Source organism: Diospyros lotus, chromosome 8 (assembly GCF_014633365.1).
Source record: "Diospyros lotus cultivar Yz01 chromosome 8, ASM1463336v1, whole genome shotgun sequence".
NCBI classification, from domain to species: domain Eukaryota; kingdom Viridiplantae; phylum Streptophyta; class Magnoliopsida; order Ericales; family Ebenaceae; genus Diospyros; species Diospyros lotus.
In genome coordinates this window covers 11,089,721-11,161,809 of record NC_068345.1, presented here as the reverse complement: position 1 = coordinate 11,161,809, position 72,089 = coordinate 11,089,721, and the positions used below count along the sequence as shown (strand labels likewise).

General features: G+C 37.1%; 1 protein-coding gene across 2 annotated transcripts; it reads left to right on the top strand.

Annotated features, from left to right (window-relative positions):
• Nucleotides 1-23,221: 23,221 nt before the first annotated feature.
• LOC127807927 (protein ELC-like) lies at nucleotides 23,222-38,508 on the top strand. Of its 2 annotated transcripts, XR_008024833.1 has the most exons (2): nucleotides 23,222-24,679; nucleotides 38,103-38,508. XR_008024833.1 is itself a non-coding variant. In XM_052346160.1 (1 exon), the coding sequence occupies exon 1, from the start codon at nucleotides 23,342-23,344 to the stop codon at nucleotides 24,602-24,604; it is 1,263 nt and encodes a 420-aa protein (XP_052202120.1). In that variant the 5' UTR covers nucleotides 23,222-23,341; the 3' UTR covers nucleotides 24,605-24,882. The 2 variants fall into 2 exon arrangements, 1 of the variants encoding a protein (XP_052202120.1); XM_052346160.1 differs by lacking the exon at nucleotides 38,103-38,508 and having other exon boundaries at nucleotides 23,222-24,882.
• The last annotated feature ends 33,581 nt before the right edge of the window (nucleotides 38,509-72,089 follow it).

Sequence of the window (72,089 nt, the reverse complement as noted above, 5' to 3'; positions counted from 1 at the left end):
GAATGGCGTAATAATATATCTGAGAGATAGGATATTAAGCAGGTGCAATCAAGGCAATCGAGTTTGGTCTTTAAAACTTTTAAAAATTATTTTATCTATTAAGTTATATCCAAAACATTTGTATGCTATTAGTATATTTGAAAGAGATATCTTATAGTATAAAATTAAGGGGAGTTTAAAAATATTTTATCACATTAATCACCTCATAAATCATGCTTTTTGTCATCATCAAAAAGGGGGAGAATATTGAGCCAACTTGCTCATATTAATTAAGTTTTGATGATTAAGAAAAATATTTTAATGATATAAATATTTTTTCTTATTCATGCAAAAAGTAAATTTATTTTGAATTAAAAGAAAATTACTTTTAGATATGTTTTCTTGTTTTAATCATTTACGTCTCAAAAGCTTAATTTTTAATTTTCAAATTTTGAATTAAAAGAGAATTATTTTTAAACTTGTTTTCTCTTACTCATACAAAAACTAAATTTATTTTGAATTAAAGGAGATTGCTTTTAGACATGTTTTCTTGTTTTAATCATTTATGTCTCAAAAGCTTATATTTGAATTTTCAAATCTTGATTTCCCATGCAAAAAGTAAATTTATTTTGAATTAAAGGTGAGACATGTTTTCTTATTTTTTGAGAAAGTCTAAACATTTTTTAAATTTCAAACTTCATATTAACTCTTTCTTTAGTAGCTAAAATGCTTATAAATACCCCCCCCAAACTCATTCTTTGAGCATTCAAGTACTTCCATTGCATATCCAAAGAACTCGAAAGCTCTCAAGTAAAGCATCCAATCAATCCAAGGCTCTAGAAATATTATTGAACATCCATCAAAGAGGCATAAAGTAAAAGGAGAAAAGTTCTTCAACTCTTCTACGATAAATCTGAACTTCTCCATTTGAGATTACAAATTTATTTATTTATTTAAATATTATTACCTTGTATAATTTGTTCTTAATTGTTTGTTTGTGTCCAAGTGTGGACAAATTATTTGTAACATTTAAATTACTATTGTGGATTGTATAGGTTTCCTAGAATCATTAAAATCTAGGTGAATATAGTTTCCATGGTAAGCTAGAAAGAAAACCTTGGTGTAGAGATTGCCTATAACCCGTTGTAATCTAGGTGTGTATATAGTTTTCAAGGTGTGCTAGTGTGAAAACCTTGGTGAAATTATTTTAGTGAAACCCCAATGGTGGTTAGACTTTGAGAGAGTGAATTAGGTGTGTGTGAAGACATCGAACCACTATAAATTGTGTTGTGACTCATTGTATTTATTTTTGTTATATCTTGTGGCTTACATTTATTATTAATCTCAAATATAATTTATTATATTTATCAAATATATATTTTTCAATAAAATCATTAATCAATAATATTTATTAAAATTGAGAAAATTTTTAATCACTCAATCCACCCTCCTCTTGAGTGGTCATACCCTATGGGACCTACAATATATATATATATATATATATATTCAAGAAGAAGAAACGCCACGTGGCTGCCCTATGAGCTACCACGTGGGTGGCTATTAGCCCATTTGGTTGCTTCGTGCAACCAGAAGGGGGGACTCTCACACATGGTCGCTTCATGCAGCTAAGAAGGGGGCCCCCAGGTTAGATGAAAGCGACCACAGTAGCCGCTTCCTTCCTTCTCACGCTGCCACGCAGCAGTGTGGCTAAGGAAAATGGGGGCTCCACCATTGAGAGACCTCTCTGGGGTACTTCACACCCCCGAGAGAGGTCTCTCGGGGGTGCCTAATGTGCGTCTCCGTGCGTGCACCTGTGTACGTTGTCGTGCACGCTCGGCTGCCCCTTGTCTGCTCGCATCCCCATGCTCGCACCTATTCACCCTCACGTTGATGACCCTGCAAGACTCGGTCAAAACCGCCTCTGAGATGCCCGCCGAGAAAATCGGGTCACTCAACACATGGAAGTCCCTCCCATCGCTATAAATAGGGAGTCTTTTTGCCTCATTCGATACCCAATCTTTGGCACTCACATCTCCTTTTTGCATTCGATTACTTTATATTTTCGGAAGACTAACTTAAGCATCGGAGGGTCCGCATGAGGATCTTCACCCGTAAACCTAATCGATCTTCTTTTTGGATACATCACCCATCGCTCTCAACCTAGCCAAAGAACTCATCCATCGTTGTTGCTCCCCCCGGGAGACTCATCCATCACTGTGACTCCTCCTTAAGAAAGTCATCCATCTCTCTCGATAATCATCCATTGTTTGGATAATCCACAAGTCACCCATCGCCCAGAAGAGTCATCCATACTCGGAGTGAGTCATCCATCGCTCGAATATGCCAAATACGAGTCATCCATTTCTCGGATAAGCCACACGTAGGTTATCCATCGGTGGTTTCCTATACATAAATTTATTGTTGTAACCGTGCAACAACAAAAGGGAAAGACTAAATTAAAGATTAAACTAACAAATTCTTTTTGTGATTTTTGGGTCTTATGACAACATATAACTTGTTTTGTATGTTTAGTAAACAACTAATACATTTTTTTTAGCAATGTACATATGGGTGTAACCTCTCTAAATGAGGGAAATTGGGGATAACATATGCATGCTATAATGCACATTTTTTATAAATGCGTAAGAAACCTAAATAAAGTATGTTAAACTTAAACACCTCATTCATGTGATTTCAAATATTATAGTTCATGACTTGGTTAAACATTATGAGATTAATGTTTATTAATCCTATTTTGATAGTTAGCTCATACTCTCTTTTAACTTTTAGTAATTTGGGGTAGTGAAGATAAGTCTCACAGGGAATTAATCAAATTCAAACTACGTCTAATCAAGCTTAATTCCTAATGAGTAGAAAAGAAGGGAAAAACCAAATCTATTTTTAGTCCAATAGCTAGTAACAATAGCTTTGGATGTTTTTCCCAAGGTTAAGAAGTGAGTAATCACCTGTCTCAAACTTAGGGCGAGAGTAGGTGAAGGATTTCATGTATGGTGGTGCAAGTAAAAATAAAAAATTTAACATGCATCAGATACACGCAGCGAAAGTAATATACACACCATATACAGTTTGGATATTTAATCAACACATTATTTCATCACATAAATAACAATAATCGCATACATAAAGTCCCATGTCAGGTTGAGGTACAGAAACTGTTTCTATACTAAAATCGATTCATCTCACGTTGTTGTGGTCCTAGATTGTCTACACTTAGTATGCAGTCCGGCACCATTCTGGTCACATCTTCCCGTGCTAGACCAGAGGTTCCTCATATCACCATCACCGATGTCTCAATTTCGCATAACAATCACGCAGCTAAAATTAATCAAAAGCAAAAATGGAAGAAGATAGAAGCTGAAGCAAGAAGAATAGAGGAAGCAAGCAGTTCAAATGCCTTTGTAATTCCACTTCTTTTCATCTAAAACTTTGCCTGGTCATCCTCACCATCCTCCCAATTTTGTGCCACATGCAACGCAATCAAAATTAGCTGAGGCGGGGCATAAGTCAACTTTAGGTTTAGGGGTGTCAACTATAGCTTTATGGGAGTTGACTCCTAAGTCGACTCTTAATGTCAAGGAGTCAACTCCAGTAGCAATCAACAACATGAACAAAACAATCGAATTTGCGATGTATCAACTCATTAACTATTAACAAACCGCTATCATTAACACTTAATGACACATCGAAAACCATTATTATAATACCCCGGGAGCCCAGAGGAGAATAATATATATCGAGGATAGGTAAGGAATGAAACAACACCAGCTGAATACCTTTTGGACTGAATGCAGACAAAGAACTCCCAAATTAAGCGTGCTTAACCTGGGTAATCCAAGGATGGGTGACCCTCCTGGAAGTTCGTATAGGCCTATCAGGGTAAGTTGTTCCGGACCTTCCTATCACTTGATGCGGGATGTTACAGGTGGTATCAGAGCCGACCCTTGGCGAAGGCGGTCCGATAAGGGCGGGGAGTGGCGTCGGGGCTCGAGGGCTTGAACAAGGAGCGACTTCTGGCAGGCTTCTAGGATGGCAGCCCCCAAGGTGAGAAGATCTGGGACCAGTTGTAAGGTCACATGATGAGGACGTTATGTGCTTAAGGGGGGGAGAATGTAATACCCCAGGAGCTTAGAGGAGAATAGTATATTTCGAGGATAGGTAAGGAAGGAAACAACACCAGTTGGATACCTTTTGGGCTGAATGCAGGCAAAGAACTCCCAAGTTAAGCGTGCTTAACCTGGGGTAATCCAAGGATGGGTGACCCCCCTGAGAGGTTCGCGTAGGCTTATCAAGGTAAGTTGTTCCGGACCTTCCTATCGCTTGATGCGGGATGTTACAATTATTCACTATTAATGGTGTCCGAGACGCATTGGGTGCACAATGTCAATACTAGAAGTAACACTATATGGTATGTGACTTTCTAAGCCCATTGTCTACTAGCAACCAGATAACACTGAAACCCATTTTGGCACTGACCAATACCTTAACCTATCACGAGAATCTCCCCATATCCCGATAACAATCTCAGGGTTCCTAAATAGCGCCTAGCAATAGTTCAGAACAATATAGGTGACAGTGAAGTCTCACTTCAAATGAACTTATTACAGTTGACGATTACCGTGTACTATAATCCTTCAATCACCTAACGTATTGATTGAACAAGAGCCATAGAGTGATAGACTCACAAACTTAGTAACTATGTATCTTATCAAATCAATAAGACCAGATGACACCTCAGGAAACACCTTTCCTGATAATCAATATGCGCTGCCCAGGGATTGTCCCGTCACACTAGCAGTAGATTACATAAGATGTTCACCACATTAATAACAATGAGGGTGATGGATCCTTTCCCTGAACACCTGTCTCCATATACTAGTAATAAAGAACCACATACATGAACCTTTCCATATCGCAATTGGATGGTTCGGCTCATTAGGAAATCTCGCACACATTGATACGTAAGACAACCGTGACAATTCAGTTTAAGGGTTAGCTACACTATCACAACTAGACGACATAACCATTATCCGCAATGCCATATGATTATTCATCAGTATTACATTCAATATGTTGTTCTCCAACAATTACTCACTGATTTACTGGCAACTTCTCGATGTCATATGGAGTGTGACACACCACCTTCTTATCAGTATCTCATACTGAACATGGTAATAACCCCTATGCTAGTCCATACTCGACTAATCAGAAGTTTATGAATGATCATAAACTTGTATTTTATTAATAGACACAAAGATACAATAAATGTATTAATACAAGCCCGCTAGACGATGTCCAAATCTAGCATTAGGGCACATAACACTAATAGTAAGACGTCGCACAGAATAAGGAATAGCGTCTTGAGTTGCTCAAAACTTTTAACCAAATCATTTGGTAGGTTTGAGTACTATATTGATTTGAGCAATACCTTCTAATGTCGCTAAGAATTCTCGGTACTACATGTTATCCGAAGTAGCTAAGATGAGTATATGAGAGGAAATGAGATCTATATGGTCACCGGATAGGTTATGCCATTGTAGGGCTTGATAATCGATATTCAAAACTTCTTGGAAGGGATATTAACCATGGTCATACAATAGAGAGGTTGGTTTGAGCTTTGCATTTAAATGGGGGACTTCATTCCCCCTTTTGAAGAATTGAATCTCTTTCTTTAAAAATATGATATACTTTTCTTTCTCTGCCTACTCATCTTAGGAACAACTACAGACTGAGTAGGCCAAGGCCTCCTACTTCTTTTGCTTCTCTTTCTTGAAAGGTTATTCCCCTTGGAGTCCTTTGGTGATTCTTGGTGCATGAATCATTCTTGAACTAAAGGGTTGTGGTGCTATTATTTTTGCTAATCTTGAATGAAACTACCAAGCATCTGCATGAACAATTAGACTTACAACTCAAGATTCTTGATTTGCTCGGCAGTAGCTTGTTGTAAAGGAAAAAGAGGAAGAAGGACTCCATTAACATTAAATTGGGCTCGGTGTTGTCCATTATGTCAACTCCTAATCAAGGATGCCCAACAGGAAGGTATGGCAAATGACTGCTCTTGAATCTGGCTATCCATGCAAAGTAACTTAGACCCCATGGTGGGCGCTAAATGATTTTGTTAAGGAAAGGAACTAGGCACATAAACGTTGGATTCCTACAAAAGCACGGCCTTCATCCCTAGAATAATCTCTAACGATCAAGTTAGTACTTGAGAAAGATAATACAGGCATTAGAAGGTTGTGTAAGTTCAAGAAAGTGTTTACCTATAAGGATTGTATCATTTATATAGGTTAAACATTTAACAGGTAGGCAGGATCCTTAGTGAAATCATCCTCCATAATTTTTGGGTAAGATCCACCAATGGTGAATGACTCATCTCTGGTCATAAACAATGTGAGAAAGAGTACAAAGAGAAGATACATGAGGGGGGAGATAAGAGAGAGAGAGAGAGATTTGACAAAGAAAAGAGAGAAAAGAGAAAAATATTCTAAATATAGAGGTAAAATAATCAATTTTCTTGGTCTAATAATGGAATGTGTAGGCTATTTTTAAGAACACAAGTGTGGTCATCCAATTTAAGCATACCTTGGGGTGATATGTGAAATTTACTCTCTAGTAAAAGAGAAGTGAAGGCTTTGATTATTTTGAACATTTTACCTGAAAATATTGAAAATAGTCATGCATGTGCAAGTATGATATTTTTGAAAATAATGTGTCAAGTTACAATCTATGAAAACTTTATTGCATTTTAAGTTGATAAAATATTATTCATGTTAAAGGTTTTTATAGTAACATAATGATAGTGAAATGTATAGTTCACCTCCAAAAAATATTTTGTTATAAATATGTATATATATGTAGACGTACAAGTAAAGCATAGTTGTTGGAGTAATACATGAAAAAATAATAAAATAAAAATTGAGGAAAGATAACAAATTCGAAGTAGGAAAATGATTGTGTTAGATAAGACGTTTTCAAGAAACTATCTTTAGAATAGTAATTTCCCCCACTAAGTGCAAAGATTCATGAAAATTCTAACCCTAGGATACAATGTCTAACTAAGAAATCAAAATTGTACTTTTTTATCTTTTCTACCACTAAGAACTCAAACCCACCAATTGAAAGCAATAAGAGAGTAAAGAAAAGAGATGACAGCTATCAAAAGAAGAAAGAAGAGTTGTTTTCATGCATTTTTGCACCCCATTTGTCCAAATCTATTTATAAACTATGAAATGATACCTGCAAATAGGCACAAAACTAAAAAACACAACCTTTTGAAAGATCATGTCCCTTTGAGAAACGACTTATCCTTTGAAAATGTCACAACTATTCAATACAAAAAGACATGACTTTTAAATTTTGAAAGTTTTTTCTTTTTAAATTTAAACCAAAAGACATGCCTTTTTGTTCCATAACTACCACTTTCTCTTTAAATAAAGTAAGACCAAGAATAGATTATAATATATATATATCATAAAATTATCAATATTATTATTAGATAATATTAATATATAATAATCCTCCACTTATTATTTAATAATAATATAATACCAGTAAAAGCAAAATAAAAAATACACAAACAGAAACTTGTTGGGTATTTGTATAACATATAACTAAAGGTGGTCAATGTTTGAACCCTTAGAAGGAATATGAATATAATATCCATATTCGTGTTATACATGAGTTCCTGATTCTGCAACGACATCACATTTCAATGGGTTTTGAGATTCATCTTGGCTTAACAAGTACTCTTGAATTTCACCAATAATCCTTTGAAAGTAGCCTTTCACTTTCTTAGTTGCATAGACAATCTCTTTGGGAGTGCCATAATTGCTTTATCACTCTATTTAAAGTTATGAGATCTATTAAGAATAGAGTTCAGCCTTCTCGTTGGGAAAAACAAAAAGTGCATCTAAACATGAGACTTTAGAGAAATAGTCCTTACACGTGTGTATTTCACCTCTACTATTCCTTGAATATATTATGCACTGAAATGTAACCTCTGTGCTAACAATTTAAGGATAATTCTTGATTTAATTGCCTTTGAACTCTTATACACATAAATTTTCAACGAATTGGCATCCATATGAAAGAGTATGATTCAAACAAGACTATCTCTTTAAATTAGTAATAATCCCATGTTCCTCATGGCTTTCAAAATCTTCTCACCCAACAAAGGTTTCATAAGAGGATCTATAAGCCTTTGATCTGTAGGAAGATACTCAACATACATTTTACCTCTTTTAACAAGACTCCTTACATGATTATATCTCATTGCAATCTGTTTACTATTGCCAGAATCCTCTTGTTGTTAGTATTGTGAATTGCTTGATTATCACAATATAAAATAATAGGTCATTTAGAAACCTCAATAAATGGAATGTAAGTCATAAACCTTTTAATTCACAAAACATCTTTGCTAGCAAGAGACATGGCAATAAATTCATATTTCATGGATGATCATACAACACATGACTGTTTCTTAGAAGACCATGCAACTATAACTCCTCCTATAATAAATAATCAACCACTAGTAGACTTAGAATTTTTTTTATCAGAAGCCCAATTGGCATCACTATAACATTCTGAAACAGAAGATGTACATTTATAATGTTATCCATAATTCAAAATATGTTTCAAATATCTCATTAATTTACCAATAGCTTTCCAATGCTCATTAATAGGATTACTAGTGAATATACTAAGCAAACCAACAGCATATGCAATATCAGGCATAGTGTAATTCATGACATGCATCAAACTAACAATTATTTTAGCATACTATGAGGATCAATAGGAGTTTTACTAGGCTAACAATCAAAATAATTAAACTTTCTAAGCATTTTCTCAATATAATGTGATTTAGTAAGAATATACTATTTTTCTTCTGGAATGAAAAACCTTTCTTTCCATTGTGAAACGTGTTGTTCTTGGATTTAAAAGGTTTGGATGCAGAATTTTCAACATTATGCACATTATCCTTTTTAACATTAACAAGCATATCTCTAATCCTAGCCTTGTTCTCAATTTGAATGTGTTAAAGTTGTTGATTCAAACTCAGAGTCTATCTTATGCTTTAACTTCTTTCGGTAATCTCCCCACGAAGGTGGAAGTTTACCAATTATGGTAGACACTTGAAAAGTCTTAAAAATTAGTTCACCAACATGAGCATATTGAGAAGTAATATCACTAAGTTCATCAACTTGATCTATAACAAGCTTAAAATCCTCCATTCGCTTAATTGTAACCAATAACTCATAAGCAGGGTGGCACTTGTGGAAGACATTAAAGAGTGTGTTGCTCATTGCATTCAGGATTATGGAGCGGCACACAAAGTCATCTTCAATCCATTTGTGTTGTGTAACATAAAGTGGTTGTAATATCCCATGTTTAGATAAGATTGCCACGTAATTTTAATAAGCTTAGAACACCGAAAAGTTGATTTTATAGCAATTTCAGGTACCGAATCAACTGCAGGGAATGCCTCGGAGTGAAATTGTCTAAGGAAAAGTATATAGTCTCGATGAGCGTATCGAGTTGGGATTTATGGAGTCGAAAGAAATTGGATCAGGAATAATTTTCGGTACAGCTAAAATACAGCTGCTATTTAAACTGTAAAACCGAATCGTTGTAGGAGGCTCCCGAAAAATCAACGGAACCCTAGGGAGGCTCCGATTTTCCGTAATGAGCAACCCTTCAGTGGTTTTGGGATGAAACAATAGCCCGGTGAGGACACTGGGATAAAATTGTCCTTTTCAACTAAGATTTAGATTATTAATTATGAATTTTCGGTATTAAAATGCAAATTTAATCTATGTTTGAGGGCATGATTGTAATAAGAAAGTTACCCAAGTGATATTAAATGAATTATGAGAATTAAAAATGTAATTTCTCTTATATGTTGGTGTATTATATAATAATTATATAAATATATATGCATAGTGCGTGTGTGCAAGCTGGCTTCGCGAAGCTTCTGTGAAGTTTTAATGGCCGAAATTTGGGCTGCAAAATGGAAGATTGTGGCAGCGTGAATTGAGGAAAGAATTTGTCAGAGGTATGGAGTGAGTAATGAAGCAATTAATGTAATCTAATATATATATATATAAATGAGTGGAGTAGGCGCCAAGGCAGTGAAGGCTATAAATTCGCAATGGCTCCGGCCGATTGAGGGGCATCCAAGCAACGAGAGAGAGAGAGGGAGAGAGATCGAGAGAGTAAGGAAGCCGGCCGATTGAAGGTGGCCTGAAGCAAGCAACCTCGGCCATGGCAATGAGCTCCAAGCAGCCATGGCCGACGAGCAAGCTCCAGTGGGGCAAGGGTCGGTTGTTGGTGACGTTGGGGTAGACTATGGTACGGCCCTGATGTGGACCGTCGGGTGGACACCCCTAGTCACTAGCCGTTGACCGGTGCCGGGCATTGCTGACTAGTTCTGCCGGTATGTGATTTACTGCATGATTAGATACATTGTATTACTGTTCATGATTTGATATGCACATGGGTACGGGATGCATATTGGGATATCCATTTATTGAGTATGCTTGAACACGGACATTCTAGTTTGGTTAGGTTGCATCCACCGCGAGCATATGCATGGCGTGTGGTTTACTATGTGGGCGGAGCATGGCCTGATGCCTGGATGTATGGGCGCCTTGTATCACGTTGATGCTCACTACGCCATTGCATTTTTATGTGCATTGCATGGCTACTGGTAGTATTTAGTTCTCGGACGGGAGTACCGTTCCGAGGGAGCCTATGGCTCGGTTGTCGGGAGTACCGACGGATACAGGTGACGGGAGTACCGGCCTGGGACAGCGCGCGCAGGTTTGTGGAGACATTTGTTGCCTTTCAGGGCAGCGGCAGGTTGGTATGGGACTTGGGTGCCAAGTGTCTTATGTGGGCCCCAAGGACCGGTATGTGCTTTTATTTTGTTATACTATTGAGCTGTTGTGTTGTAGCGTCTCATGGCTTGTGTGTACCTGGGGGTTTATTTTGGGGAGAGTTTTTGGTTATGTTCAGCCTTCAGCCTTTCTTTTCTTTATGCTTGCTGAGTCTCTCGACTCACTTTGCTTTCCATCATTCCAGGTAATGCCAGCGTAGGTCCGAGCAAGGGAGTCAGCTTTAACGGCAGAGTCGGTGTGGTGTACAGGCAGTCTCGTCAATCCCTACCCACTCTGATGTCTAAGTAGAATTTACTCTATTATTTCGTACTGTGCCAGGTCTTTTCTCGAGTCTCGTGTGTGTCAGCACAGGAGTTTGTATTCTTTTACTTATCTTGTGACCGCTGTGTTAGCGGGGTACCCATAGTGCATGCATGTCTTGAGCTTTGCTTTCGCTGTTCTTATTTTCGTGTATGCATGCCGGGGTGGTCCTTGTCTCGTGTTTCATTATTTTTCTCCTCCTGTAGGCGCTCCCGTTCGGGTAGTCCGGGTGGTTGGGGATATCCGGGCGGGGGTGCTTACATTGTTGGTATCAGAGCGTAGTTTGAGTCAATTTTGGGGACGAGTTCCTGTACACCAAAGTTGTCGGATGTTTAGTGTTGTATGCAGATTTTGAGTATTCCCAATAAGACCCGAAGGCCTAGATTCCCAATGTACCCTTACCCAACTCGGATGTGCTCTCAGAATTGCATTGTTTATGGTGTCAGTGGGAACATGAGTTTGCTTCTAGATGGGGAGGCGGGCAAGACGAAGAGGAGTACCTCGTGAGTTATATGTATTGGCTTGACGAGTTGTTTCAAGAGTCGATTCACGAGATCTTTTGGGGACTATCAGAGAGACAAGTCATGTTCGCCCGTGAGCACATGAAAGACATGTGGAGGCGACTGACTAAAGTAGTGATGAATGATGTGAGACTTTGTTCCCATTATGATATTTTTGCCGAAGCGGTGAGGTAACAAGTTGCCATTTGGGAGTCTTCCTAGGGACCGGTATAGGACGTGCCCAATAGTGGAGCACAACCTGGCACTTAGTTAGTCAAAGCCACCGTGAGGGTATTGTCATAGCCACCAGATGGACATATTGGACCCAGCCCCAGCGTAGCTAGCAATGAGGACTTAGCGTACCTGGCAGATGAAGTTACCTCGGTTGCCAAGGGTGACGAGGGGAGTTTTAGTTAGTATGATTGGTAGGGGGCTGTAATGCAAATGTGTGGTTGTAAATTACGAGTTTTATAAGGATGAGAATTATGTGAGAAACATCATATGCAATGTTTGAGGGTATTATGTAATGAGGTCGTAGTAGAATGTGACCTGGAGGTTCATGATTGAATTTTGCCAGGAGTGATACGGGAAGGTCCCACCATGTGAAAATGTGCTATAGGAGTTCGATGGTTAATGGTAGATCCGTAGGCACCGAGATGTGTGCTTGGTGTGAATGTATTTACGATAAGGCTAGGGTCAATCTTATTCCAAGAGAGATCTATGATGGGAAGTAACCGAGGGACTATTACAGGAATTATGGACTTGGAGTTTACAGTGGTTATGTTATTTGGAGATTTAGCATCACGACCTAAATAGGGTATAGGTCTTTAGTTCTCACAGGTGAAGTAGAGTTCAGGTGATGCCACGATTGGCGTGTCGAAAGACTAAAGTTGTGAGATTTTGTTATAAATAGGGTAAAACAAAAGTGGTAGTAGATGTTTTGGGCTACCGTGGAGCATCCGTGATAAGTGAATTAGAAATAAGGAAACCCCTCTAAGATTGCAGGAGATACGCGAGTGTATGTCTAGGACCGAAGTTAGTTGTATGTCTAAGTAACTGTTGGGTTTTTCTCTAAGGGTAGTGGTTGCTATGAGTACGCGCGGTACTGATTACGGACCACATGCCCTAGGGTTGGTTATTGACCGAGTGAGGAGATGAGACTCCTTTGGGTGCTGGTCAAGTGGTACATCGGCAGAAACATGAGATGGCTTGTTATGCCAGTCAGAGGAACGCTTAACCCACATCTTTAGGTTGCTTTTCGTTTTTGAGGCGACTTATGAGATGTCGTGGGAATGGAATAGTTCCTGATACGGTGAGGTGTTTTTAGTCGTACAGGCTATAGAGTAAATAAGATCGGTTCTAAAGATCGAGTCCCAACTACCGTATAAGGTTTTTGAGGAGGTCAGGGTTAATATTTAGTGATCGAGAAGAAGTATGGCCAATTAGCTATTTGGAGTTAAGATCGGCGGCAGGTCAAGATTGAGGGTTGGTGGTCACCGAATAAGTCAAAATTGGGTGTGTTAATTCCTTTAAGGAGGAGAGATCTGGCGACATTTAAGATCTCGAGGTGTATTGAGGGGGGAACGTGTAACCTTTGATAGTTCTGATTAAATGGCTACTCATGTTTATTAACAGGACCCCGAACGTACGCGGCAAATTGTGGGAGAAAGTACTGCTGAGAAAATGTTGTGTATCTGGTTAAGAATCAGTTGGAAAGAGTCAGACTAAAGGATATTACTGCTGAATTTTTGATTGAGGATGTCGTATCGTTTTCGTGTTCCAGTGCGTCGTAAGTACGTGGCAGGTTTAGGTCGCGTTATCGAATATTAGCTTCTCGAGGGTGGCCTCACTCCTATCGTTACCGAATGCACTTAAAGTTAGCTGCAGTTGTATTGAGGTTTGTGTTGCAAATTAGTTAATCATTGAGATTTAATATCTCTGACTTTTGAGTTTGCCTTTAGGTTGATATGTGAGATAGCCTTGAGGAACGGTTGGATTATGATGTTGTACTAGGCGAACCATGTCGGTGTGTGTAATATGATTGATGATGTTCCTTAAGCTAGTTAAGGTAATAGCAATCATATCATGGTCTAAGTGAGGTGATGGATTGAGGGAGATGTGCTAGCATATTAAGTCCTGTAGGACACGTCGTAGACCTTGACTTGTGAGAATTGGAAAATGATGATATGGAATGTCCTAGAGGTGATGTTGGATAATATCACGAGCGGTGTAAGCGTATCTTAAGGACATGGACTGAACGCGAATTTCGAGGACGAAATGCTATTAAGGAGGGGAGAATTGTAGTATCCCAAAATTTTGGAAAAAAAAAATAATAATAATAAAAATAATAAAAGTGTAAACTAAATTTACTGAAATTAGATTTAGTTAATTAATTTAAATTAACGAATTTGTTAAACTTTTGTGGCGGTGCGCGTGTGCTTAGAGAGTAAGCAAAGTGGCCAAAATTTGATATTTCTTTTGTCTCTCATGGAAGCTTCTGGACGAATGGAGAAGCATAGGAGAAAGAGAGCTTAGGGGCGAGAGAGAGAGCTCGGCTGAGAGGGAGAGAGGCGTGCGCAGTGGCAGCTATGGAAGCCGCAAGTTCGAGCTTCCAGCAAGCTCATGCGGCCATGGCCGCAAGCTTGGGTGAAGAAGGGACAGTCAGCGAGCAGGGAAGCCATGGACGACGCGGAGCAGCCATCGATGGCGACTGGAGGGTCGGTTCATGGTGGCGTAAGGTGGCAGCTAGGAGCTTCAGCGGCGGCTATGGCGATTGCGGCAGTTGCAGCGCACGCGGTGAGCGTGGAGGCAGCCGCAGAGGCGGCTGGGCATGGCCGCGAGGGGGCTGTGCGCAGGGTGAAGGCGCAGGGAAGAAGAAGAGCATAGAAGAAGAAGAAGAAGAAGAAGAAGAAAGGCACATGGGGTGATGAAAATTGTGAAAATTCAAGAGGAATTGTGAGGAAAATACAGGTAAATTGAAATTTAAATATTTCCGTATGTGAGGGTGTGTGCGTATGGGTGCAGTATGTAGATATATATATATAGATATATATATATTTATTCTCTGAAAGCAGCTCTCAGGTAGGCCTTTATGAGGAATTTTACTGTTATTTTTCAAGGGGTGGTCGTTGTGAGTGTTTTAAGTGTGGGTGTTGATTTATATACATATATATATATATATTAATGTATTCATGTAGGTGCAGGTGGGTGTGAGTAGCGAGCAGGGGGTGCTGCCTTGTAATGTGCTGGGGTGATTATAGGATGTAGGCATAGTTTTTCTATACAAATATATATGTATATATCCATTGAGGGACTTTGTTGCGTGCGCGTTGAGTTTGGATAGTGAGTTGTAAAAATTGGCCTTTGGGCGTGTTTACTGGGTGTGCATATCACCATGCGTAAGTTTATATATATATATATATATGTTCAGGTGCACAATGAGTGTTTGAGTATGTGTGTGAGGAAGATTAAGTGGCCTTTGGCCGTGAGTGCAAGGGGTGGGGGGAAGGATTTTAATAATAATAATTAATATTATTATTGTTATTACTATTATTGTTATTGTTATTATTATTAATTAATTGTTATTAAACATTTTATTTTGTAGCGGGAGTGCAAGAAATGCAAGAAACAGCTGTGTAAAGGCAAGCTCCTAACCCTCTTCTCGTGTTCTTTAATTCCTGTGAAAGACCCCGTGATTTCCTGTATTTTATCACCTCCCTTACTTTAATTCGGCACCTTGCCTTATTGGTTGAACTATTATTCATTTGTTTTAATTTAAATTAAATATGAGGCTTCTATAATTTTATTCGTTGTGAGCCTAAGGGGGTTTGTACTGCCCCCATTCCTTTCGGGAATGATGCTGAACCAGTTTGGGGACTAGGTTCCTAGACGTGAGGGTTTAATTACGATTTTATTGGATTTATTTACAGTTTTTCTCAAATTTATTTATGGTTCGGTTAGAGCTATCGAGCAGTGGGGCAAGGGTCGGTTGTTGGTGACGTTGGGGTAGACTATGGTACGGCCCTGATGTGGACCGTCGGGTGGACACCCCTAGTCACTAGCCGTTGACCGGTGCCGGGCATTGCTGACTAGTTCTGCCGGTATGTGATTTACTGCATGATTAGATACATTGTATTACTGTTCATGATTTGATATGCACATGGGTACGGGATGCATATTGGGATATCCATTTATTGAGTATGCTTGAACACGGACATTCTAGTTTGGTTAGGTTGCATCCACCGCGAGCATATGCATGGCGTGTGGTTTACTATGTGGGCGGAGCATGGCCTGATGCCTGGATGTATGGGCGCCTTGTATCACGTTGATGCTCACTACGCCATTGCATTTTTATGTGCATTGCATGGCTACTGGTAGTATTTAGTTCTCGGACGGGAGTACCGTTCCGAGGGAGCCTATGGCTCGGTTGTCGGGAGTACCGACGGATACAGGTGACGGGAGTACCGGCCTGGGACAGCGCGCGCAGGTTTGTGGAGACATTTGTTGCCTTTCAGGGCAGCGGCAGGTTGGTATGGGACTTGGGTGCCAAGTGTCTTATGTGGGCCCCAAGGACCGGTATGTGCTTTTATTTTGTTATACTATTGAGCTGTTGTGTTGTAGCGTCTCATGGCTTGTGTGTACCTGGGGGTTTATTTTGGGGAGAGTTTTTGGTTATGTTCAGCCTTCAGCCTTTCTTTTCTTTATGCTTGCTGAGTCTCTCGACTCACTTTGCTTTCCATCATTCCAGGTAATGCCAGCGTAGGTCCGAGCAAGGGAGTCAGCTTTAACGGCAGAGTCGGTGTGGTGTACAGGCAGTCTCGTCAATCCCTACCCACTCTGATGTCTAAGTAGAATTTACTCTATTATTTCGTACTGTGCCAGGTCTTTTCTCGAGTCTCGTGTGTGTCAGCACAGGAGTTTGTATTCTTTTACTTATCTTGTGACCGCTGTGTTAGCGGGGTACCCATAGTGCATGCATGTCTTGAGCTTTGCTTTCGCTGTTCTTATTTTCGTGTATGCATGCCGGGGTGGTCCTTGTCTCGTGTTTCATTATTTTTCTCCTCCCGTAGGCGCTCCCGTTCGGGTAGTCCGGGTGGTTGGGGATATCCGGGCGGGGGTGCTTACAGATGTGGTTTAACTTTAATGTTTGGAAGAAAAAAATTTATTATCTCGAAATTGTCCCAAATTATAAAACGCGCCCGAAAAAGTGGGGCGTTATAGTGGTCCTTCGCTATTTCCATCTTACAGATATGGAATGGTTAGAACATAAAGAACTTTGCTAATTATCAATTGATACATAATCTTTATGCTCCGACGCTTGTAATTTATCCCATTGAATTTCTTAGGTCTTTTCATATCTTGAACTTTCTGCTTACACAAAGAAGACTCCATTGGAATTTTACTATCCTAAATTTGTTGCAGTAATATAGGAAAAAATAATAAAACAAAAATTGAGGAAAGACAAAGGAAATTCGAAGTAGGAAAATGATTGTGTTAGGCAAGGTGTTTTTAGGAAATTATATTTAGGATAGTAATTTCCCCCCACTAAGTGCAAAGGTTCATAGAAATTTTAACCCCGGGATATAATGCTTAACTAAGAAATCAAAATTGCACTTTTTACTCTCTTCTACCACCAAGAACTCAAATCCACCAATTAAAAATAATAAGAGAGTAAATAAAAGAGATAACAATTATTAAAAGAAGAAAGAAGAGTTGTTTTCAGACCTTTTTGTACCCTGTTTGCCCAAATCTATTTATAAACTGTGAAATGGTGTATACCAATACACACGAAACTAAAGAACACAATCTTTTGAAAGATCATGTCCTTTTGGAAATGACTTATCCTTTGAAAATATAACAACTCTTCAATATAAAAAGACGTGACTTTTAAAATTTGAAAGTGATGTGAACCCCACGAAGGAAGGTGAGACCCGACGATCAAAAATGGTTCCTTTGCCAAGGATCGTTCTAAAACAGATTCATAATAAAGAAAACAAAGGACCTTGACCCGTTATCTATAAAGAGATAAGAACCAAAGGTATAAGAAGGTAGGGTTGACGCCACACTCGAAATAGATGAGATGAGTTGTGAGTGATAAGTCAAGGATGAACGCCACAAGATAAAATCTTGATAAGTTCAAAATAGTTCGTTGAAGAACCAAAGAGAAAACTCTCACAAAATAATATTGATCAAAAACTAAATTCCTCTCGGGTTACATTGGCTTATATAGCCGAATTCAAATTCTAAATTAGAAAGAAATAAATCAAATCCTAGGCATATTAGGAATTGATTACAAGAAGGAAATAGCATAATCTGGTAAAGAAACAAGAATTATCTAAAATAGAAAAGATTTAAAACAAAGGAGGAAATAAGGGAAGCTTGGATCAATCTTGTCAATCAATCAATCATCCCCAAATCTTGCAAATCTTGTCAATCAATCAATCAACCAATCAATCTGGCAATCTTGTCAATCAATCAACCAATCAATCAATCAACCCCAAATTTGGCAATCGTGTCAATCAATCAACCCCAAATCTTGCAATCTTGTCAATCAATCAATCATTCCCAAATCTTGCAATCTTCTTATTGGGTCTCCGTGAATGCTCAACAGATCTTGTGAGGATTTAGCAAGCTGATTCACATCAGAAAGCATATGTCTTTTTAAATTTAAACCTAAGGACATGCTTTTTCGTCCGATAACTATCACTTTCTTTAAATAAGGTAAAGTAAAGAATAGATTATAATATATATATATATATATCATAAAATTATCAATATTATTATTATTATTATTATTAGATAATAATAATATGTATTTATATATAACAATAGCAAGGGAAATAATGAGCTTGGGAGGTAAAGGAAGGAGAAACTATATATGTATTTTGCATTATTTATTATATAGTTTAGCTAGGTTGGGTGAATTATAGGAGTTTTTATATAACTTACTTTGATAATTCTGAGTGCACAATAAGGCTATTAATTTATGTATAAATGTACATATATTTTTTTGATAAAATATGATGATTTCGGGATCACACTATGAGTTACATATATTTGATTCATCCTCTTAGATTTGCTTGCAACACCAACGCCAGAAGAGACTATACGTAGTCCTTGTTGCATCTCATTCATCTGCATTTCTCTACCAGCTGGTAAGGCTTGAACATTTATTAATATTACCATGCCATCGAGCTTGTCGAGTTTCCAGCTTTAATGCCTTGACTCTTGAGGAACCTACCTTCTTCGTTCCTGCAGGCACCGCCCCTGATGATGTTTGAAATTTAGGTAATCCCTCTTTGATCATTATTTGTGAGAATTGAATGCTTGTGAGTGGTTCCACAATACTTTTATCCATCTTTAAGTTTTTAAGAGAGTCATCAATGAGAGGGAGATCTTCTAACAATCGGAGTCATCATCAGAACTTTAGAGATCTTTTAAATTGGAATTCAGTTGATGTGTTTGTTAACGTGCATGAGAGAAAGTTTCAGCTCAAGAAGAAGAACATGCAATTAGTAAGATCAATATTTATATATTTAGGTCCCATTTGTTAAAATGAGTAAGATAAGATTGTATTAATATAAGGTTGGAATGATTTTCGAATCAAGTTATGTAATGATCAAAATAAAGGTGAGAAGCATTTTAAGATTTTTATCAAACTATTTGATAAATTTTTTAGAATGTATTGGAGGAAACATGCATTATTTTTTCTTATCTGTAAGGTTCAAGATAAATTTAACAAAAAAAAAAAAAAAAATTGTCTGGAATGCTTTACATATCCCATTTTTTTCGGTCTATATCTTAGTTAACAAATATTACCTTAAAATATAGTTAATGTCTTCTAACAAAAAAGAAGTATTCATATTCATACGATACCTAAATAAATGTCACAAAAAATGTAGTCTGCTAATTAATGAATCATTTTGTAAAAGTATAATATAGTGACTTAAATATATTATTAGGACTGTGTATATGCCTAACCAAAACAAGAAATATTTGTTTACTTGCCAAAAAAATCATACAAAAATGTAAAGAAGAGTATGAATAAAATACATTTAGGAGAAAGATAGTTAAATTGGTGGAACATAAATGAAATTTTATAAATTCTCAATAAAAAACGTTTGCCTACCCTATTAACCCGCTCTTAAAAGGAGTGTTTTGTTAAGAACTTGAAAGACATTCTTCCTAAATGCATTGTTCTCCACGACCACCTCTATTGGTAAACACATTTACCCCAATATATATTATTTAGATAACATCGTTTAAAAATAATATTAGGTGTTCATGTGTTTCTATTGCATGTAAATGTTCTTCCTAAGTGCGTTTTTCTTCTTGACCACATAGATAGAATACTTTTATCTTTCACATAAATAAAAACTTTAATCAGCTAAATTAGGTTTGATGATAATTATACTCTATTCTAAAAGAATTTAGTAGATTAAATTGATGACTTTGGTCGATTAAATATAATTTGATAAAATGATACAAACACACCGTTTAACCTTGACTAACTAAACTTTTAGAACTTATTTTAGTAAACTTTCTATTGAACTTTGGTCAACCAAGGGCCTTCAGATGGTACCATGCATTTAGTGCAATACCCCATACTTTCGTAAGATTATCATATATTTTAAGTGAGTTTAAAATATTAAAAATTAATTTGATAGTAAAATAAATCGTTGAATCAGCTACAGGGAGTGCCCTAGAGCTTAGATACCTAAGGAAAAATGTATGGCATTGATGAGCGTCTCAAGACGTGATTTAAGACACTAAAAGAATCAAATCAGATACGATTTTCGGTACAGCTAAGTTATAGCCTGAAAAATTGAATGGTTGTAAGGGACTTCCGGGAAGTCAACGGAACTGTGAAGGGGTTCCAATTTTACTCAAGAATCAAGATTGAAGTGGTTTCAGGATGAAATAAAGGTCCTGTGAGGGTGTAAGGACAAAATAGTTCTTATCGAGTAAGTTTGGAGTTATTAATTTTGCATTTTATTTGTCGTAATGCAAATTAATTTGATGTTTGAGGATGTAATTGCAATTAAAGAATTACTCAAGCGAAATAAAGATAAAATTATGAGTTTATGTGGTAAAATATCATAGTTTGAGGACTTGAAATAAAGGCCAAAATGGCATTTAAAATTTGGGATATTAGATTTGGATTTCAAAATTCATTTCATTCTAGTCTTTGATTTCAAAATTCAATCCAATATGGCTTTGGATTTCAAGCAACATTCAATTATAGTTTTGAGTCTTTGGAGTCCAAAGCTTATCTTGAGACAAGTGGCATTATGTGATTAGTCCGATGAATCTATAAATAAAGGCCATGGGTTGTTCTCAAATCATACCAATTGAGTTTAAGAATTGAGGCATTCGAAGGTGAGGAGTTTGCTCTTAAGAAAGGGGAGGAAATTCTGTAAGAAGAAGTGAAGAAATCGAAGAAGAAGCTGGCAAGAACGAGCCTCGTTGGAGTTTCGGGTCTTTGCCAAAGTTTGTCCCAAACAGTCAGAAAAAAAGTGAGGTAAGTCATTTTTTTTAATAATCTTGTAGATAGGGAAGAGAGGCATAAGTTCAAACGGGGTTGAATTGGAGTTAAAATAAGGAAGTTATGGTCGAAAAACCAAAAAGAAAACAAAGCTGTTCGAAATAGAGGGGCAACGCGTGAGATACACGCGTGGGAAATAACTATGTGTGAAGGCGCGTGGGCCACCTTCCCAAGGCGCGTGAGGGGCCCTCTTGTCTTTAAATTTTTCAATTTTGTCCCTAATTTAATGCCCTTCAACCCCATGTAAAATATTGGTGGTTAGGTTTATCGAAACTTGTGTTTTCTACAGAATCCTATCCCGTTTGTTGTGAAATTGTAACTTCCAGAGATAAACTTTCAAGGTAAGGCTCTTATACTTCAAACCCCTTTTTTTTCTCTTTTTTATGAGACTTCTATTACATGAAACGTGTTTTATGAAGTTCTTATACGTAAACTCTTATTGTTATCTTACTTGAAATCAAGTTGCATGTATGAAATGCGTTTTTCTGAAAATATATGCTATTGGCTTTTTAACTATTGCAATTATAAAATCCTTGTGGCCATGCTGTTGTACATATTTGTTGTTGGTCGAGGGCAAAAGTCTGGATATCCCCCGAGAGGCACTATGCATGCGCCATTAAGAAAACTCTCGTGAGGAAGACCGTGAGCGTAAAGAACAACGGATGTGGTGCTTGCATGAATTCTATGAGGTTGGGCCAATGTCGCATGGTTAGGGACCTCCCGAGAGGCATGATGCGCTTGCCATTGAGAAAACTCTCGTTGGAGAAGGCTGATATGTTCATGAGGCATTTCGGAGTAGTCCTTGTTATTTCCTCATACGTTTTATATAAACTATTTTAGAATTTCTCACTAGAATATTCATTTTTTAATTGGACTATGTCCCTAAAATATTTAAACATTCCAGATTCGACAAGTGGTTCTAAGGAAAAGGAGATAGCTGGAGAATAGGCTTATTTTGCTGCATGTAGTATGTTTAGTATGTTTTGATTATGTGCAAATATATGTATGTTTTGGTTATGTTTGAGATGGACATTTGTTTCTTCAAGAGATAGTATCCATATAATGCGTTTTGTAAATGTCTCAAACAGTTTCTTATTATAAATAAAGTATTATAGTTATGAACCATATTAGGTTCGATCTAATTTTCATACTTGAAATTTTAACACTTGTTTTAACTATTCAATTATTGTGTTTGTTAGGCTGAGAAGGTGAAATTAGGATTTTTGAGAATTTGTGTGATGTATGTCAGTGATTGTGGTATGAAAAAAAAATTATATTTTTGAAGTCCTAAGTTATGCCCAAAAATTTTGGGGTGTTACATTTAGTGCCTTACTCTGGTTGATCACTTTACAAACATAATTTTTTTTTTTTGTAATTAGCAAACAAAAATTGATGATAACATTTGGAAATCTTTTGACAAGAAAAAATGAGTTTAATACATTTTTTTAAAAAAAAATTATAAGTATAATTATTTTTATGATTATCAAATTTTTAATTATATTGTGATCACTTTTTGTATTTTTAAATTGAAACCAAACTAATCACATAATTATCATGAGGTATCGAAGTTTATGTAATTTTTTTAACTGACTCTAAAAATACATACGTAACACAACAAATCATATTTACATAAATATTATATTTATTGAAACATGGTCATTTTTTTGTTTAGATTAAAATACTTTGGCTTAAAAAAATTATTCTTATTATTTGTAAGCATAAAAATAAAGGACATAATTAATATTTTATTCACAAAAAAATTTAATATTTAATTTTTTCGCAAAAATACGTTCTCCTTCCAATCAAACTACATTGGAATGATACATTACCTGCTTAGAACGCGTGCCGACGCGGGCTAACAAGGGAGTGTGTGGATCCCCCAAATGGGCCCACGGCCCTGCCTCTCCCTCAACTTACCTGCGCCAGAGTAACAAAATCGTCAAACTACATAGCTACTGTAGCAATAATAATAATTAATAAAAGCAAAATTGTTCCGCTCATGCCCTTCGTAGTGTTTCCGATTAGTCTCTCGCGCTCTCTCTCGCTCGTTGCTTCATCGTGCCAAATTCGTTGCTTTCTTCTTCCAATCGAGGTCAACGGCAATGGTTCCGCCGCCGCCGGCCGTTCACGGAGGAGGATCATCGCCGAACACGCAGTACATCCAGCAATTTCTCAGCAGCGTCCTGTCGCAACGGGGCCCCTCGGCTCTGCCCTACACGGAGGATGTCAAGTGGCTGATCCGCCAGCATCTCATGTCGCTCACCGACGCCTATCCCAGCCTGCAGCCAAAGACCGCCACCTACACGCACAACGACGGCCGCACAGTCAACCTCCTCCAGGCGGACGGCACTATCCCGATGCTCTTCCAGGGCGTCACCTACAACATCCCCATCGTGATCTGGCTAATGGAGTCCTATCCCCGCCATCCGCCTCTTGTCTATGTCAATCCGACTCGCGACATGATCATCAAGCGTCCTCACTCCTTCGTCAACCCTTCCGGCCTGGTTTCCACGCCTTATCTCCAGAATTGGGTATACCCTAGCTCGAATTTGATGGATTTGGCCCGAGATTTGAGCCACTTCTTCGGCCGTGATCCGCCGCTGTATTCTCAGCGGAGGCCTCAGAATCCGAACCCTAACCCTAACCCTAGTAGTCATAATTTCGCCACCCCTCCCGCTTCCTTGGGATCGTCCGCTGGAATAGCTCGGCCGGCGATACCGCCGAGATCATATCCTCCACAGTCTCCCTACGGAGGCGTGACTTCGCTGCCTACTCCTCCGCAGCCGCATAGGCTGGCCGGCACGGAGGACCCGAATGAGGTTTTTAAAAGAAACGCGATCAATAAGCTTGTGGAAAGTTTGCACGGTGATGTTGGGGCATTGAGGAAGACAAGGGAGGCGGAGATGGAGGGGTTGTTTAATGCGCAGGCAGTGTTGAGGCAGAGACAGGAACAGCTTACCAAAGGGTTGGGGGAGATGCAGGATGAGAAGGAAGCTTTGGAGCAGCAGTTGCAGATGGTTTTGATGAACAGTGATATTTTGGAGGGTTGGTTGAGGGAGAATGAAGGGAAGATGGTCAATATGAGGAATGTAGATGACATAGATGCTGCATTTGAGCCTTGTGATGCTCTTTCGAAGCAGATTATTGAGAGTACTGCCTCTGATTTGGCAATAGAGGATGTTGTTTATTCTTTGGATAAGGCAGTGCAAGAAGGGGCTATGCCATTTGATCAATACTTGAGAAGCATAAGGCTGTTGTCCCGTGAGCAGTTTTTCCATCGGGCCATGGCCACCAAAGTCAGGGCCACGCAGATGCAGTCTCAGATTAATAGTATGGCTGCTAGGGCATCTCAATTTGCAGTTTGAAAATTCACTTTCTGTGGTGTATCTCACTGGCTTCATTTGCATGGAACCACAGCAAGTACACGCCTAGATTACGTGGTATAACTTGTTTGTTCTTAGGAGAGTTTAATGATCATTTTATTTTGTGTCCATTGTGAAAATCTGTCAATGTTAATTTCTTTTCTCCTTCACTTCCTTTATGCCATTAATTTTAAGATTGCTCTTAATTGCTTGTATTGATAGCAAAACATATAGAAGATATACCTCAATAAATGTGTGCAACACGTATACATTGTTGTCTACTATGAATCTGTATTTTTTTCTGCAGTGTGTTCAGATATCAGTGCCTTTTCATTTCTTCTTTCTTATTTTAATGGAGAAGTTGTGCAGCATTTGTATGCTCAATTCCCAAGTACAAGTTGAAGATGGTATATGATAAACAATATCCAAGTTGTTAACAAATAACAGTCTAATTTAAATGTTAGTGATATGCTGGAGTACTGTTGCTAATGGCCATATCTACTACATTCAGCTGTTGCTAAGATTTAATTTTTACACAAAATTTATTATTTTGATTGTAATAATGACAAGGTACCATTTTGTGAATCTTAACCATATTATGCTGAATATTGGCCATGATGTTGGGTTTTTTGTGTCTTAGTTGGCAGACTCAATGGTTATTTTCTCAGGTGTTTACTTCTTTGGTTATGTTATATGCATATGAATATACATGGATGTGTGATGCATTCTTGAATACATTAGTTTCTTTTACTGTTTTGTGTCAATGCAATCTTCTTCTGTTGTGTTTTTTGAATCATTAGCCGCTGAACCTCATTGGTGAAAGTGGGACCAAACTATGTGCTGATATATTGCTTATATAAGGCATTATTTTTTTTGTTTGAAGGAAACTTATGCTAGTTTTTGTTGCTTGACAAGGGAATCAACTATGTGTGCATGCGTGTTTTGCTCTTGTTAATTTGTGATTTTGACACCCAGTGGGACCTGGTTATTGTTCTGTTTGTGCCAATTTGCTTATATGTGCTGCTTCTCCAATAGTCTAGGAGATTCTGGACTCTTGTGAATTGCCTGGATGCTTGGAACCACTGAAAATAACCTTCAACACTGGAAGTGTTGGTATGAACTGATGGACATGATTGAGGATTGAGGAAAATCTGTAATTTTGACTTGAAAATCTAGACTATAATTTAAAATTTCTTGTAATTTTATTGTGTTTGCATTTCATTGTACTCACTCTTTGATTTTTTGAATTGGCAATGTTGTACTTGTTGGTATTGGTTGTTAGTATAGTGTTGGTTACTTGTGATTCATGTTTTTCTGATTTTTCATTTACCTTCTATGGTTACAAATTGAAAACAACAATGGATGGAGATGAAAGGAAAGCTAGAATTCATATAGCCGACCCCACATGGTGGGATGAAGGCTTGGTACGTCGTTGTCGTTGTTTTCACAGTTACAAGTTGAAAATAGTAATGATATATATGTCTGTTTTATCAACAATTTTGTTAGATGTACACCTCACGTCCATGAGGCATGTGATTGTGCCTCATGACTTGGCTCTAAGCACCCTTTATGCCCAAGGCCAGCCCTGAGATTTTGGGGGGCCCTAAACAAGCCCATAAACCAAAATTTTATTGGGGTTTTAGACTTTCAAGACTTTAGATTGAATCTGAAATTAACGATTTACGTGATTGACTTTTAAGTTTAAAAAATTTAACTGAAAACTTTCAAAGGTCCAATGACTAAAGCATTAATTTTCCTTACAAAATTTCGATACAGGAATGATATTTATTGTTTAAAAAACATTAAAATGTAGAAAAATTCACTAAGGCATTAATTTTTCTTACAAAATTTGTGGAATTGGTATTTATTATTTAGCAAACATTAAAATGTAAAAAAATTCACTAAAGCATTAATTTTTCGTACAAAATTTGTGGGATTGGTATTTATTGTTTAAAAAACATTATAATGTAAAAAAATTCAAACGTGCTGGTGGAGTGACTTAAGAAACTTTTGATTTATAACCCATCACTCTACCAACTAAGCTCAAATAGAATTGTTGTGCTAGGATTAGGAGCACTAGGATCCTCTCAATTCAATGCCAATCTCACTCACACTCCCACTCAATATCAAACACAACGACAGAAATGAAAAGCAATATATAGATCAGTAAGAGAATAAGGGAAAGAAACAACCAAACCACAAAAGAGACAAAGATATATCCTCATTCAGGCTACATCCAACCTCGGTTCGAGAGCAATTCCACTAGAAATCCAATCAAGAATCAGTACACAAGAAACCCTCTCTATCTCGCTCACGAGTTCAATCCTCTATGGAGATTACAAAGAACTAACTGCTCTAGTCTTTCATCTCTTCAAGTTTACTACACTCGTAAGCAATCAAAGAATAAGATGAATGATGATATCTCATGATTGCCCATGCCTTCTATTTATAATGGATTTGGGCGGTAAATACTAGGGTGGTTAATAAACCAACACAAAGTCTATACTACCCTTACATAAACAATTTAATTAGAAATAACCTAACTAACTCAATTGCCGGTTATATCGCCAATCTAACTAACCGGTTTCTTTTGATTCTTTCTAATCTTCTAGAATGTACTCAATGCAAAAGTTCAATATGGTGTAAATTATGTATTTTAGCACGTATTTATTATATATTTAAAGTATATATTCAAAACTCGAATTTAATTTTTGGGGGCCTTCTATGGTTGGGGGGCCCAAGGTGACTGCCTGCCTTGGTTGCCTCCCTCAGGGCCGGCCCTGTTTACACCTCAGTGCACCTTTGGGCTTTGACAACTACGATTCCATATAGTATATCTTTCTATTATAGTCATTTTCGTTTGGCAGTTGAGTTTTACTAATTTACAAATGCTAGCCTTTAATTTTCTGCGAAAGGTATTGTGCCTTCGTGCTTTGGCTCCAAGCACCTTTTGTGCAAGGTGCCTTTGACAATTATGATTGTTAATATCTGTCTATTATGTTCGTTTTCATTGTCATGTTTCTACTGATTTGCAAATGCTTCCTTTGCCTTGCTGCAAAGGTCTGATGGCCTGTATATGATGGTGATTGGTTAATTGCTTGTTTTAACCTCATAGTTCCAGAAATCTATGGTTATTTTCCCTCTTTGTTTTTGGTGCATAAAGGGAACAAATGAACTTTCTCTTAGAAGTGTAGTTGTGCAGGTCTCTAAAATGAAATTTGATTTCTTCTCGTCTTTTGGATTTGGGAAGCCAACCCCACCTAGTGGGATTAAGGCTTGATATGATGTCATTTTGGGCTTTGGGAAGGATTATTCTGCCATTCAAGAATTTCTTTGGCTTGTCTATACAGTTTGGAAATAATTACATTATAGCATGTCTTCTTCTATGTTTGTACATCAGTGGACCAACTTTTAATGAACTACTATTAGTTCTAAGAAACACAAATTATGTATTAGTTTTTTTGCTGAGGAATTATATTTTACTTTTAGCGTGGTGGAAGTTCAAATCTTCAAATCTTTTTATAGCTATTGTCAGACCTCTGAATCCGACAAGGAATTCTCACTCGTTCGGTGATAATTGGGCAAGAAATTTAGGGAGAAATTGAGAAGAATTGTAGGGAGAAATAGAAGAACGAGAGTGAGAGAGAGAAAGAAAAAGAGAGGGAGAGAGAATGTTTGGGAGAAATCTGGAATTTTCTATTGATAATTCATAATTTGGATAAGGCTGAATCAGGTGTTATATATTGATTACAGCAGCAACTAAATGATTCCCTCCGTACAATGATCTGGCCATCTCTATCTTCTAGAACAATTTTGTTATAACTACCAAGGTACAACCCCCCCTCAGCCTAACAACTTTGGTACAACTCTTCTTAGCCCTAGGTACATGACAATTCCCCCTCTCTTAAAAGTTTTCTTGTCCTCAAGAACTGCTGAGAAGCTGGGCAGCCCGAGGAAATTGCTTGAGGAGGTTTGGTAAGTACTCCCAGGCCTTGTTATTCGGGTGGAGGTGGGACCATCTCACCAACACTTGAGTCAGAGGAAGCCCTTTGCTTGTAGATAATCCTTTGGTCGACTATAGCTGCTGGTTCCTCAATAGGATCGGTGTCTTTAATAAATGGAGGTAAGGATGGGCTGACTTGTTGTATGCCTACTGACCTCTTGAGCATGGACACTTGAAATATTGGATGAATTTGGCAATCAACTGCCAATTGGAATTGGTAGGCAACCTTTCCAAATTTGGCTGTAATAGGGAATGGGGCATAAAACTTGGGGATGAGTTTAGTGACCTGCCCTTGGGAAAGTTGTCATGTGCCTACTTAACGCACTGTACACGTGAATAAGGGAGGTAGTATAGGCTGATATATGCCTTGTACTTAGAGCATGGCTTGTGCGATTGTACTTGTCAGTTATTTCTTTTGGCAGGAAAGAACTCCCATGTGACTTAGGGAATTAGTATAAATATAAACTGATCTCACCCATGGAAGGCATGAGAAGATTCATTCAATTCAATTCTGAATTTCTCCCTTCAAATTCTCTCAATTCCCCCTCTCTCTTTCTTTCTTTATCTCCCTGTTCTATAGAATTCTCTTTAGATCCTTAAGATCTGACAATTTTGGTATTAGAGTTTGTCCTAGGCTGGGCTAGTTCGCTATGTATTCAAAGCGATGGTGGGGGGGACGCGAATGAAGAATCTGGAGTCGCAACTATAATAATTCAGCTCAACGGTGGCAGACTTGCAAGCTCGCTTGGATCAGTTGAAGACCGAATCAAACCGAAACCACGAGGCGATCATTTCTATAGATCGGAAGCTAGAAGGGGCAGTTACTCAGATCCAAGAGGAGGTTAAAAGCCAGATCAAGGAGCAATTACAAGGCTTCATGATGATGTTTGTTAGACAAAATTCGGTGAGACTCTCTCTTGATTTTCCTCCTAAGGAGAGATTTGATCCGATTCTACCTGGACATGGGATGAATCAGAGAGTACTTGGAACCTCTGAAATGGGAGATGATCTAGTAGAAGTAGGGGAGAATATAATGGGGTTTAGGCAGGGGGTTCTAGTGGTGCATAACCACTTAGGATTCCCCATGCCAAAGCTGGATATCCCAATGTTTGATGGGATAAGCCCCAAGTGGCGGATCAGAAGATGCAAAAGGATGTTTGAACGGTATGGAATCCCATATCAACAAAGGGTGGCCTTAGTTGTGGCCTATCTCAATAACACGGGAGATGCTTTGTACCAGGGATGGTCCAAGGTGAAGGTATCACGACCCTAGGGGCAATATTGTAATTAGGGATGGAACTAACCTTGTAAACTGTTGGGGGTCTAACTAAAAGGGTTGGGTGGTTAGTTAGGCAGGAATCAGTTGGTTGTATAGCAGCTAGTTGTTGGGCTATTAAGTAGTTAAAAGATTTGTTGAATTGGCTTGAGGTTCTCCATATAGGGACCTATGGCATTGTGGGAAGGATCATCAATTGAATACACGATCTTTTCTTCCTTCCTCTCTCTCTCTTGTTCTTACATTTGGAATTACCGAATTGTCAGCCTTAATTCAAGGGCTTGATAATTGTGGTATTAGAGCCGGTTGATCTGACAATGGGAAAATTGAGACAATAGCACCTCGGGGAGAAAGGTGTCAGAAGCGGCCAGGAAGGTGTCAGAAGAAGCTAGTAACGACTGCTTCAATGTAGAAAGGGAAGAACAAGCAATCGCGGGGCCTAGTGTGATTGAGGAGCAAGGAGTCATGTCCTAGGGTACACGATTGAAGTAGTTGGAGATCAGGTTGGAGGCCATGGAGTTCGGAATGATCCATACTAAAGAAACTATGCACCAAACTCGGGAAGACTTAGCAAAATTGAAGGAAACCTTGCAAGTTGCGATGGAGAAGCAACAAGAAGTTATTGAACGGTGCCAAGAAATGGTGGAACAGTAGGGGCAGAGGATCAATAGTATGCTAAACATGTTGGCCTCCCTAGCCCAATTCTAGTTGTCACCGGAATTTTCTCCAAAGCAGGCCTCTGATCCAATTTTACCGCATCAGGGCAATCGTTTGGGAACACAAAGAATTCTTGATGAAGTGGATCAGCTTGCAGTCCAAGAAAAGATAGCATATTCGATCGATGATCCTTCCCACAATGTTGTAGGTCCCTATATAGAGAACCTCTAGCCAATTCAACAAATCTTCTAATTACTTAATAGCCCAACAACTAGCTGTTGTACAACCAACCAATTCCCACCTGATCAACCAACCATGTTATGATTAGGAGCTCTTTAAATAACTTAAACAATGCTTACAAATGCTAATCTCTCACACTCCTCACCCGAAATCAACCCAATCAACAGAAATAAAAAACTGAAATTGAAAGAACATAATTAAAAGAATGAAAAATAGAGAAAGAAACAAACAAACCACAAACAAAAGGCGTGCGATATATCCTGGTTTGGATTACATGAAAAGCAACCCTACATCCAGCCTTAGTCCAAGAGCAATTCCACTAGAAATCCAAACTTTGAACGTTACAAGAAGTACCTCACTCTTATCCCACCCGAGTACAATCTTTCTTGGAGATTACAAAGAGCTTTCTTGACACAGGCCTTTCCTCTCACACACGACACTTGCATAATATCAAAATGAATGATCGGTTATCACTCAAATGACTTCCTTAGCCCTATATTTATAGACAAATTAGGGTGAACATTTCTGGGGATAAAACATATATTGCAATACCCAAAACACCCCTAGGTTACATATTACTGTTAGAATAAAACAATCTAACTAACTGTCGCTTGAAATCGATTAGGACTTTATTGCTCATTTCTAGATCTTCTACTTGATGCAAAACAACTCAACAAACTACCTGACCCTTTTTAGTTAGACTCCCAATGGTTTACAAGGTTAGTTCCATCCCTAATTACAATACTCCCCTAGGGTCATGATAGAAGGAGGGCTATCAGTGGGCCGAATTTGCAGAAGAACTATGTGAGAGGTTCGGGGATAGGGTCTGGTGGATGTAGTGGAGGAGCTCAACAAGATCAGACAAGTGGGATTTGTGTTGGGGTACCAACTCAGATTTGAAGAATTGAAGTCACTCATGTTGAACCACAACTCCCACCTCACTAAAGCTTATTTCGTCTCAAGCTTCATAAGCAGCTTGAATGAAGAATTGAGATTGGTGGTCAAGGTATTACAACCCAAGGTCCTCAAGCATGCAGTAGAGAGTGCAAGGTTGCACGAATTGACAATAGAGGCATTATTAAGGAAGCAAAGGCTGTTGATCAAGGGTGGAGCTCACAATGTGCCGCCACCAGGGGGTAAGAACTTTGGCAAGGAAGCAAGTAGAGGGGTGTGGGGGGTCAAGAGCTTGACCCTACCAGCTCCTAACACACAAGGAGGGAAGGTGATAGAGTAGAGGAGATAGAGCAGAGGAGGCAAGCTGTGCTCTATTTTTGGTGTTGGGAAAGTATTTCTCGGGCCACCAATGCAAGAAGCAACTGCTTCTACTGGAAGGGGAAGAAGGGGATAAAGTGGGAGAGGAGGAAACAACTAATTTGCTTGAAAGAGGAGAGGAAGATAACAAAGAAATATCCTTGCATGCATTAAGAGGGTTAACTAATAGTAAGATAATCAAGGTGGAAGGGAAGGTTGAGGATGTGATGTGGTGTTGGGTGTAGATTGGATGAAGCATGTAAGCCCATTTGTTTTGACTTCAACAAGATGGAGGCAACATTTGAGAAAAAGGGTAAAAGGATGAATCTCACAGGTAGTAAAGAGATGGGAATGTGCAAAATGATTACAGGGAGGCGTCTACAAAAGATGTTCAGGCAGAAGATGACTCAAATGGCCCAACTTTTTTCCATCCAAGCCATAGAAGGTGTGGAAGAAGAAGGCCAAGAGCTGGGAAATGACCTTATGCTTATTGTCAGCAACCCACCCTAGGTTGAATGGGAGGTAGAACAACTTGACCTTCTTAATATACTCTTAGTTGAATGGGAGGATCTTTTCATGGAACCTAATTCCTTACCTCCTTCCTAGAGCCCTCGATCATTCTATTTTCTATTAGCTTGAAACCCAACATAGAGCTTATCAATGCTAGAGCATACCATTATCCCCCTACCCAAAAGACATAAATAGAAAAAATGGTCAAGGATATGCTTCAAAAGTCCTTGATCTGACCAAGCCACAATCCCTTTGCATCCCCTATGTTATTGGTCAAAAAGAAGGATGGATCATGGCGCTCCTGTGTGGATTATTGCCAAGTAAGCGTCATGACTGTTAAAAACAAATTCCCTATTCCCCTTATTGAAGACTTATTAGATGAATTGAAACATGCTACATTTTTTCTAAACTTGACCTCCGCTCAGGCTATCACCAAATCAGAATGAAGCCATAGCACATACCAAAAATTGCCTTCTGAACCCACCAGGGTCATTATGAATTCTCGGTAATGCCCTTTGGCCTTACCAATGCCCTAGCTATATTTCAATCCTTGATGAATCAAATATTCAAGCCCTACCTAAGGAGCTTTGTCCTTTTGTTTTTCGATGACATACTTGTGTATAGCCAAACCTTTGAGCAACACCTAACACATCTAAGGGTTACATTTGAGATCCTCAGAATCAACCAACTATATATCAAAAGGTCAAAATGCGCCTTTGCACAAAGGCAAGTGGAGTACCTAGGGTACATTATTTCAAGTCAAGGAGTCATCACGGGTCCAAGGAAGGTAGCAACCATGATTTCCTGGCTAAGGCCGACTTTTTTAATGCCGTGAGGGGATTCTTGGGCCTAACTGGATGTTATAGGTGGTTTGTAAAGGATTATGGGATGATAAGTAGACCACTAACCGAGTTACTGGAGAAGGAAGGTTTCAAGTAGGGTCCCTGGGCTGATGCAACTTTTGAACAATTGAAGAAGGCTATGAGTGAGACTTTGGTGTTGGGGTTACTAGACTTTAACAAAACTTTTGTGTTGGAGACTGATACATGTGGCACATGTATTGGGGTTGTTTTAATGTAAGAGGGGAGACCCCTAGCGTTTATCAGCCAAGCATTGGCCCCTATACATGCTGGGTTGAGCATTTACAAGGAGTTATTGGCTATCCTAATTGCAACCGATAAGTGGAGGCATTACCTTGAAGGGGGCCAATTTGTGATCAAGATAGACCATGAAGCTTGAAGTTTTTGTTGTAATAGAAGCTTCACACTCATTTATAGGAAAAAGGGATGACCAAGTTGATGGGGTTAGACTACATCATACAATACTAGAAAGGGAAGGAGAATATTGCAGCTGATGCATTGTCAAGATGTTAGGAAGCGGGGGAATCGACAACTATTTTTGTTCTAGTGCCAGATTAGTATTAGGAGGTTGTTACAAGCTTTGAGTCAATGAGCAAGCGGAGGAATCGACAACTATTTCTGTTATGGTGCCAGATTGGTACTAAGAGGTTGTTACAAGTGGGGGGAATCAACAGCTATTTCTGTTCTAGTGCCATATTGGTATAAGGAGGTTGTTACAAGCTATAAGTCAGATGAGCAAGTCAAGTACCTGTTGGAACAGTTAATTCTACACCCCTCAAGTAAAAGGGGGTATAGACTAAAGAACATGTTGATCAGATATTAGGGAAGAATAGTAATTGGGGACTGCTAAGCCATTAAGGAGAGAATACTGCAAACATTACATCAATCCCCTCTTAGAGGGCATTCAGGGATACAAAACACATACCACAAGGTCAAGTAGCTTTTTTATTAGCCAAAACTCAAAGGAGACAGTGATTAGATTTGTGATGGCTTGTGACACCTGTATGAGATGCAGCATGAAATAGTGACAACCCCAGGATTGCTACAGCCCTTAGCCATACTGGGGCAAGTTTGGGAGAGTGCATCGATGGATTTTGTTGAAGGAGTGCCAAGATCAAAAGGAAGGGATTGCATATTAGTGGTGGTGGATAGGTTTATGAAGTTAGCACACTTCTTAAACCTAACCCACCCTTACACAACTTAGGAGGTGGCTGGAGTTTTCCTTGACCAGGTCGTTAGATTTAATGGGGTTCCTAGAACTAGTCTTTGATTGAGACAAGGTGTTCACCAGCTTCCTGTGGCAAACATTATTGAAATTTTTAGGGGCCAAGCTAAGCATGTCTTCAGCATACTACTCCTAAACTGATGGACAAACAGAGAGAGTCAATCAATGTCTAGAAAACTACTTGAGATGCATATGCTTCCTACATCCTAAGGGCTGGCACAAATGGCTATCTCTAGCCCAATGGTGGTACAACACAAGCCACCACAGTTCTATCTAGATGTCACCCTTTGAAGACTTGTTTGGCTACAAACCGTCCTGCCTATCGGCCATCCAAAATACTACTAATGTGGTAGTGGTGGATGCCCACCTCCAGCAAAGACAGGAGGTCTTGCAGCAGCTCAAGAAAGAATTAGCCTTTACCCAAAACAGAATGAAGCATTACGTAGACAAATGACACAGTGAAAGGGAGTTTATAGTAGGGGAAGAAGTCTATTTGAAGTTAAGACCGTCATATCTCAAGGCTCTGATGGCAGGTCTTGTTTCAAAACTGAGCCCAAGGTACTATGGACTCTTCCCCATCATAGCTAAACTGGGAAATGTGGCATATAAACTCTAGTTACTAGAGAATTCCCAAATTCATCCAATGTTTCACGTGTCATTACTGAAGAAGTTTGTAGGGGAGTAGATAGTGAGCCTAAGCCTACCCTCGGGCATTGGAAGCAACAATCCTACAATGGAGCTAACAACCATACTAGATAAGAGGGTCATTTATAAACAAGGAGCCCCCATCACCCAAGTGTTGGTGAAATGGTCCAACCTTTACTTAGACAATAATACATGGGAGCATCTCTCAAATTTACTTAAGCAATTCCCTGGGGTCGTTAGCCTACTCTGCATTTCTTGAGGATAAGAAATTCCTCAAGAGAAGGGTAATTGTCATGTGCCTACTTAACACACTATACACGTGAATAAGGGAGGTAGTATAGGCTAATATGCCTTGTACTTAAGAGCATGGCTCGTGTGATTGTACTTTGGCAGTTATTACTTTTGGCAGGAAAGAACTCCCATGTGACTTGGGGAATCAGTATAAATATAAACTAATCTCACCCATGGAAGGCATGAGAAGATTCATTCAATTCAATTTTGAATTTCTCCCTTCAAATTCTCTCAATTCCCTCTCTTTCTCTCTCTCCCCGTTCTATAGAATTTTCTCGAGAATTCTTGTCAGATCCTTAAGATCTAATAGTGCTTTAGCTTTAAATAGACTAGATCTCTCACATTGAACTCCCTTTCATTCCTATCTGCAAATTGCTTCATGAGATTTTGGGCAGTAGACAACTTCTTTAGTGACTGTAGGATCTGTTGTCTTTGCTGCAAGTATCCATTGCTGCTACCATGGTTGGGCCAACAATGGCCGGTAGGAGTGGAGGTTTGTATCCATACATTGCCTCGAAGGGTGTCATTTTTATCGAACTATGGTGGTAAGAGTTGTACCACCATTGGGCCAACGAGAGCCACTTGTGCCAACCCTTGGGTTGTAGGAAACAAAGGCCGTGTAGATAGGTTTCAAGGTGTTAAATAAGATAAGTAAGGGGGTATTAGTGTATTTATCTTTAAGTAAATGTATGTATTTATATGCTTATGTTGTACACTTAAGTCAATATACAAACAGTTCATTTGTATACATCTAACATGATATCAGAGCACAAACCCTAACCTAACCCTAGTTGCTATCAGCCGATGCCATCACCGCCGGTCGCTTTGCCCGCCGCCGTCATCATCGCGGGTCTCTTCGTCGGCCACTGGTCATTCAGCTATCGCGGCTCTTCTTCTCCAGATCGCGGCTCTTCTTCTCCAGATCCGGTCATCTTCTTCCGGCCGAGCCCAGATCTCGCCTTCTCCGTCGCCACGCTTGCGCCCTCGTTGTCGCTGCACCTGCGTCCTCGTCGTCGCCACGCCCACGCCCGCGCCTGAGCTCGCTCTCACTGTCGCCGCCTCTGTCCCGGTCATCTCCTCGTGGCCTTCGCCGCGCCTGTCCAGATCCGGCCATCCTTGGGCGAACTCCGGTGACAACTTCAGTTTTTGTGCTCCAGATCTGCCATTGCTCTAGATCTATCTTCCCTCTCTTTGGTTGTGTAATCAAATCTGCTCCAGATTTGCTGTTCTTTCTGCATCATGGATTCATCTCCAGCTCACTCTTCATCCACAAGCCACTCCACCATGTCCACACTCGTGACCATTCCCCATTTTTCGGGCACACCGGTTATTACAACGGAGAAATTGAATGGACAAAATTATCCCGCTTGGTCATGTGCAGTTGAAATTTGGTTTCTTGGTTATGGCCTTTAGGATCATTTATCGAAGACTATTTCAACTGTTTCTGAGGGGGATCAACCTCTTTGGCGGAGAGTGGATGCCCAGTTATTGAGTTTATTGTGGCAGACCATTAAGCTGACCTTAATGCCGATATTTCGACCTCTTCGGGAGTGTAGTGCCCTATGGACTCGGGCTCGTGAGTTGTATACTAGTGACATCACTCGTATTTATGATGTGATTGGTGCTTTGTTCAATTTACAACAGACTGATTTGGATATGACCACATATTTGGGTAAGCTTCAAGCTTCTATTATCGACTTTAACGAGTTGATGCTCTTTGATATTGATATCAAGACACAACAGCAACAATGTGATCAAATGTTTACTATCCTTTGTCTTCATGGAATTCGACTAGAGCTTGACTCAGTTAAGACATAGATCCTCGACAGTGCCTCTCTTCCTCCTCTGATAGAGGTATTTGCCAGACTACTTAGAGTCTCCTCTATTATTGTTGATCGTGGTATGTTCGTTCCTGGAGATCACTCCTCCTTTGTTACGACCTCGACTGGTCGTGGCGATCGTCGGGGTGGTGGTCGTCCATGGCCCCAGTGCTCTTATTGTAATCGCCTTGGTCACACTAGAGAGACTTGTTATCGCCTACATGGACGTCCACCTCATGCAACCAGTACTGCTAACATGATTGTGAGCGTTTCAGAGGGTCAGGCATCTATCACACCCAGTGATTCTTCACCAGTGACTATCTCCGGGGGGAGTATGCTCAGTTTCTTCAGCTTCGGGCAGCATAACAGGCTACTTCACCTATCACATCCTTTGCTGACACTGGTAACCCTACTGCCTGCTTTACTAAGTCTTCATCTTCTCTTGGCCCATGGATCTTTGACTCCGGTGCCACCAATCACATGTCTGGTAATCGTTCTCTCCTATCTCATGTTCAAACTTCGCAGTCTCTACCTCCTGTTACATTGGCTGATGGCTCTCAAGCCTCAGTCACGGGTATTGGTACTACATTACCTCTTCCTACTTTACCATTATCATCTGTTTTACATTTACCACAATGTACTTTTAATTTGCTCTCTATCAGTCAACTCACTCGCACTGTTAATTGCTCTATAACTTTTTCGTTTGATTCTGTTCTTGTGCAGGATCGAGAGACTGGACGGATGATTGGCAGGGGGCTTGAGTCTCACGGTGTCTACTATCTGTCTCTCCCTACTTCTTCAATGGCGTGCACGACAACAACTTCCCCACTACAAGTCCATTGTCGATTGGGGCACCCATCTCTTTCCAATCTCAAGAAAATGGTTCCCAGTCTCTCTAGTATTTCTTCCTTAGAGTGCGAGTCTTGTCAATTTGGGAAATATATTCGTAGTTCTTTCACAAGTAGAGTTACTAAACGTGCTAGTTCTCCTTTTTCAGTAGTCCATTTAGATGTATGGGGTCCCAGTCGTGTCAGTTCACAAGACGGTTTTCGTTATTTTGTAACATTTATTGATGATTTCTCTCGGACTACATGGTTATATTTAATGAAAACGCGTTCAGAGTTATTTTCAGTCTTCACTACATTTTGTGCTGAAATTAGAACACAGTTCAATTTGCCTATTCGTGTTCTTCGTAGTGATAATGCTCTTGAATATTTGTCTCTTCCATTTAGATCTTATATGGCATCCAATGGGATTTTTCACCAGACTTCGTGTCCTGGAACTCCACAACAAAATGGGGTAGCTGAACGCAAGAATCGTCATTTAATTGAGACAGCCCGCACACTTCTTCTTCATATGCATGTTCCACTTCAATACTGGAGTGATGCTGTCTTAACTGCATGTTACTTAATTAACCGCATGCCATCTTCTGTCCTTAATGACTAGATTCCTCATTTCATTCTTTTTCTTCGGGTTGACTTATATTCTCTTCCCCCTCGTATCTTTGGGAGCACGTGCTTTGTTCACCATCTTGCCCCAGGTCGTGATAAGTTATCTGCTCGTTCCGTTAAATGTGTTTTTCTGGGTTATTCTCGCCTTCAAAAGGGGTATCGTTGCTACTCTCCTCAATTAATTCGATATTTTGTTTCAGCGGATGTTACCTTCTTTGAGTCATCTCCTTATTTTCCTTCTTCATCTGCGATCTCCGATTCTGTGTCTGTTGAGTTACCTTTGCCTGTTCCTTCTCTTGACCTCACATCATCTCCAACGTCTTCACCATCTCCACCATCCTTTGCCTCTCGCCTTGATCGCTTTGATCTTCAGGTCTATCAACGGCGTCCACATCTCGTGGCCCAACCAGCACCAACTGTTGTCGCTAGTCCGCAGGAGCTGTCTCCTGACTCATTCTCGGTGCCAATTCGTTCTTCCTCCTCTGGTCCGTCACCTTCGACTTTTGATCTTAACTTGCCTATTGCTCTTCGTAATGGTACTTGCCATCCTATCTCCCATTTTGTTAGCTATGATTATTTGTCCCCTGGATATTCTGCTTTTGTTTCTTCTTTATCTTCTGTTTCACCTCTTAAATCTGTTCCCGAAGCTCTTTTCCATCCATGGTGGCGTGCTGCTATGGTCAAAGAAATGTCTGCTTTACATTCCATTGGGACTTGGGACTTAGTTCCTCTTCCCAAGGGTAAGTCTACTGTTGGTTGTCGCTGGGTTTACACTGTTAAAGTTGGCCATGATGGCCGGATTGATCGTCTTAAGGCTCGCCTTGTTGTTAGAGGATACACTCAGGTTTTTGGTCTTGATTATGGCGATACATTCTCTCCTGTTGCTAAGATCTCTTATGTTCGCCTTTTCTTATCCCTTGCTGCTATGTTTCATTGGCCTCTTCATCAATTGGACATAAAAAATGCCTTTCTCCATGGCGATTTACAGGAGGAGGTGTATATGGAGCAACCTCCTGGCTTTGTTGCTCAGGGGGAGTCTGGATTGGTGTGTCTCCTTCAAAAATCTTTATACAGTTTAAAACAGTCTTCTCGAGTTTGGTTTGGTCGATTTAGTTAAGCTATTCTTGAGTTTGGGTTAACTCGGAGTGAAGCTGATCATTCTGTTTTTCATCGTTCTCAGTCTGGCTGCCACATTCTTCTAGTGGTGTATGTTGATGATATAGTACTTAGAGGTGATGATGATGTTGGTATCACTGAATTGAAGGCACATCTTCACCAACAGTTTCAGACGAAGGATTTGGGTCCTTTGAGATATTTTTTGGGTATTGAGGTAGCTCGGTCAAAGCAAGGCATCTATATTTCTCAAAGGAAGTATGCCTTGGATATGCTAGAAGAGACAGGATTGCTTGGATGTAAACCTACAGATACCCCTATGGATCCAAATATCAAGCTGTTACCTAGACAGGGGGAGCCTCTTTCTGATCATGGGCGCTACCATCGATTAGTTGAGAAACTTAATTACTTCACAGTCACTCGTCCTGATATTTCATTTGCTGTGAGTATGGTAAGTCAGTTCTTGGATTCTCCTTGTGACAGTCATTGGGATGCAATGATCCGCATTCTTCGATATATTAAGGCTACCCCTAGTCGGGGTATATTGTATCAAAATCATGGGCACAGTCGGATTGTGGGATATACGGATGCTGATTGGGCAGGATCACCTAGTGACAGGAGATCCACATCTGGATACTGTGTTTTTGTGGGTGGAAATCTAGTCTCTTGGAAAAGTAAGAAGCAAACTGTTGTTGCCAGATCCAGTGCAGAGGCTGAATATAGGGTAATTGCCGTAACAACATGTGAGCTAGTGTGGTTGAAACAATTAATTGAGGAGTTAGGAGTTACGCAAGTTAAGCCTATGCAATTGGTTTGTGACAACCAGACTGCAATGCATATTGCTTCTAACCCTGTGTTTCATGAGAGAACCAAATATATTGAAATTGATTGCCATTTTGTTAGAGAAAAGGTGCTATCTGGGGATGTAGTTACAACATATGTGGGTTTCAACGATCAACTGGCTGATTTACTCACCAAGTCGCTTAGAGGGTGTCGTGTGGATTATATTTGTACCAAGCTGGGCATGCTCAATATATATGTTCCAGCTTGAGGGGGAGTGTTAAATAAGATAAGTAAGGGGGTATTAGTGTATTTATATTTAAGTAAATGTATGTATTTATATGCTTATGTTGTACACTTAAGTCAATATACAAACAGTTCATTTGTATACATCTAACACAAGGCATTGGTTAACTCTCTCTGTTTGTCCATCTATTTGGGGGTGATAAGTAGTGGACATGTGAAGCTTAATCCCAAAGATGTCAATAGTTCTCTTCATAGCAAGCTAGTGAACAACTTGTCCCTGTCAGATATTATATTCTGTGGCATCCCATGCAACTTTACCACTTGGTCTAGGAAATTTTGAGCCGCCTCTTGAGCCATTAAGGGGTGGGAGAGACCAAGTGGGCATACTTTGTGAACTGATCAACTACCACCAGTATGCAGTCCTTCCCTTCAAACCTAGGTAACCCTTGATAAAATCCATTGATATGCTACTCCACGCTTGGTCAGGGGTGGCCAATGGCTGTAGCACCCATGGGGTTGCTACTATCTCATGCTTGCATCTCTTACACGCATCACAAGCCATCACAAATTGCTTCATCTTAGGCCAACAGAAAATTTGTTTCACCTTGTGGTAGGTGCTCTACATGCCTAAATGTCCTCCCAAAGGGGATCCATGCAAGGATTGTAGAATCCTATTTTTGAGTTGATTGCACCCCCCAATTACCAGCCTGCCTCGATACCTTAGTAGAGCCCATTAGTTAGTGTGAAGCCTCTTCTACTAGAAGGGTCAATAATCAATTGTTCTAACAGCTTCTTAGTCCACTCATCCCCTTCATAACTCGTCGTTGTTCTTGATACCAATCAAGAATAACCGAAGTAAGGGCAACAGATTCTCCTTCTTCAAAATAGCGGGACGATGCATCAGCTGCAATATTCTTCTTCCCCTTCTTGTATTGTATGATATAATGTAGCTTGAGCTTGGTCATCCTTTTCCTTTGCAATTGCGTGTGTAGATTTTGCTACAGTAAAAATTTTAACCTCTCGTGATCAGTCTTTATTATGAACTAATTTCCCTCCAGGTAATACTGTCATTTCTTAATAACAGTCAACACCGCTAGCAACTCCTTATCATAAGTACCCAAACTTTGGTGCCTAAGGGCTAATGCTTGACTAATGAAAGCCAATGGTCTGCCCTCCTGCCTTAAGACAACCCCTATTCCCATGTCACTACAATCAGTTTCCAGCACAAACGGTTTTCTGAAGTCTGGTTGGACCAATTCAGGAACCTCTTCCATTGCTCTTTTTAGCCATATAAAGGCTTCTTCAGCCTTGGGATTCCAATGAAAACCCTCCTTTAATAGCTCAGTGAGTGGCTTACTAATTATCCCATAATCCTTTACAAATCTTTTATAGTAACCTGTGAGTCCAAGGAATCCCCCCAAGGCTTTATAGTGGTAGGTCTTGGCCAAGAAGTCATGGCAGCCACCTTCTTCAGATTTGTGCTAACCCCTGAATTAGAGATGATGTGCCCTAGGTATTCAACATACCCTTGGACAAAGGCACACTTTGATCTTTTAACATGTAATCAGTTGAGTCTAAGGACTTCAAATGTAACCCTTAGGTGATCAATATGTTTGGAAAAAAGAAGGGTTATATACTAGGATATCGTCAAAAAATACTAAGATGAAATCTCGGAGATAAGGAGCAAGGATTTGGTTCATTAGGGCTTGGAATGTGGTTGGGGCCATTAGTGAGACCAAAAGGCATCATTGTGAATTCAAAATGCCCGTGGTGTGTTGGAAATGCAGTTTTGGATGTATCCTTGGGTCTCATTCTAATCTGATGGTAACCCAATCGAAGGTCTAATTTGGAGAATATTGAGGTATTCTTTAATTCATCCAATAGGTCATCTATGATGGGAATAGGGAACTTGTTCTTGACTGCCATGGCATTGAGTTGACGATAGTCAACACATAATCTTCAGGAGCCATCCTTTTAGCAGCAACATAGATGATGCAAAAGGGCTAAGGCTAGGTCTGATGATGGATTTCTGAAGCATTTCCTTGACCATTTTTTTCAATCTCAGTCTTTTGGATTGGGGGGTATCGGTAAGATCATATGTGATAGGTAACGTTGGGTTTGAGTGGAATGGAATGGTCAAGGGATCTTTTAGGTGGTAGGGAATCGGGCTCTACAAATAAGTCCTGAAACTCAACTAACAATATGTTAAGAGAATCGGGCTCTTGTACCTTTAAGTTGGATTGAAGTGGGCTGTTGACTGTCAACATGAGTTCTCCTCCTTGTTCCTTGTTTTTCCTCTGAATACTCCGTGGCCTGAATAGAGAACAGATGTGCCACTTGGGACAGCTTGTTCTTGAGAATCTTTTGTAACCTCTTTCTGATCATCTTGCATGCACCTGTTTCCAAGTTGCTGATAAGGGTCATCTTCTTGCCATCCTTTTCAAAAGTCACCTCCATCTTGTTGAAATCGAAAATTAAGGGCTCACATTCTTCATCCAATCCACCCCCAATACGATGTCACACCCTCTTAACTGTAACAATCTTAAGTCAGCCTCAAACTCCACCCCTTGCATCTCCCAACAAAACCCAACACATGCAGATTTGCTCATCACCTTGCTATCATTGGCCACGGTCACTGATAGAGGCTGAGTGCTGGTCAGTTTACTGCCCACGCTCCTTGCTGTGCCCGCATCCAAAAAACTGTGGGTACTCCCACTATCAATTAAGACCATTAATTTCTAGTCAAGTATCCTCCCTTCCACCTTGATTATCTTACTATTGGTCAGCCCCTTAAGTGTGTGCAGGGAGATTTCTCCATTATTCTCAGCTCCAAATTCACTTTGAAACACGGGCACCTCCTCCCTTGCTTCCATTTCTTCTTCTTCCCCTTCCAACAAAAGCAGCTGTCTCTTGCACTAATGACTGGGGGAATATTTTTTCCCATATCAGAAGCATAATCCGGCTTGCCTCCTCTGCTCCATAAGTTTTCCTCCCTGTGACTGCATAGGAGTGATGGTGGTCGGAACTAGCAAACGCCTAGGACCTTGGTTGAATTTAATGAGCTCCTTGCCATACCCTTTTCCTCCTTGCTGTAGGGCACTAGAACTTATCCCCCTTGCCTGCAGCCTCTGCTTTTTCATCAGGGCCTCCACCGTTAATTCTTGCAATTTAGCACTTTTAGCTGCTTGTTTAATCGTCTTTGGCTGCAGCATCTTAACCATGGGCCTTAATTCCTCACCCAAGCCAATAATGAAGCTTGAGACGAAATAAGCCTTGGTTAGATGGGGATTGAGGTTTATCATCAGCGACTTCAGCTCTTCAAACCTTAGTTGGTAGTTTTGTACTGTTCCCTCTTGTCTTAGCTTATTGAATTCCTTGACTATGTCTATCATGCTCTGATCGCCAAACCTTTCACACAAATCTTCCATGAATTCAGCCCATTGGTAGCCTTCTTTAACCCTTGACCAACCCTGGAACCAAGCATTCCCTACATCATTGATGTCGGCAGCCATGGTAACCTTTTGTTGGTCCTGTATATTGTACAAACTAAACATCCTTTTGCATCTTCTTACCCACCACCTTGTGTTAAGACCATCAAACAGGGGAATCTCCATTTTTGGTAGAGGAAAACAGGGCTGATTTTTGGCAGCCTGCACTTCCTGCCTCCCCTCTAATGTGTTCTCCCCATTCACTGCCGGTTCTTCCTCAAATTCAGAGGTTCCGGCAGCTCGGTGGGCCTCCCCAACCCCTGGTAATATCAGGTCCGAGCTCTCCCTGGGAAGAAAATCAGGGGGAAATCTTACCGAGTTTTGACCAGCAAACATCACCACGAAACTCTATTGTTGCTCCCGAATCTGGCTCCCAACTTCCTCTTGTTGGCCTCCTATTTGGCAACTGATTTCAGTGCATATCTGGGCAATCGCACCATCCAGCTTCCTCTCCAATCCTTTCATCGAGTTCTCCATCTTCTTGTCTAAGGAAACAATTGCTTCATGATTTCGATTAGACCCAACCTCTAATCGATCCACTCTCATTTGTAGGTCAGGTACAGTGGAGCCGAATTGCTGCAGTTGGGCTCTAAGTTCTTCATCCTTGTTCCGTCCACCATAGGGGTTGAAATTGCTGGAAGGTTTGTCGGCCAAGGAGGTGCTCTGATACCAAATTGTCAGACCTCTGAATCCGACAAGGAATTCTCACTGGTTCAGTAAGAATTGGGCAAGAAATCAAGGGAGAAATTGAGAAGAATTGTAGGGAGAAATAGAAGAACAGAGAGTGAGGGAGAATGTTTGGGAGAAATCTGGAATTTTCTATTGATAATTCATAATTTGGATAAGGCCGAATCAGGCGTTATATACTGATTACAGCAGCAACTAAATGATTCCTTCCGTGCAATGACCTGGCCACTTCTATCTTCTAGAACAATTTTGTTACAACTACCAAGGTACAACCCCTCCTCAGCCTAACCACCATGGTACAACTCTTCATAGCCCCAGGTACATGACAGATATCTATTCACATCTTGTTGCCTTGTTCAAATTGTTAACTAGGAAAATGGGATTAATTTTTGGGTCAAATAAATGGTATATGATGTTGGCACTTCCTGCATTTTTGTTTGCAATAGTTTAAAGTTTGGTTCCTTGGGAAGCTGAAATGCAGGAAGGTCCAAATCTACTCGGTGCTCTTCCTCAAGGAAGAATAGAATCTGTGAATATGTGGTCAATCTAATACAAATTCATCATATCATGAAATGGCATGCAGTCTGCTAACCTTGTGACAATGGTTTGGATACCTAAATCCTGTGTCCAGTCGGTGTACAACATTATTTTCGGCTGATTTTCTACTTTTTGTCCTACTGTTCTGTTCACACAACTTTTGGGCCCTTGCCATTACTGTCCATCTTTGCATGCTATTGTGTCTTCACGGGTTGTTGGTGAAAGGTGGTCCTTCTGCATATGCTGGAATAAGATCAGAAGCTTTGTTACCTGAATCTTTTTCCATTGGGGGATGGATGTTATGGTATGTTGGTAAGGTTATTGGTATATATCTGGGGATTCAGTTTCCAGCTTGGCCTGAATATTGAAGCAACCTGTGGTTGTTGTCATTGTTTATGCTGGCTATAATGATTTAGTTTCAAATTTCATTTTCAGGTTAGGTGCCATAAGATTCTATTTTCTTTAAGAATAAGGTTGTGACATCACCCCCTTGTGTTTCATAATTTAGTGATAACGCACGCCTGTATTTGTTGATTGAATGAAGTAGACTGTATTCAATTCGGACCCAGATGTAACGCCTGACATGACACAATCTTCTGTACATTAATTTGTTTGATCATAGTGCTTTCAAACTATGAACTCGTTTCACTGTGTGCTGCACTTGTGTGATGAGCCATATGCTTCCTGGCCTAGGTGGGAGGGGCAGGGGCATAGCTTGGTGCGCCTCTTCAATATGGAGGCACAGTGCCATCTAAAAGGCGCTGCGAAGGAGACTTGACACTGAATTCGCCCACTGATTCGCTGACATTGTAAAACCAACTGCGCTCACTCAGCTCTCACTTCCATCAAGTCCTATTAGACCCAGTGATGAGTAATGAGTGAAGAGTTTATATATCTTGTCTAAAACAAAAGAAATCTGTTCTAATTCACAGTAATCTGTGCGTATCTCCTGTTTTCTATTTCCAGCGTATTTTAGAGAACAAATTTCCTACTCTGCAGTAGATATAATAAAATTCTCAAATGAAACCTTCCAATAGGACGAGAGAAGTGCCATCATTGGACAATTTGAGCCCCTATTCATGTTGATGTGTCTTTTGGGTCCAAAATGCTGCTTCAGCTGTGCTGTGATATTGCCTCCTTTTTTGGTCGAAGTAGTGAGCAAAATTTTCATTTTCTCTCCCCCCGGGATTGAAATGGTGCATGACATCTTCTTTGTCTTTGTGCAGGTGCAGGTATTTGTTGGGTGAAAATCATAGTCAAAATAATTTTCAAAAAGAAATAGAAAACAGAAAGCTAGTCTATCTCTCATTTTCTAATATATTATTTTCTATTGCATATTAAATTATATTCGAACCTGACTTCATTTGCATAGCATTCTTTTTGACCAGGACATTGTATTCAAAAACAGAGGAGAAAGAAACTCCTTGTGAAGATGACTTGAATTGATTCAATGATTGCTTCGGTGGGCTCCTTCCTTTGCACCATGTGGGCAAATCGAAGATGATGGCAGGTGACTGAAAGTTATTTAAGTTCAACCTTTTTAAGTCAACTTACATAATTAACCTCTAATAAATGTTTTCATGATTAACAAAATTTAAGTTTATTAAACACTTAAGTAAAACTTCTTTCAATCCGATTTAATGCCTAAAATGTAAAGTTTAAATGTCTAGAGTTAAGATTTAAATTTATTAAATAAAATAAAATAGTTTTTATTATCTATAGTCAATGTTACATTCTAGATCAACTTAGGGAAGGTTTAGATCACTGCAACAACTGTATCTTATTTTTAAACAATGTGTATTTATTATACTTTATTTTTAATTCTTAAACAATCATATTGATTGATTAAATGTTTTAGAACACGATGCATCTATAATTAACTAATACGATTATTTAGAATTTAAAAAAGAAAGTATAATAAATACATATTTTCTAAAATAAGATACATTTATTACACCTTAACCATCGTCACATTACCCACTTGAAAAAATCTATATTTTGTCTCAGTTAAATTGAACATAGATCTTCTATGGTTTGGGTCATTTGCAAAAAATTCTATTTGTGATTTAAAAATGTCTTTATAACTTACTATGTTTGCCCAAACGCCTTATTTAGTGACAATTTAAAATCCGTACGATTTAAACATGTCCTTGGAGGCCTTGTGTGGTTTAATTTTGTATTCAAACACCTCGTTCAAAGACACTTTAAAACTAACAGAGAGGGGTGGCTAAATAAAAAAAAAATAAACTACAAGAATATCTAAAGACATTTTTAATCACAAGGGGTCTCTCAAATGAACATTCATTTAATTTTTTTATTTTTACTAACACAAGCTACATCTTTTAGTACAAAAAAAATTTATGCATTTAAAATGGGTGAGCATTCTTTCTAATCCGAAATTTCTAAAATTGAAGCAAGTGACCGGCTAAGAACCAACACATGGCATGGAGGACTCACCACTCAACACGCAACTAGACAATATACCTTGCTATGTAATGCCACCATTTCCATCCATGTTGTCAATCTCACTAAGTTTTTTTTTTTTAATAACAAAGCATTTGTAGAATTGAGATCCTTGTGTGCTTGTTATAATCACCAATAGAAGATTTCTCGATCTCACATCTACTTAAATTGTAGGAATATGATAATCCCTTTCATGAATTATTAGAAACCAACTTAACTTGTCGGATTCCCATTTTATTGGATCTTCCGTTTCTAGCCCGAAGCTAATAATGGAGAAAAGTATACTATTTTCAATTTGAATAATTTTCTATTGAGCGGGACATCGTTTTATATCGACAAGCAACAAGGAAAGGAAGAAAGAAATTATTTAGGACTTTCTTTCACTATTGATTGATTGAAATTGCATTGCTGTGTCAGAAGAAAGATAGCTATACTGATTCGGTATACTCTAAAGACGCCCTCGGCACAATATTGACGATCTCACAAAGATACAATTTTAGTAAATTTCCATTTACTAATCTCATCTTTTACGGAATCGATCCCCTTTTGACTGTACAAGCATGTCTGGAAGCACAGGAGAACGTTCTTTTGCTGATATTATTACCAGTATTCAATATTGGGTCATTCATAGCATTACGATACCTTCCCTATTCATTGCGGGTTGGTTATTCGTAAGCACGGGCTTAGCTTACGATGTGTTTGGAAGCCCTCGGCCAAACGAATATTTTACAGAGAGCCGACAAGGAATTCCATTAATAACTGGTGATTATAACAAATGTAGGGGGGCTAGACTAAGCTTCAGCCCCTGCTAGCCTCCCTCAATCCTTTACCCACTCCAAGCAGCCCACTGTCCACCAGTTCCATGGATATGCCCCTGTATATAAGTAGCATTTGTTAAAATGAGTAAGATAAGGTTATATCAAGATAAGGTTGAAATACTTTCTTGATCAAGATATGAAATGATCAAAATAAGCTTGGGAAGCATTCTAAGATTTTTATCAAACTATTTGTTAATGTTTTTGAAATGATCCGGATGACATATGCGTAATTTTTTCTTATCTATAAGGTCTAACATATGCTTATTTGGAGGAGAGGAAAAGAGATAAGCATATCTGAAAAATGTCAGATAAGAAGTTACGTAACTTCTTTTCCAAGGGTCACCAAATAAGTTTAACAAACACATTAAAAATGATAAAAGTTTGAAATATTTTTCTTATCTTACGTTTTTCGGTCTATATATTAGTTAACAAATACTATCTTAATAAGTTAGATTAGATTGACAAAATAAAATGTCCTCAATAAGGAGAGACATGATCAAGATGACAAGTATAAAAAAGGTTTAGCTTCCATTTTTTGGGGGAAAAGATTTTTTCCATTTGCAAGATAGTCTTCTCTTTCTTCTCACATTCTTTCTCCCTTTCTCCTGTTGGGTTTGTGTAATCTAATGGCACTACACACCCAAGAAAAATGGTGAATTTTGTGTTTATAATTTTTAAAAGTTTGTAAAGGTTTGCAAAAGAAATAAGAAAATAATGAGATAAATGTAAAAGGATGGAAATCAAAGCATGCAAATGATACAGAGAATTTAGAGTGGTTCGTCTCAACTCAAGCTACATCCATTATTCTAGCTCCCAACTAGAGATTTAAAAATCTACTAAAAACCTCCCACTTAAACCAAGTAGGCCATTTAACAAACCGTTAAAAATATACAACCTCTTATTTATAACAAAATAGGCCCTCTAGCAAATCGTTAGAAAAACAACAAGATATACAAATCTCACACCATTCTCTCTGAAATCTATCTTAAAACAAGGCTTAAAGAAATATTTATAATTATGAGAAATGACCTTGATAGAAAAATAATAGTGAAAAATAATAAAGCACGAGAAGCATATTGAAAACTTGAAAGCCCATTCTCAATCCATATTTCTAAGCTTTAAATCTTCCTCGATATATAAGTTTTGTCGATCTTTTCTTGAAGATATAGTTGTTAAAGACAAAATCTAACCTGCAAAGATTAAGTATAATTAGCCATTGAAATTTCTATGGCAAAACCAATTGATTGATTTTCCAAATCGGTTGACTATTTTTCAAAATAATAATGTAGAATTTATAAACTATTTTATAAACCTTAATAGTTTATAAAATTTGGTCTATAGTTCTAAGAACTTTGGACTGGAAATGATATAGAATCGGTCAATAACAAACAACTAAAAGTATGCAAAATGAGCAGTTGACTATTTATAAGAATTGGTTAATAGTTTTGACAACTGATCAACTATTTGCAAAACCCAGTTAAAAGTTTTTACTCCAAAAATGAGCGTTTCATTTGAAGTTTTGTAAAACCAATTTTTATCATCAAAATTAATACAACAATATTTTCATTTTTTATTAGGAAAAAACATTAATAAAGATATTACAAAATATTTTAAACACTCATTTTTCCCTCAATTTTTTGTTATAAATAAAAAAGTTAAGCAATAACTCCCCCCTTTTGAACATAAAAATTTTGAGAACAATTTTGGCATAAAAAAAATTATAGAAAACATTCAAGATCATGTAACTCCACCTTAATTTCATTTTTTTTTTCTTTTTAGAATATGCATCCAACTCCTCCTAAATTAATAATCAAATACAATTTTGAAAATGTAGAAAGTTGTCAAAATCATCAATTTTCAAATATATCAAAATCTTCAATTTTCAATGAAGAATTACTCAAGTCATATGTCAAATTAAACCAATCAAAAATTTTGAAATGTAAGACATATAAAACAATCTAACATGCTACAAAAGATCTAAAAAACACTTAGATCAATGTGGAAATGGATTGAAGATTACCTCTCATCATTGTCGTTCTTTCACGTTTGGTTCTCGATATGCAATTTCTCTTGGTTTTGGCACTTCCAAGTCCTTAGAACACCCCGTATGATGGTGTATGATAAAGAGGAAAATGGTGATTGAGCTTAGGGACCAAACCATGTATTTATGCACGTCCTTCCATCAAGAATGTTTATATGATACCACGTTTTTAGTTTAATCCATGAGGAAACATTAAGACTTCCCATAAACGTAAATGAATCACGTTAAGGGGAAAATTGGCACAATAAGGGGAAAATATTTGGGCCATAATCAAGGAATAGTTTCGTTCTCCCACTTAGTCTTTATGTTTAACTTGATATCTTAATTTAATCTCATTAATTGTCTTTTCTGAAGAAATAAATACATGGATATATGGATCCTGATGGTAAGTCCTCTAACAACGAGTATTACCTTCCATGTATTACAATGCATTCAGTTTGTCAAGTATTCTTTATGTGGAAAAATTACTTAATGAACAAATCTTATGTTTATTCTTGGTTCTATACAGATGTATTTTCTCAAATAAACTAAGGTGCATGTGATTAATATGAGAAAACTTCATAATAAATAAGAGTTCCATTCAAATATTGAATGTATACAATTACATAGTGGAACCAAGTCCCATTTTATCTACACGATCCTTGAATTTCAATGGTAGCATGCCTTCAGTCAAAGGATCAACAATCATCAACTTAGTACTGACGTGCTCGATGACAACTTTCTATTCTTTAACACGATCCCTTATGGCTAAGTACTTAATGTCTATGTGTTTACTTTGACTTTGACTTTGACTTTTGTTGTTCTTAACCACAAAGATAGTAGCTGAACTGTCGTAGTAAATTCTCAATGACTTAGAAATGGAATCCATAACTTTAAGCCTAGATATAAAAATCTTGATCCATATACCGTGTGAAGTAGCCTCAAAACAAGAGACAAACTCAGCTTCCATAGTGGAAGTAGTAGTCAAGATCTTTTTGATACTCCTCCATGATACAACTTCATCGGCCATCATGAAAATCAACACATCTAGCAAAGTCAGAATCTAAATAGCTAGTCACTTCTAGATCATCCGTCTGTCTATACATAGGCATGTAGTTCTTGGTCCCTTGAAGGTATCTCATTACTTTCTTTACAGTTTTCCAATGGTCCATATCTAGATTACTCTGATATCGTCCTAACATTCCTATGACAAATGCAATGTTAAGGCTTGTGCAAACCTGAGCATACATCAGACTTCCATTAGCAAAAGCATATGGAATGTTCTTCATTTGTTCCCTTTCAAAATCATTACTCGAGTATTGGTTCAAATTAAACCTATCACTTTTCACAATGAGAGCTACACTTGGTGAGCAATCATTCATCTGAAATCTCTCTAAAACTTTATTGATATAGGTTTTTTGAGACAGACCCAAGGTGCCTTGAAATATGTCTTTATGGATATTAATGCCAATGATATAAGATATCTCACCCATATCCTTCATATCGAACTTTTTAGAGATGAACTGTTTTACCTCACGTAGCAAACTCTTATCATTGATTGCAAGCAAAATGTCATTTACGTATAAAATAAGAAAACAAATCTTACTCTTACTGACCTGTTGGTATATGCATTGATCCATGGGGCTTTCAACAAATCTAAATGAAGAAATTACTCCATGAAATTTAAAATAATATTGACGAGACACTTGTTTTAGACCGTATATGGATTTCTTAAGTTTGCAAATCAAATGCTTACCATCATTAGAGGGGAATCCTTTAGGTTGTTTCATATAAACCTCTTTCTCTATATCTCTATTGAGAAAAGTCATTTTCACATCCATTTGTTGCAACTCAATGTCAAAATGGGCTACTAATTCCAAAATATTGCGTATGGAATCTTTCTTACATACAGGAGAGAATGTCTCCATGTAATCAATTCCTTCTTTCTGAGTGAATCCCTTAGCAATGAATCTTGCCTTGTATCTCAATGTTGCTTAATGAGTCATTCTTAGTCTTAAAGACCCATTTACAGCTAATGACTTTTGCACCATGGGGCAACTCAACAAGATCCCAAACTCCATTACTTTTCATGGAACTCATCTTTTCCTTTATGAAAATATACCATAATTCTAACTCTTTATAACTCATAGCCTGTTAAAAGGACTCGAGATCATTTTAAGCTTCGATATTCTAGTTAGATTTTTGTAGGTACACTATATAATCACTAGGAATTGCTAACCTCTTAATTCTAGTAGATCTCCTTAATGTTGTATCAACATCTTCGTAAAAAGCTTGTGGTTCAACTGGATGTTTAGGAGGTGCTGGTAATTGCTAAACTACTTAATCCACTAGAATGTTGCCAACAGCTTGTGGAACTTCATTGATTGGTTGTTCAACACCGGTTGGTACTTGAGATGTGTTGTGAACTATAACCAATCTATCACTTGAGGTGGAAGGTTGAGATTTTGAATGATCATGTTCATGAACTTTGTTCCTGATTTGATTGCTCCCATTGATCAAGTCATTCTCAAGAAAGTTGAGGTTTCTTGATTTCACAATCCTAGTGCTATAAGATGGGACAATAAAATCTATATCCTTTAGACCTTTCAGCATATGCAATGAAAAACCCACTAATGGTCCTAGGGTTCAATTCTTTTCTTGTGAATTATAAATTCTCATTTCAGACGAGCATCCCCAAACGCGCATATGTCGCAAACTCGATTTTTAACCCTTTCATAATTCAAATGGTGTCTTCGGAACAACTTTGGTTGGAACCTGGTTTAATATATACACATCCGTTTTTAGTGCTTCAATCCACAAGGATTTAGGAAGATTAGAGCTACTAAGCACAGTCCAATAATGTTCAGTTTCTTCTTTCTGCCATACCATTCTAGTCTGGTGAGCCAGACATGGTGTATTAAGCAACTATTCTATGCTCTTGAAGAAACTTAGCGAATAGACCAGGTGTTTGTTCATCATTAGTGTATCTACCGTAATAATCTCCACCTTTGTTTGATCTCAAAATTTTTATTTGTTTCCCACATTATGTCTTTACTTCAGCCTTAAAGATCTTAAAGGCATCTAATGCTTCACTTTTGCTATGAAGCAAGTAAAGATACATATATAGTGAGTAATCATCAATAAAGGTGATGAAATATTTCTGATCATGTGAGTCCATACTTGGACTATATATGTCAATATGAACATGCATTGAACTATAAGTGGCATTGTTTTGTAAATTAATATGATAAAGATTATGAAACAAAATACCATTCCCAACATAATTAGAAGTAATAAACAAACTGAATAATGTGTCTGAAAAATTTAAGGAATATCCCAAAAGCACAAGTCTGGAAACTGAAATCAAGTTTTGTGAAAAAATTCAAATATATAAGGTCTTATCCAATTTTAAAACAAAACCACTACTCAAAGTTAAAACACACGTCCCTATAGTCTTCACATGTGAGCCCATCTTGTTTCTAGAAAAGATGTTTTATTCACTCCTCACTGGCTTCCTTAGGTTTTGTATACCATGTAACGATTTTGCAATATGGATTATAGAACTAGAGTTAATTCACCAGATATTAATATTAACATTTACCATTTTAGATTCTTAACAAATAAATGAGGTTGGATTACCTTTATTTTCAAGCCATTTCTTGAATTTAGCGCAGTCCTTATTCATGTGTCCCTTCTTTTTGCAGAAGTAACACTTGGACTATTTCTTAATATCAGTCCAGGGTGGTATTTTACCTTTCCCCTTCTAATCAGTGGCGGAGCCAGAAGTTTTTACCTAGGTGGGCAAAAATTAAATAGCAAAAAAAAAAATTTAAAATAACATAATACTAAAGAAAATATATTGACAAATTATTACAATTGTTCTCGACACGTTTTCATATTTTGATAACATTGCATAATGACATCATTATCAATTTCATTAAATATATCATTTTCAATATACATAACTAAACTATCATTCAACCATTGATCTTCAATTCGATTGCGCAACTGAGTCTTAATTAATAAGTTTCATGATAAAAAATACTCTTTCTACTATAGTAGTAGCAACGAGAAGAATTAATGCTAGTGTCGCAAGCCTGTAAACTAATGGATACGCATTATTTTTCTTTGTCAATACAAACTTTTGTGCAAAATCATTAAGGCCTTGTAGTTCTTCAAAATTCTTGTTAGTATGCATATCAATAATATATGTTTCAAGTATATCATCAAGTATCAAGAGATTTGTTGGTAAAAAATCTTCAGAATAATACTCATATTCGAATTAATTTATTCTTGTCAAAAGTAGAGAATGAATCATTTGGACGCAAGTATGCTACACAAAGGCACACGTCATTATTTTCCTCAGAAAAAAGATCATTCAATTCCTAAAGTTGCATATCAATGACTGCATAAAAAGTCCACCTGCAAGTGATGCAAATTTGTAATTTTTGGAGCGTTATGCCATGAAAGACCTGGAGGTATATACATATCATCCATGTTGGAAACATCAATACTACGCTTCTAACAGAAAGAATAAATTGTTTCCAAAAAAGAATCCCATCCATTGTGCCTCATTGCTTGAAGTTGTTCTTTACAAATTTTCACCAATCTTATGGCATTGGCAATATCTTGATCTTTCTTTTGTAGTGCCTTTGACAATTTATTTGACATTTTTAAAATCTTTTTCATGAGATGTAGACTACATGCAAAGTCAAATGTTAGTATAAAGCTCAACAAATTACATCATTCACTTATTTTTCTAGAACTTAGAACCTATGTTGCACGGAAACACCTCATAGGTGCCGTTTCCCCGTTTCGGAAACGTTTCAGAAACGTTTCTTATTCCCTTTTCAGACCCTATTTATGCCTATTTTTTTAGAAAAATATTCGTTTCCACGTTTCCGTTTCCTATAGGAAATGTTTCTCGTTTCCGTTTCCGTGCAACATAGCTTAGAACATCATTAGCAATTATTTCAAGGACATCAATTGTAGGTGAAAACATATGAATCAAGTTCAATAAAGAACTATAGTGAGAGCCCCAATGTGTATCACTGTAATACCCCAAGAGCCCAAAGAAGGATGGTATATATTGAGAATAGTGTAAGAAAGGAAACAACACCAGTTGGATACTTTTTGAGCTGAATGTAGGCAAAGAACTCCCGGGTTAAGCGTGCTTGAGTTGGGGCAGCTCAAGGATGGGTGACCCCCTGGGAAGTTCGTGTAGGCCCATTAGGGTATGCCAAAGATGCTTGAGGTCAAAGATATGTTTATATATACTTATGCTTTAAAGAAAATTTGTTTTAACTTTTGAAAATGATTCTTTTGAAAGCTTGAGCATTGAGTAATAAGCGAGCAAGCTACTAAATTGAGTGTAAAAATAAGCAAGCAAGCTACGAGATTTATAGTGGTTCGGCACCTCGCCTAGTCCACTACCTTCAAGTCTTCCTACTTGAAGGATTTTCATACCCAATCACTTTCACTAGTGAAAGAACCACGACAGTTTTACCACGATTCATCCTAAAACCTTGTACACAATGAGTTTTAAGGCCCAACTTAAGCCTTTGACATACTGAGTTTTAAGGCTCAACCCAAACCTTACAATAAGTAATAAGATAAAGTTTTATCTTTACAGCCCAAAGAATTTGATAGCAATAAAATGCTTAACCAACAGTTGTACAAATCTCTTAAATCAGCTAGAGGTGAGGAGAGCTAAACGAAATAATAACTTCTTGCTTCTCATTTGCACTCCACAATGCACAAACAAGGATTGTATATGGATCTTCTATAAATGCTCAAAAAGTTCTTTTGGTTCACCACTTGTGCTTGTGTATGTGTCTTTTGTGTGTTTTCTCGTGTATGTGCTTGTCTATTTTTTTCTTTTAACACCCCCTCTCCTATAACTGCCCGATAAGAGGTGTTACGAGAAATAAAATAAAATTAACTGATAAACTGAAATCTGATACCCTAAAGGAATATCTCAATTAACTGAAATAAAAACTCTGAGTCAATACAAACTGAAAAGTATAAACATTGTCTAAGGGACAATCCCTGAACTGAAATGTAAAATAGATCTAAACTGACAAAACACTATAAAACTCAACAGACTCCCAGACATCTTTTATCTTGAGCGGCTCCACGTATACACATTACTGACCACTGCTGTTAGACTCCACATCTGGTACTCTCCTGCTAGGACTTGGAAGGGTGAAGAGTACAAGGTGAGCTACAAAGCTCAGCAAGTAATAAGCTAGAAAAAATAACTGAAGCTGAATCGAAGAATATCGATACTGATAAATATTTATTGAACTTGTACTGAGTATAATCACTGTCTGTTTGCATTCATAAAAATGTAATGCACATAAACTGTAAACTAAATGCATGTATGCAACTTTGGCTCATAGGCCCACGTAATTTGATAATACATACCTGCCTGATCTGAACCCTGCATACATAAAAACTGTAAGGACATATTGTGGCAATATGCCCTTAGCCCCCTAGTGGCCATTAGGCAGGCAACTCATAAACTGAGTTGAAATTGAAACTGGTGGGATCCCCGCGGACAAGCCGCTTAGCGTGCATAATGCAATGTTACTATGCTCATATACATGCTGACACACAATATGTAGTGCTCCATATAAAGTCATGCTAAATGCTCAAAACACAATTAATGCACGTAATCTCACAAAATAATGCTGAATATGTCATAACAAATACTAACCATACAATTTGACATTCAGTATATTGGAATACAAAGATTATATGAATTATGAATTATGAATTATGAATTATGGTATGGGCATGATTAACTTGTTATATCCTAGCATATAGACTCATATTAGAAGGTATTGAATAATTTAACTTAATTAAAACTTGAATTAAACTATTCTGGAAGTTCAATTAGATTTCTGGAAAAGCCATCCGAATATCAGGAAGGATATCCGGATATGAAGAAGACTCATCCGGATACACTGGCACTCAAATAAGAAGCTGTTCAAATATGCTAGAATATATTCGGATAGAAACTAGGACATCTGGATATGATTATGGTCATCCAGATATCTCATTGAATGTATTCGGATATAACTGGAGACTATTCGAATGAAAAATTCAACTTTGGAGAGAGGTATCTGGATACGGAAGGAAGCATCCGGATATACTAGACCTATCTAAATAGAAGAAAGGGCATCCAGATGAGCTATCCGAATGTGCGAAGAACCATCTGGATATCATACGCAAGGAACTGGAACTCTTCTGGATATCAATCAATACATTCGGATATGACTCTCAACAAGCGCTAGACGCATTCAGATACGATTTGAGGTATCCGGATATTACTCCTAAGCTTTATAAGACTAATCCGGATGTGAAACGAGGCATCCGGATATCTTTTGACTCATCCGGATGTATGAGAAAGGCATCCGCATATCACATTGAACACATTCGGATACGACTCAATGTATCTGGATATCACTTATAATAGACACATCCGAATACGGACGATGTATCCAAATATCACTCACAAATTAATACTGACACATCTGGATACGAAAACAAAGCATTTGGATATAACTAATGTCATCCGGATATGAATAATGGTTATCCGAATTTCACTCTCATAATTGAACAAGCCATCCGGATATGCACATAGGCCATCCGGATGTCACTCGCATAAAATTTTTTGACTCATCCAGATAGCCTCTAGCTATCCGGATATTACTCACATTGTCTGAAAAATCCATCTGAATACGAAGGGATGCATTCGGATGTCTGCAACTATTTTTAACGAACATGAACGAACACAGAGACCTTGATCTAGAACAAATCTCATTAAAACTACACCATTCCGAAAGGAATCTTTGGAAAATCAAATCCCAATTGATATGAAACAACATTAAGGATGATTCAATGATATATTTGACTGAATTGTTATTAAATCATGCTTGAACTGCCATGGAACTTATTGCGACGCATATATATATATACACGTATTTGAGAACTGAAACTCAATAAGCATACTTGATTAATCTAAAAACACTGATATAAACTTGTAAAGGAAGGATTTACAGGGAAGATACTTGCCTGATAAAACTCTTTGATTGAACCTTGGAATGATCTTAAAGACTCTTGCAAGCCTCTGCTATCTCTTGGCCTCTCTGTTCTTCACACGGCGTGAAGAAAAACTAAGCTAATGGGTTATATATATAGGTATAAAAACCCTAGACCCCACTCCCTTTATAACTTGGATTCCTTCTCCTAATATAACTAGGAGATTTTAAACCAAAACCATCTCACTTATGGATCATCTTAATCCCTTAATCATAATAATTCTAATTCTTAATCAAAATAATTCTAATTAATTATTTAAATTCTAATAACAACTTCTTAAATGACCAACATGTCCTTGCATTTAATTTCCAAAAAATAAATGCCATTAAATGCTATTTAAATACTATTCTCTCAATTAAAAATTACTAAATTGCCACCTTGACAAATTCTTTTAACTCCAAAATTAAATAGAATTAAATGCTATTCTTTTCCTTCAAAATCTCTAAATTGCCATATTAAATAATTAATTGGTAAAATCTCTTAATCAAATACTTTAACAATTAATTAAATAATTCTTAAATAAATACTGGGCCCTCTAATGGGTCGTTACATTTCTTGTCTTCACATACTTGCTATTTATATCAAGAAATAGAATTTTGGCCATTTATAGTTGTTAGAGACAAGATCTAAAGCAATATTTCGAAACATAGCTTATTGGTTTCGAAACAACACAAATTCACACTAAGATTTCGAAACATATACCACATGTTTCTAAACATCCAACCTTTTCAGTTGGACTTGCACTTAGAGACAGAATTTAGTGGGAGACAGAATCTTGTGGGCACTATGATTTGTTTAAAGATCTCCACTTCAAATTTGAATTTTAATTTGCAGGGCATGGAGATTAACTTAAAAAATGAATTGAGAAGCTTTTACATAAAAATAAAAATGTAAAGCAAAGGCATCTCGATTTTTAAATGCTCTGCTGATAGAAATGTAAGAGGTTTCGAAATACACCATGAAGGTTTCGAAACATGTGCTTAAATCTCATAGATGTTTCGAAGTACAGCATGCACACTTAGAAAACATTTGAAACCTATTCAAAGGAGTTTCAAAACAAGTATAAATACATGGTTAAACAATGTTTTGAAACATAAGAACATAGGTTTCGAAACATGTTGCATAAACTTGAGATTTTTCCAACATTTGAATATTCGCGCCAAAACCTTTTATGCATGTTTCGAAATATAAAGAGCTTATTTCGAAATATGAGAATAACATAAATAATTTTCCATTCTAAGATAGGTTTTTCACCAAACACATTTTCTCATTAGTCAGAAAATATGATACAACAAGATGTCACAAGATTCATTAACCAGAATAGAAAATAACCCATCACCAATCTCGTTGATAATGACATTTATTGTTTCACAAGCAGCAACACTTACAATATCTTTTTGAATGTTAGGCGATGTCAGTTTGAGATTTTCAGGAGCATTCTTGAAAGTAACGGTCCTAATCTCATCATTATGATTTGTTAAAAAGTGCAATAGTTTGAGAAAATTCTCTTGATTATTTGAATCTTCAGATTCATCACACAAAATACAAGTCCTTATCATAAAAGAAATCGAGCACAATCTATTGATGCACCCAAACGAATTAGGTAGTCATTTTGTGTTTGTTGTGATTGCTTCAAGAAAATTGCCCGAATATTTTTCTCTTGATTCATAAAGGCTTCGAACTTAATTCGAGTTTTATTGTGTAGACTATTAGACTTCCAACATGCTCCTGAAGTTTTTCTTTCATTTTCCAATTTGAGAACCCCCTCTCAAAAAAAGTGTCATTACCTCATATTTCCACACTTAGTTGGAAAAGATAACAATAGAAGCAAAATGTCGCATCTTTCTTTATGCTATATTCCAACCAAGAAAAAAATTCATTAAACCAAGAAGCTTGGAAATGTCTCAATGATGATTTTCCAATTTTTATTTATGAAAGTTTATACTTACGAGGTTGACAAGGACCCAATTGTATATGTATACTCTTCGAATTTCATCTCAGACTTTAACATCATATTCCATAATTGAAATTCATAGTCCAGGATCTGTAGGAAGTTGAGTAACATCAATTCTATTCTGAATATCTTCATCCTGAACATCCATTTCAACCGAATATCTCATTCATCATGAACTTCACTTTGATCCCGAACAACATTACTTTCCATGCAAATATCACTTTCTTATCGAACATCAATTTCATTTTAATCCTGAGCAACATTAGATTTCTTTCTATTAACATTTTTCTATTCAATAGAAAATAGAGTTGTCTTTTTGAAATATTTCGCTATAATTGTTGATATTAAATTTAAATAAAGATTAAAAAATTGACATAGCTTCAAAAACCAATTCCAATTAACAATTCATTTCTATCAAACAACCTAGAGAGATTAGGAGTTCTGCTACTAAAGAAGTTTGTCGGTAACCCTTGTGGATGCAGTCGGCCGAAAAAGCTGCCAGCGCCACTGCAAGCTTTGTTGGATGTTGTTTCTTTGCTCACTAATACAATGCTGACCACCTGCTTGTTGGTATTTCTAGCAACCTACTTGATGTTGTTTCCGAAAAACGAAGAAGAAGAAGAAGAAGAAGAAGAAGAAGAAGAAGAAGGACTGCAACATCTTTCTCAAACCCCCATCTCTCTCTTTCTCACAAGCTTCCACAAGAAGCTTCTTTGTGGAAGAAGGACTACTTGATGCTATTTTTTATATATGCCATAATATCAGTATGACCCCTATCAGTATGACCTCTATCTTCAGAAGAAGAAGGACTGCTTGATGATGTTTTCTAGGAAGCTTCCTTTAATATTATATATATATATATATTATCTCTTTTGTCAAAACTTCTTTGAGAAGCTTCTTTTAATATATTTTATATATACATATCTATTATTGAGAGAAGCAATAATGTGTGAATACATATACACACACACACACAAAATAGGAGGAGGTAGTGTCTGTTATTTCTTAAAAAAAAATTTGATAATTAATTTTTAACTAACTAAAAAAAAATAAAAATTCAGAGTAGGCAATGAGCCACCCTTAACCATAAGTGGCTCTGCCACTGCTTCTGATTGGCTTGAGGTTTGCCTTTCTTGCGTGTTGTAGTCAACATTGCACTTTCACCATACTCCATCACAAGCCTCCATTTCTCTTAAACATACACGATCATTAATTCATTGATTGACCATTTATCCTTATGTGTGTTGTACGAGATTTTGAATGGTCCATACTATTGTGGGAGAGTGTTCGGGATATAGTATACCAGAAAAGAATCAAACATTTATCCTTATCTACATGATGTGCTCACGCACACCTTTCACGTTAGTGAGCCTCAAGGATGAGAACTTCATGATTAGGGTGCTTCCTAGTGCCTTATCTAAAATGATGAATTGATCATCAATTGTTTTCATCAAGTCTCAGATCTTTTCATGCTAATCGATAAAACCACGTATGCTAGCATAAATTTTAGTCTTAATGAACATCACGTTGAGGCGATTAGATCGTTCCCATCATTCATAAAGTGTGATGTTCGTTGTAGTACTGGTATAAGTGATTACTAGTGGCACATGTTTCCTAATAGCATAATCGATGTCCATCCACCCTAGATGAAAAAGAATTCTCTCATTTCATATCTTATAGTTATCATCCTTAGTTTAGAAATATCGCAACGAATATAAAAGAAATTAGTAAGTTATGAAGCTATATAAATATTATAAATACTTATGTAAAAATTTGAGGTCTAAGTAAATAAATTGCATGTTTTATCAATATAAATCATACATGAATGAATCTAATGACATAAAAATTGCCTGTGGCATAAATTTTTTAATTTAAGCAGATTCATGTGTTCCTTATGATAGAATTATCAAATTATGTACTAAATTAATGATTTATGGATTATATTATGAGAATAATTCTATCAAAAATAAATTTTATGATAAAACTATCAAATTATATACTAATTCATAGTTCCTGTGGATATATTATGAAAATAATTTGATATTTTATCCTAATTAATTATATAAATATAGTAAAAGTTTTTATGGGATAAAATTTATTATATTAAGTATAATTAATTACAATTAATGTCTATGATTTTTTATGTGATTCTAAACAAATGTAATATATAATTTTATTTAATTAAAAATACTGTTGCTAATCCTTAATTAATTAAAATTATATAGATCACTAGACATTTAAATTTTATGCATAAAATTAAGTTTTATGCGAATAATGATATATTACATAATTTAACTATGCATAATATGTTATCTTATGCACCAAAATATTCTCATATATCAAGTATTAAACATAAACACAATATTGCATAATTAAACATAATATTATGCACATATTATTTAATTTTATGTAAATAACCTCATCCAAAATATTGCATAAATGAATATGAAATTTATTTATGTAAATAAGTTGGAGCAAATAATCACAAAACATGGGTAGACCCAATAATGGGTTAAAACATGGGCATGTCTAATAATGGGTTTAAACTTTGAATGGCCTATGATGAAACGCCAGATTTTGTTTTTAAATTTAATAATTAGGTCTTCTTCAACTTGGTTCAACCCGATACAAACGTTGGCTTAACGAGGGGGTGAATTAAACTTGTTTTCTTTTAAAAAAATTGAACTTAAATAAATTGAATTAAAATAAGAATGCAGTAGATGAAAGAACAAATGAAATACATTGGATATAAAGTGGTTCAACCTCAATTCTTATTAGTCCATTACCTTGGTTCACAACCAAGGATTTGGCAAACATACACCAAATGTATTCTATTACCTTGTAGCTTTTATAGGCTCAACTACAAACCTTTACAATTGTTTTTTTCTCTCAAGGCTCCATCACAACCACTTCCTTTTAAGGATAAAGCGTGACCTATACAATTGGCTTTTTATACTTGGCTCAACCAAAATTAATACAATGTCTTTCAAATGATCAGTCGTAACCTTTTACAAGTTTCACAAATAATGTGAAAGAATTTCTCAAGAGAAAAATATAAGATACAACAATGATCACATATATTCTCTTGAACAAAAGAGAGTTACAGAATATGAATGTATATCACTCTCTTTGAAATGTCTCACAGAAAGATTATATGAATAAGCTTGTGAGAAGTAGGAGAATTTTAAAAGAGTTCCCTGAAAGCTTTTGAAGATAGCTCTTTGAGTTTGGATTCAATTCTTCTAAGATTCTTTAAGTAGTTTCATCTCCTATTTATAGATTTTCTAAATTCTCAAAAGTATGCCCGTGTTGTCTGAAAATTGAAAAGTTGAAATTATCAAGCATTTAATGGTTTCAACGGCTATATTGTTCGAAATCTGACAGTATATATTCAACTATCGTATAGGCTTTCTTGAGTGTTATAACATCTTACTCGATTGGACTATTCATAGTTCGATTATATGATAGGGTTACTCGAGTATGGCCAAGTCATTACTCGACTAAAACAAAAGCCTCGGAAACTTACATTACTTACTCGATTACAAAGCTAAGATTACTCAACCAATATACATCTTCACTCAAGTACCAACATTGATTACTTGATTGCATTTAGATCCAGAGACTTAGCCAGAAACCAATCTATCTTCACTTGACTAATACATATATTTACTCAATTAATAAAATACATCAATCGATTGGAAAATAAGTTTCACTCGAGTAAAAAGATACTCAGATTGTATAGCTTTGGAGATACTCGATTTTTCAAAAAAGCTCACTCGAGTAATAAAAGATTCTTACTCAATTTTAAAAGCATTTTACTCGATTTAACTTCAAGATTACAAAACTTTGCATAACATACTCAAGTAAGAACTTATGATAGTCAATTGAATCAATTCATATACTCGATTGTTTTTTAAAGCATGTTGAGTAATACTCGTTCAAGTTTCAAATCAAAATATTTTGAAAATCATCAATAAACCAAATTTATTAAAGATATATTTAATCAATAAAAAATATTTTCTCAATAAATCAAAATACAAATTTCTTAACACAACGCGTTATGAAAATTCGATTATATCTCACGATTCCAACCATTAAATTGGATGATTTAAATTATAGAATACTCAAAAAATAATTTCTTAAATATTTCTAAATTCAAAACATCGAAATACTCTAGAAAACACATAGATCAAATTAAAACTTCATAGAGTATTTTTTTCAAAAAATTTTCAGAGTTTTGAAAACGTCAAAGTAGAGGCAAATATTGCTCTAATACCAAATGTAAAACATATAAAATGATCTAACATGCTACAAAATATCTAAACAACACTTAGATCAATGTGGAAAATGGATCGAAGATTATCTCTCGCCATTGTCATTCTTTCATGTTTGGTTCTTGATATGCAGTTTCTCTTGGTTTTGGCACTTCTAAGCCCTTAGAACACCTCGTATGATGGTGTATAATAAAGAGGAAAAAGGTGATTGAGCTTAGAGACCAAACCATGTATTTATGCATGCCTTTCCATCAAGAAGGTTCATCCGATACGACATTTTCAGCCCAATCAATGAGGAAATATTAAGAGTTCCCATAAATGTTGTAATTGAATCACATTTAAGGGGAAAACTGGCATAATAAGGGGAAAACGTTTGGGCCATAATTAACAAATGGTTACATGAAAATCCTTCAATCATCACACACTAAATCAAAGATATTCAACAATTAAAATTGTAAGCATGTGATGGCATATGATATATCTCAACCAAAATTTACCTTTACCACCCTTGGCAAAAGTTGGTGGTATCCATGATAAATCTCACCATATTTTTTTCAAACCTTTTGGTTGAGTCTATTACTTTTCCTTCCCTTGTGAGATTTATCCACAATGTGTTTCTTGCAAAGTTTTGTGGAATCCTTCTCTTTGGATTGATGTAGTTGAGCCTCTTCCATTTTTAGTGCTTTTTAAAATGCCTTTGGACTACAAGGTTCATTTTTTAAGCTTCATAGGATTTTTTGGAAATTTCTTCCTTGTCTTGCTGAATTGTCCTCTATGTTGTGAATTTTTCTGCATAGTTGAAAATCTAGGAGCACATTCTAGTATACAATTTTGCTTGGATCATTGGAGGTTAGTAAGAGAAACACTAGATATCTTTGTACCTTTAGGAATCCATTTTAAGTTAGGACCACTATATGATTTTCATTTAAAAGGACAACAGAGTGCAATGTGGTCTATGTTGTAACAATAAAAGAATGTAATATCATGAGAAATGTGTAAATGTGAGCTTTTGACATTTGTTCTTTGACTTTAGGAATTTTGAACACTTTATCATAATCACATGAATGTAAAATCTTTCTTTCTAAAATAGATTTCTTGTTCAAAGCACTATAATTAGAATATTTGGATTGAGTTTGTTGGGACGAAAGCGCTACAAAACAGATCATTAGTGCACAAAATCAAAACCAATAGAATGGACCGAAAATAACAAGAAGATAAACACGAAGTAAAACTCCCTGTTTCGACAACAATGGCAGTCACGAAGACTGCTCCAAGGCTCAGATTTGGGCTCGTCCAATCACCACTTAGGCAACATCCAAGAATAGGGACACCAAGCCACAAAGGAGTCCAAACCCCCAAGAACCGAAACCCTCAAACACCCAAGCCTCTTGGCCGATCAACACCCCTCACCCAAGTCACAAAAACTTTCACACACAGTAGGATCCACCAAGGAACAGAGAGTAATCACGAAGATATGGGTTTAACAATGACCGAGAACACTTACTCGAAAAGAGAACCACCGATCAGCTAAATAGAGGACATGAGCATTGACGAAGGATCAACCAAGAACCCACAAGGAAAGGGGTAGCCTCCAACATGGAAATGAGAGTCTGACCGAGATGGAAAGAAACCCCAAGAGGATCGGCCATCAATGGAAAGGAGAATCGATCGAGAAGGGGAATGAGAGAGAGAACAAATAGCCACCACAGACTAGGGCTCAAAAGAGGGAACAAATCCCTTAAATATGAAGGGGCTAGGGCAAACAAACAAGGGATTGGGATTGGGCTTTAATGACTTGGGCTTCATGGGCTTCCCTTTCTCTTGAGCATATGGGCCAAGGCTCATTTCTCCTCCAAAGAAAGGGTTAAGGGCTTATGGCCCGACTTCTATTTGGGCTGCCAATAAGGGTGTTGAACCGTTGGTTCAATCCCAGGCTGAAGCCTATAAAGCTAATCCGAACCATCATCTTCGCCTTGGGCCTCATTAGGAAACACAAAACCAACAGAGTTACTTATGAATCTTTTCCTAATGAAAATACTTTATTGGAAGCAAACAAATATTCATTCTTTGATTTTAAGGCTTCAAACTCATTTGATAAAAAACTTCAATTGCTTTTGAAGAGATTTGGTTTTCAAGTATAGTTTTTCAAAATTAACATGTAACTCATTAAAATCATTTAACAACTATTCTTTAGAAAACTCATCATCATTATCATAATTAATAATATAAGTAGAAATAGAGGTTATCTCCTTATCTTCCTTAGCCATAAAGCATGTATTTGACTTTGAGCTTTCTTTTGAGGTACGAGAGCAGTCTTCTAGAACTTTTTCATTTTCCTTAAGTACAACATCAACAAACTCACAACTTTGACCACTAAGATATATTAAATCAAGGGTGTTTAATATATCTTTTGCATTAGAGCATCTAGAAATTTTAACATAATCATTTTCATTTAAAGCATCATGTAAAATATGTATGGCTCTAATATTTAAAGAGAAATTCTTTTTGTCATGCTTATTCCACGCCAATTTTGGTTTTAAAACAAATTCATTTTCCATAGTATTCCACAAATTAAAATCAATAGATGTCATGAAAATATAAATTTCTTTTCTCCAATGATCATAATATGAGCCATCAAAATAAAGAGCCATATTTATCGGATTACCTTCATTAAACATGGAACCTTTATGATTGTCATTGATCTCTCCTTAGGCTATTAAACATGAAAAAAAAAAAGAGAGATAGGCTCTGATACCAATTATTGGGTTTGTGTAATATAGTGGCACTACACACCCAAGAGGGAGGGTGAATTATGTGTTTATAATTTTAGAAGTTTATAAAGATTTACAAGAGAAATAAGAAAATAATGAGATAAATGTAAAAAGATGGAAATAAAAACAAGCAAGCAACATAAAGAATTTGGAATGATTCTACTCAATCCAGTCTACATCCACTACTCTAACTTCTACTAAAAACCTTCTACTTAAACCATGTAAACTCTCTACCAAATAGTAAGAAATATATAACCTCCTACTTATAACCAAGTACGTCTTCTAGCAAACCACTAGAAAAAATAATAAAATATACAAATCTCACACCATTCTCTCTAAAATCTATCTTAAAACAAGGCTTAAAGAAATCTCTGCAATTATGAGATGTTCCTTAATAGAAAAATGAGAGTGGAAAATAATAAAGCACAAGAAGCATATTGGAATCTTGAAAGTCCATTCTCAATCCCTATCTTCAAGTTTCAAATCTTCCTCTATATATAGGTTTTGTCGACCTTTCTTGAAGATATAGCTATTAAAGACAAAATCCAATCTACAGAGATCAAGTACAGTTAGCCATTGGAATTTATGTGACAAAACCGGTCGACTACTTTTCAAAATATTATCAAGGTCGGTTGACAGTTTATAAAATCTAATCAATAGTTTTGAGAACTTTCAACTGGAAATAATGTAGTATCGATCGATAGTAAACAACCAAGAGCATGCAAAATAAACAGTCAAATGTTTATAGAAATTGGTTGATTATTTGTAAAACCCAATTGACAGTTTTTACTCAAAAAAAGAGTGTTTCATTGTAACGACCTGCCTCTCGGAGCCCTCGCTAGCATAAAGGATTCGTGAGAGGATTATTAGTAGAATGATATGAAAGCAACTTAAACGACACCACCATAACATGCCACATAAACCACATATGAAGACCATAATGAAACCATAAAGCATACATATTCTATTGGAACAAAAGATACACCCTCTACCTATAATACATCAAGTCATAACCACCAAAAACATATATACACCCTCGGGCTCCAAAATCTAGCTAACTCTAATAGTACATCACAAAATACCCCAAAACCTCTCTTCAAGTGAGCTCTGTACACATTTATAGAAACGAGATCAGCCCCAGCTGGACTCGCCCTAAGCCCTATCCACTACAAAAAAAAAGGGGTTTTAACAAGGTGAAAAGTGGTCGTTAAAAGTCGATTTCCCTTCGTTAAAGAGTTTTAACGACGAAAAAAATCCCATTGTCGCCCTTTGTTAAAGCTTCCGCCGTTAAAAGTATTAACGATTGAAAAAAGGTACCGTCGTTAATATAAGTAGTAAGGGGCATAAGTCTCGTTGTTAAAACTCATAATAACGATGAATATTCCTATCGCTATAACAATGTGTGTGGTCGTTGATAATTATATACAACGATAGATATTCCCGTCGTTATTGTAATGTTTATCGGTCACTAAGTATAATATCAAAGATGGATATTCTTGTCACTATTGCAATATTTATCGGTCACTAAATATAATATCAACAATGAATATTCTCGTTGTTATTGTAATATTTACCCGCTATTAAACATAATATCAATGATAAATAGTCTTGTCGTTATTGCAATATTTACCCGTCACTAAACATAATCAACAATGAATAGTCCCGTTGTTATAACTATATTTTCCAATCACTAAAAATAATATCAATGATCAATATTTTTGTCGTTATATATATATTTATTTGTCATTATTATTATTATTATTACAATTTTAATAACTATTTTTATTATTATATAATAATTTATTTTTTTACCTACTAATTTTGGCAAGAGAGATACTAATAATAAAAATGTCATCACATTAATTTAGTAGAAAACAAGATATATACAAAAAAATGATCATTGACATTCATTATGTATTGATTACAATCATCATAAGAGCTTCTATACCCTCTACAATCATAAAAAATGAGAAAAAAACAACTATGAGTTTCATATTATTCTAATCTCTCTCTATAATGAAAATAAAAAAATTATTACAAGTATGACTAGAATCCATGTATTATTCACAACTAATACCAAAAGTTTCTTGGTCGACTTGTATCTTCAAATACCTACAAATTGTAAAGAAACAAAATCATATTACTCATCATTCTCCAGCATTGTATGATGATCTAAACATAAATCTCATAAGTCATAATGTAATCAAATATAAAAGCAAAAACAAAATAGACTTTAATTCAAAAGCTAATATTTGGAAATTTTCCATCTCATATTTGGAAAATGAAAAGCTAATGTAGGTATATCCATCAAATTGGCAAGCTCATTTGACACTAAAAACTTCCAGAAACATGGAATCCATTACATGGTCGATACTGTGGAACCAACTTGTATCACATGGAAACACAATAATTTACTAATTAAGGAATCTGTGGAGCTAACAGAACCGATAGCACATAAGTCATCTCCCATTAGCAAGCAATGGTATCATATAAACTATAAGCAATAATGCGTAATTGAACTTAGATATAACTAAGCAATTTATTAAAGACTTGCACATCCAAACACATATCAACTTTATAATTTGAACATTCTCAACAGAATCGTCAAGCATATTCTCAACAGAGTCTACTCACACTAAAAAAATGTATTTCACATCAACATATTCTCAATAGAACCATCAAGCATCAACATCCAACAAGTTCTTAACAAAGTCTACATCATCAATTCATTTTTCAAACAGTTTTGTTCACAACGAATCACCATTGCAACACACAAAATTTCAGCAAATATCAACACATATATACCATCATCATAAAACTGTTCAACTCATTCAAAATTCCAACATACTTTCAATCACCCAAACTCTCAATAATCATCAAATAAGCTCAATCAACCAAACTCTCAACTATATATATACCATCATAAGAATTCTCCCCTTTTTTTTCATTATCAAAACAAATAGGCAACAAACCAAACTTATTTTGCCCAACAAATATGCAGCAATTTCACCCAACTAATTCAAATTTCAGCCACAATAAACAACAAAAGCAATATTAATAGTCAAAGTAAAATGGTCAGCAAGCAAAAGCGAAGTAGAAACAACACGAATATCATAGCTGAATTTATCAAAGCTATAGAGATCACCAAACATAAGCACTTTAAAGCAATTATATTTAGCAACACAATGAGCATAATGAATGTTGCAATATCAATGATCACATATCAAAGAGAAGTATAGATACTCTTTGAATGATGATGACAAAATCAATTTGTACCTTTCTATATGCAGTAGCTAAGTGTTAACAAGAAAGTCAGTAAAAGATGACGAACATTATGATGACACTTTATTCACTTGTTGGGATGACAATTGTAAAGTTATTTTCAGCTGCATATATAATCAGACTCAATAAATTATGAATGACAAGTGACCAACACTATGATGACACTTTATTTCAGTAAAAGTATTAGAAGCAAATACATATTCTCTTTATTCTCGAGCGTGTCACTATGCTGTGGCCCATCATATAAATACATATTCTCTTTCTTAAATACATTCCTTATACCTCAAGTACCGTATTTCAAAGAGAAACCCCTAACATATCATTACAAATGCGGAAGCAATAATCTAAACCTGATATGGTACATTCACTTTATAACATAAGAATCCGTACCATAGTTAAACATCATATCTATAATAGCCTTAATACATGGATAACCTTAATACATAGCCATTACTCAACTCATCTGAAACATATCCGGATATACAAATTCCCGGAACCACCTGTTGAATCCATCGGACACGTCACCGCGTGCCATCATATCTCAATCATCTCCTTACCTAAGTTGCAAGTCTCAACTAGAACGTTGAATGTTCCAGGGGAATAACCCATTAGAAGATGAAACTTCTAGTGAGGGTCCAAAAACATATATATGAATGCATGATGTAATAATATGAACAACATTTGCCTTAATGTAACTTTCCAGACCCATAAGCCTGGCAT

Coding starts and splice junctions, on each gene's coding strand:
- LOC127807927 (XM_052346160.1), top strand. CDS start 23,342: ATGGTTCCGCCGCCGCCGGCCGTTCACGGAGGAGGATCATCGCCGAAC.